At 33.9% G+C, this 72,089-nt stretch overlaps 2 protein-coding genes and 1 pseudogene across 2 annotated transcripts; 2 read left to right on the forward strand and 1 right to left on the reverse strand.

Moving 5' to 3' along the window:
* Positions 1–9,053: 9,053 nt before the first annotated feature.
* Positions 9,054–10,579, forward strand: LOC120165167 (hydroquinone glucosyltransferase-like). Its single transcript, XM_039174749.1, has one exon. It carries the CDS (start codon positions 9,126–9,128, stop codon positions 10,542–10,544), a length of 1,419 nt encoding a protein of 472 aa, XP_039030680.1. The 5' UTR covers positions 9,054–9,125; the 3' UTR covers positions 10,545–10,579.
* Positions 10,580–54,942: 44,363 nt separating this feature from the next.
* LOC120165475 (aspartate and serine-rich protein-like) lies at positions 54,943–55,350 on the reverse strand. The gene has a single exon (XM_039174981.1). The coding sequence runs from the start codon at positions 55,348–55,350 to the stop codon at positions 54,943–54,945; it is 408 nt and encodes a 135-aa protein (XP_039030912.1).
* Positions 55,351–57,327: 1,977 nt separating this feature from the next.
* LOC120165325 lies at positions 57,328–58,782 on the forward strand (annotated as a pseudogene).
* Positions 58,783–72,089: the final 13,307 nt, after the last annotated feature.

Consider the following 72,089-nt stretch of genomic DNA (forward strand, 5'->3'; position numbering starts at 1 on the left):
TTTAAAGGCAAAATGTTTTTGGACTTGAATTGAATTTATTCAAAGTTTTAAAAAGGTTTAAAAAATAATTCAAAGTCCATTAAATTCGGATTTGAGCAAAAATGCTAAAGGGTGTCAAAGTGCATCCATGCACCTGCCACTAGTGCATCGATGCACCATCATGCCTGCTGTGCATCTATGCACCAAGGCTGCAACGACTAGTTCATTTGAATTTAATGAAGGGGTATCGATGCACCATGATAGTGCACCGATGCACCATGTTAAGGATAACCTTTTTGAGTAGAAAAATTATCCCCAAACGGCTCTAAAACATCCCCAACGGTTATATACGACATCAAACACATTCCAAGCTATAAATACAAGCTAAGGACACTTGAAGAGGTAAGAGAACAACTATTCAAGCAATCAAACACAAGAGAAGAGTTTTTCAATCTTATTTCATCTTTCTCTTGTAAATATTTTGTTCTTGTGAGCTCAATCTTGTAAACACCTACCTTAGAGAGGTTTTCTTGTTTACTTATTTTATCTTTTTGTAAAGGGGAAAGGTTATAGCTTATCCCATGTAATAGCTAGGGAAAGGTTCTAGTTTAGCCCAGAAAAACTAGGGAGTTGTAAGGTTATCTCTTTGTCCTCAAAAGAAAGAACAAATTAGTGAATTTGTTGGAAAATCCTTGGTGAGGAGCTAAGGTAGTGGACGTAAACTTTAGTTGAGAAAGTCGAACCACTATAAATTGCTGTGTAATTCTCTATCTTTCAATCTCCTTACTCCCTAAACACAAAATTGTTCCGACCCCTCTTTGCAAACCGTTCCGGTTGTCAATTCAAGCTTCCAAAAATTGCAACAATTAACATCAGAGCCTAACTCATTAAGAAGGTTTAACCACCTTGAGACGATCCTCGAAGAAGCTCTACCAATTTTCGACGCAATCGACAAAGAAATGATTTTTTCCTCCGGTGCTTATTATCTTGAAGAATATCCTATTATGGATTTACAACCGGTCAACAAGCCACCCTTCTTCAATGGAGCAAATTATGCACATTGGAAGAATGAGATGATGTACTTTATTCAATCCTACTATCTAGGAGCTTGGAACTCAATCATGGATGGTTACTCATCTCCACCCGGCAAGTATAATGATTGGAGTAGAGAAGGGCAGAAAAATTTCCAATTTAACTCTAAGGCTATACATATTCTATTATGTGCTTTAGGCCCAAATGAATATAGAAGAATCTCATCTTGTTCCAGTTCCAAATAGATTTGGGATAAGCTCCAAGTCACTCATTATGGAACCGACAAAGTGAGGGAATCAAAGAAAAGTATTCTCAACCATAGCTATGAGAACTTCAAGATGAAACCCGATGAAGACATCAAAGCTATGATGGATAGATTTTATGTGATTGTCAACGGTCTCAAGGGATATGGAGAAGTAATCCCTAATGAGAAGCTTGTGATGAAGATGATATATTCTCTTCCAAAAGAGTGGCAATCGAAGAAGACGACCATTATCGAAGCAAGAAACTTAAAGTCTCTCACTCTTGACGAGCTAATTGGTTCCCTTCTCACTCATGAGATGATGGTGAAGGAATATGAAGAAAGGGAAGAGAATAAAAACAAGAAGAAGAATAAGGTAGGCATTGCCTTCAAATCCACCAATGAAAGCTATCAAGATTCAAGTGATGAGGTGAATGAAGAAGATGATGAACAAGAAGAAGAGATGATCAAGCTCTTGAAGGAACTCAAGAGATTCATGATTTCCAAGGAAGTGAAACATGAATCAACCAAGAAGAAGAGTCTCCCGATATGTTTCAATTGTCAAAGAAAGGGGCATGTCAAGTATGAATGTCCTCTTCTAAAGAAAAAGGGGAAAAAGGCATTTGTTGCATCTTGGAGTGATGAAGATGATTCCAATGATGAAGATGAAGTAGTCAACCTATGCCTCATGACCATTAATGAAGAATTCGAGGTATCTTCTAACTCAAATCAATTTAATTCATTTACTTTTTGATGAGTTACAAGATGCTTATAATAGGTTGTATTTTGGATTTGAGACCATTAATTCCAAATATACAAAATTAATTTCAAAACTCAAAATTAAAGATAATTTGATTTTGAAAGCAAAAGTTGATTTTGAAAATCAAAATGAAATTTTGAAAAATAATTTAGAGCTTTCAAAAATCAAAATAAATGATTTAGAAAAAGAAAATTTTGAGTTAGGAGTTAAGCTTGAAGGCTTAACAAAAGAAAAAGAATTAATTTCTAAAAATAACCTATTATGTATAAAAATGACAAAATTCTTACATTGTCATTTTTATGGTCATTTGGAACATACTTGTCCTTTAAAGAAAGAAAACCATTTTAAAATTAGACAAGTATGGGTTCCTAAGGGAACAAGGGGCATTGAAATTAACGTCCAAGGATCCAAAGCAATTTGGATACCAAAATCGAAATAAATGTCTCTTGTAGGTGTGTGGGAGCAATGGTGATGAAGATGATGATATTCAAGATGCTCTAGCCACACATGAAAAAGGAATGGGTAACCTCTAAGCTTAATGCTTTTAGTTTTGGTTATTTGGTTGCTCATTTAATTTTAAGCATGCATGAGTTTTGATTTTAAATAATTATCTATTATTTTTAATCTCATGTATGTTAAAAGGAAATTATGATGAACATTTTAATGTCTTAATAATTTTTCAGAATTTTTAGTTCATCATAATGAATTTTGGTCAAAATTGGTTTTAAATGCAAATGATATCTCTCTAACAATTGATATCAACTTTTCAAATGTTTTGAATTTACAAATTTTAAATTTTTGACCTAAATTTAAATGATTATGCATATGGTTTAAATGAAAATGATATCTCTCTAACAATTGATATCAAAATTTTCAAAATGCATAACATTTTTGGAAACTTTACGCAAATGCACTTAATTTTAAACAATTGGTATTAATATCAAATTTCAACAATTGGTATTGCATAAAATATTTTAGACTTGGATACATTGAATTTCATGTACTACTAACATGTTTATTATTCTTTGTTGAAATTCAATTTTGTTTAAGTGTCATGATCCTAAAAGTTTAATTTTGTTTGGAATGCATTTATTGAGGGGGGGCTTTGATTTTTCAAATGATTTTTAAAATTTCAAATTTAGTACTTACTATCCAAAGTTATTTTGAACTTCAAAGATTGAATTATTTTTGATATAACAAAAAGGGGGAGAAGTTTGGTTTGAAAAATTTAATTTCTTAATGAAAAAGGGGGAGCTTAACATTTTCATATATTTTCAAACAATTGGTAACAATTGATATCATTTTGTTAACAATTGGTAACTTTTTCATTAAACATTTTATTAAGGGGAAGTTTTGCCAAAAACAATTTTTGAAATGTTTTGTTATATCAAAAAGGGGGAGATTGTTGAATTATGTTTTGATATAACAAATTTAAAGGCAAAATGTTTTTGGACTTGAATTGAATTTATTCAAAGTTTTAAAAAAGTTTAAAAAATAATTCTAAGTCCATTAAATTGGGATTTGAGCAAAAATGCTAAAGGGTGTCAAAGTGCATCCATGCACCCCTGCAGTGCATCCATGTACCCCTGCAGTGCATCCATGCATCTGCCACTACTGCATCGATGCACCATGTAGTGTATCCATGCACCATCTGCCTGTTATGCATCCATGCACCAAGGTTGCAATGGCTAGTAAAAACTAGTTTATTTGAATTTAATGAAGGGGTATCAATGCACCATGATAGTGCACCGATGCACCATGTTATGGGAAGCCTTTTTGAGTAGAAAAATCATCCCCAAATGGCTCCAAAACATCCCCAACGGTTATATACGACATCAAACACATTCCAAGCTTTAAATACAAGCTAAGGACACTTGAAGAAGTAAGAGAACAACTATCCAAGTAATCAAACACAAGAGAAGAGTTTTTCAATCTTATTTCATCTTTCTCTTGTAAATATTTTATTCTTGTGAGCTCAATCTTGTAAACACCTACCTTAGAGAGGTTTTATTGTTTACTTATTTTATCCTTTTGTAAAGGGGAAAGGTTCTAGCTTATCCCGTGTAAAAGCTAGGGAAAGGTTCTAGTTTAGCCCGGAAAAACTAGGGAGTTGTAAGGTTATCTCTTTGTCCTCAAAATAAAGAACAAATTAGTGAATTTGTTGGAAAATCCTTGGTGAGCAGCTAAGGTTGTGGACGTAGACTTTGGTTGAGAAAGTCGAACCACTATAAATCGGTGTGCAATTTTGTATCTTTCAATCTCCTTACTCCCTAAACACAAAATCATTCCGACCCCTCATTGCAAACTGTCCCGGTTGTCAATTCGAGCTTCTGAAAATCCCAAAAAATGTGACACCTCATATTCGTATCCGGATCAACTACGGGTTGAGGGTGTTACTTATTCCAAAGAATATTTTTGAATTTCAAAGTTCTTTTAATTTGTTGGTTATTATTAAAGGTTCTTAAATAATTTTTCTGATGAGTATTCTTTCTTTGACCATGTTTTGGGAATAGATATGTTACTTATTTGGATTGAATTTCTTGTAGTCTGATGACGTGCTTATCAACTACAAACTTGAAAGGTTAATGTGGTGAATGATATGAAAAAGTTGAAAGACATTTATACTTTGAGAGTGTGGAATATGTGATTGTCTTTAAATAAAGATGGCGTTTTGCTTGTATAATAAAATTTGAAGCCTTTGTTACTAAATAGAATAAAAGATCTCAAGAGAAAATATGAAAAGTTTTGTGTTAGTCAATTATGGAATAAGTAGGAAAGGAAGAAACTAAAGACTTAAAGTCTGATGAATGTTTACAGTGCCATGGAAAGAGCTTAGAATTAGGCATGGAAAGAGTTATCATTGAGTTTGTTTTTAGATGATTGTTATGTCAACAAGTTTAAGAAATGTATCAAGATAGCTTCATATGAAGTTTTATATGGAAGAAAGTGTCGGACACCATTATGTTGGTTTGAATTGAAAGATCGAGACATATTGGGGATAGATTTAATCAAGAAAGTCAAAGAGAAAGTGAAAATTCGTTCAAGACTCATAATGTTTCCATGATTTGATACTCAGAAGATATAGATCAGGTTCTTCTCAAATCATAACATCTGAAGAGATAGAAGTTCAATCTGACTTGACCTATGAGGAAGAATCAGTGCATATTTTAGCATATGAAGCCTAACAAAGATAAGGAATAAGATGATTCAGATAGTTCAAGTTCATTGAAAAAATTACAAAGTAGAAGGAATGACATGAGAACGTGAAGAGGACATGAGAAGACAATTTCCACATCTCTTTGTGCAGTGAAAATTCGAGGAAAAATATTCTTAAGGGGGAGAATTGTAATACCCCAAACTTCGGATCATTGACTAATATGTAAGGATTTAAAATTTAATAATTTGATTTTGATAAATTAAAAAGTTCAAAGATTGATTTGGAAATTGTTGTATAAGACTTATTATCAAAGATTAAAGAATGAAAGAGCATAATGGTCTTTTAACAGGAAATGAATTTAAAATTCATTTTAAAAGATATTTAATCATGTGAGGAAATAAAAGAAAGGAAAAAGAAAAGTCTGGAAGCTTGCTCTTCTCTTCTTCCTTTCCACCGTGAAGCTCCATAGATAAGGTGAGATATTTTAAAGTTGATTGTATCTTGAAATTTTGATTTAGTTGTGATTCTTTTTTGTGGTATAAAAGCTTAAGGAAGCTTTAAAATGAATAGAAGCTAAAAGATTTATGAATTAATGGTGAATTAGTAAAATGGGATTTTAAGAGAATTGATTGAAATTGATTGTATTTGGATTTTTAAAGATATATTTGACTTGTCAATGGTTTAATTAAGGGGTTAGAGTTATTAGAAAGGATTGGAAACATGTTTGAAGAATAATTGTGATTTTTAGTTTAAAGAGTTTTATGGAGAATTTTAAATGTTAAAGGGGTTTTAATGGATGTAAGTTAGTTAGAATAAGTGTAAATGAATTTAAGGGTTCGAGTGGAGTTAAAGGTATGAGATATAAGTGAGTTTTGGGTAAAATTCGAAATGAAATAATGGAAACCTGGGTAAGGTTATCGGTACTAGAAGAACAATACCGATACTATAAGGTTAATTTGAAGGAAATGGTATGAATCGGATGAACAATATCGATGTTGATTGAAGTAGTATCAATACTGATGTGGAGGTATCGATGCCAAGAGTAAGATATCGATATTGTTATTGAAGATGAAATTTCATAATGCTAGAATGGTATCAATATTGAAGTAGGTATTGATACCCTAGAACAGAGGTATTGATACTATAATGAAAAGGGAAATTACAGAATGCAAATTGGGTATCGATACTAAGGTAGGTATCGATACCATATAAGGAAAGTATCGGTACTGGGTGTAAAGTACCAATACTATTTAGTCTGAAATTTTGAATTAGATGTTTTATTTGGTTATGCAAATGCTGATTTGGTTAACAATTATTTGAGCTTCGATATTCATCGTTGTCATTTTAACGTGTAGATTCGATTGAAAGGAAGTGCTAAATGAAGTGATGGATAAAGATAGAGTGAAAGTGAAAAGGAAGTACTTAGGGCTTAAGTGAGGCAAAGTTGAATGCTACTTACTTATTTTATACATGATTGGAGGATGGCTTGTGATGAGCCAACCTCAAATGCTTTTGAATAAAATGTTTTGAACAAAATGATTTGCAATATGTTCTGGTTTTAGCTAAATTGTATTTTTAAAAGCACTGTTGTGGTTTCATTTCTATGAATATATATTCTACATGAAATACTATAAGTATATGATTTACGAGTTTTTTGTTTTATGTGAATAAATGATAAGTGAGTAATGCTATGTGAAATAATATGAGTATATCTTAAAGGTGAATATGTTATATGTGAAAACATTCTACATGAAAATGTCTATGTGACTATGTGCTAAGTGAATATGTTCTATGTGAATAAACAATACCTTGAATTTCATGTGAAATAATTATATTTTAAAGCCCAAAGTATATGTTATGAGAATTAGAGGTATAGTTGGCATGCCAAGAGTCGAGAGTTCTACGTACGCGGTCCTTTGGGACAATTCTACGTGGTCCTTCAGGACAAATTCTACGCGGTCCTTCAGGACAAATCCATGTGGCACTTCGGTGCAAATTTTATGAGTAATGGTGACTGCAATTATAGTGCACAACCTCAATTTACTCACATATATTGAGCTCTCAGTGATATGTGTTGGACTGATTAAATTGATATGGATTTAAAAGTGTATAATTATATATGTCGTTTTTATGAAATGTAAATTGATTTTGTATTGAATTACATTGATTTTGTATTGAACAGTACCTAAAAGTCTATTTTATTTATATGAAACTTAAATCGAATTTCGTAATAAGTATTTTCTCTGAAATGTTTAAATAAAGATTTTATTGTGTTATTATACTCATTATGCCTCACTAAGTCAACGACTTAGTGTGTGAGTGTTTTCACATGTAGATTCAGAGGAGTAGCAGAGTAAGCAAGGACATGACAACATATCTTTGAAGAGTATCAGATCAGAGAAATTTAAATCGTATGTGATTTTGTTATTAGTATCTTTGTTGGCATGTACCATAAATGTTTAAAGTGTAGATGTTCTTATATGTATTTTAACTATGTTTTATTAAGTTTTTCTTTCATTGTCAAGTTTTAGTCACATTTTAAAAGAGTCAAAGTGTTTAAAAAGTCAATGTGACATCTCATATTCGTATCCGGATTGGGAACGGGTCAGGGATGTTACAATAAATGTTGTTAAAAAATTTATTAAACGACACATGCCATGTTTATATATTTTTTTAAAAAAATTAAAATATATATATATATATTTAAAATAAAAATATAGGCAACATGTGTGGGGTAGGGGGAATTGTAGGATGAGAGGGAAGAAAATGACTTCTTTTAAATATTTTTAAACAAATATTTAAAACAAATATATGTGATATATGTTATGTAACGATTTTTTTAAAGAATCGTTATAATGTATGTACTTAAAAGTATAAAGGAAAAAAACTTATATATATACTTTTAACATAAAATTAAGTATCTAAAATCTAAAATTAATTTAAGATATAATTTAAGAACACAAATCCTCTGCTCCCAATCCCTACCCCTATTTGTGCCTCCATTATAAAAATTGCACCACGTGTCCTTTTTAAGTTTTCAGTTGCTTTATATTTATTTTAAAATTCATTTTGATAATTTGAAATTAAAATAACAGAATTAAAAGTAATTAATAGGTAACGGAAATAAAAATCAATAAATTCACATTTTTCAATTTATAGAACAGAAATATAAGAAAATATATTTTTACAGTTTAATTTTTTTAATTAATATTTTAACTTATACTTGACATCCTTAAATTGTAGTTTATTTTTTAAATTATCAATTATAGTTTAAACTTTAAATTAGTCTTGAATCATTAAATATATAAATTAATATAAAATAAATAAATAAATGATGCAAATAATATTATTTAAGTAATTAGATATATAAATTATTTTATAAATTTAAATATAATAGTAGAAGAATTTCAAACCTTAATTAAAAATTATATAAAATTAAAAAAAACAAACGTATTAGTTAATTGATACAATCTTAATCGACATAAATATGTAATTTAACTTAAATATGTTATAGAGTCTGTAACAAAATTACATGTTTACTTCGATTAAAATTATGTCAATATATATATATTCATTTTATATATTTTTTGAGGTTGGAAATTCTTTTATTATTATATTTGATTTTAAAAAATAATTTTATATTTACTTAGTTAAATAATATTAATTTTAAGTTAATTTATTTATTTAAAGATTGGAGACTAATTTAATATTCAAACTATAAATTAAGGACAACCAGTATAAGTTAAAATATTAACTAAAAAATTTCAAACTGTAAAATTATATTTTGTTTTTGTTTTTCTGCTCTATAGATTAACAAAATGTGAATACTGAAACTAATTTTAAAAGAGAAAAAAAGGAAATTTATGTGCAAGACAAAGAAGCTGATATTACAATGTGTATAAATATCAGCTTTCTTCTTCCTTGTCTTATATACCAAAAACTCAAGCAGAAAAACAATGGCGAAGGCACAAACACCCCATGTAGCAATTCTGCCGAGTCCAGGGATGGGTCACCTCATTCCACTCGTTGAGTTCGCCAAGCGACTCGTTCACCAACACAACATCAACGTCACCTTCGTTATCCCCACCGATGGCTCCCCTTCTAAAGCTCAAAAATCAACTCTTGATTCCCTTCCAAGCTCCATTGATTTCGTTTTCCTCCCTCCCGTTAACTTGACCGATCTCCCTGGTGATTCGAAGATCGAAACGGTGATTTCTTTAACGGTGTCCCGTTCACTTCCTTACCTCCGTGACGCTTTCAAGTCGTTGGTGGCGAAGACGAACCTCGTCGGTTTGGTTGTTGATCTGTTCGGGACCGACGCGTTCGATGTCGCTAATGAATTCGGTCTCTCGCCCTACATATTTTTCCCGTCGACGGTGACGGTGTTGTCTCTGTTTCTTTACTTGCTGGAGCTCGACCATTTGGTTTCATGCGACTACAGGGACATGTCTGAACCGGTTAGAATACCAGGGTGCATAGCGGTTCACGGGAAGGAATTGCCCGACCCGATACAAGACCGGCAAAACGACTCATACAAGTGGATGCTTCATCATGCAAAGCGGTATAGGTTGGCTCAAGGGATCATGGTGAACAGCTTCATGGACTTGGAAGGAGGACCAATAAAGGCCTTGCAAGAGATTAAGCCACCGATTTACCCCGTCGGTCCACTCGTTAATGCCGATTCGAGCCGTGAACTGGACGGCTCCGGTTGTATGAAATGGCTCGATGTTCAAGAGATCGGTTCGGTTTTATATGTATCATTTGGTAGTGGGGGGACCATTTCAATGAACCAATTAAATGAGTTGGCTATGGGATTGGAAATGAGCGGGCAACGTTTCTTGTGGGTTATTAGGAGCCCTAATGACAGTGTTGCCCATGCCACATTTTTCAGCAATGAGTCGCAAAATGACCCTTTTGAGTTCCTTCCAAAAGGATTCATTGAGAGGACCAAAGATAGGGGTCTATTGGTGCCATCATGGGCACCACAGGCTCAAGTGCTGAGCCATGGTTCCACCGGTGGGTTCTTGACCCATTGCGGGTGGAATTCGACACTCGAAAGTGTGGTTAACGGGGTGCCGCTAATCGTATGGCCGCTTTACGCCGAGCAAAAGATGAACGCTTTGATGTTAACTGAGGATGCGAAAGTCGCATTGAGACCGAAACCTAACGAAAATGGCTTGATTTGCAGGGACGAGATTGCAAAGGTTGTTAAAGGTTTAATGGAAGGTGAAGAAGGGAAAAGTGTAAGAACCAGAATGAAGGAACTTAAAGAAGCAGCTGCCAAGGTACTTAGTGAAAATGGGTCTTCCACTAAGGCACTCTCTCATGTGGCTAATAAGTTCATTAATCAAGCACTCCAAGCATCTAGGAACTAGAAATCCCCCTCGTAGTTTGGCCAAATGGGATTTGAATTGTATTTCTCCAGTTTAGTTTGAATTTGAATATTCGAATTGTATTTTCGCAAGTGTACTTGATGATGTTATCTTCAATTAATCTAAAAAATAATTCTCCCTTTACCTTGTATATTTCATTTTTATTTTACAGATGTGATAAAAAACAAGAATATCGATTGAGTATTAATTCAATCAATACCGTTTCAGTTACAACATATGTTGTAGATATGAATGCGTATAAACACAATTACCTCCGATTTATGAGTCATTTAAGTATTACAATTATAACATAAGTTATAAATTTAATCACATTCCATCCATATTTGACACATTAGAATAACATAAATGCATAGTAGAGCCTATTAAAATTAAACCTGTAAATGAATCGAACCAACACAAACAAGGGTATGCTCATGTTTATTACTTTAACCGAACAATTGAACAAACAAAAAATCTTGTTCATGTTCGTTCGTTTAATAAATAAACGTACATACATGAACTTCTTGTCGAACAATTCACGAACAATTTGCTGAATATTCGATTCATTTACATCCCTAATTAAAATCCATCAAGTACATGAAAATTAAAACAAACGTGTTGCTTCTTACATCTGGATGTATTCTAGAGATCTGTTCGGATTTGTACGTATCATTTGGTAGTGGGGGGACCATTTCAATGAACCATTTGGATATGGGATTGGAAATGAGTGGGCAACGTTTCTTGTGAGTTTTTAGGAGAGACCAAAATGACAGTGTTGCCAACGCCACATATTTCAGCAATGAGTCACGAAACGATTGAGAGGACTAAATATAAGGTTCTAGTGGTGTCATCATGGGCACCACAGGCTCAAGTTCTGAGCCATGGTTCCACCGGTGGGTTCTTGACGCATTGCAGTTGGAATTCGACTCTTGAAAGTGTCGTTAACGGCATCCAGCTAATCGTATGGCCGCTTTACGCCGAACAAAAGATGAATGCTTTGATGTTAACCGAGGATGCCAAAGTCGCATTGAGACTGAAACCTAGGGAAAATGGCTTGATTTGCAGGGACGAGATTGCAAAGGCTGTTAAGGGTTTAATTGAAGATGAATAAGGGAAATGTATTAGAACTAGAATGAAGGAACTTAAAGAAGCAGCTGCTAAGGTACTTAGTGAAAATGGGTCTTCTACTAAGGCACTCTCTGAGGTGGCAAATATGTTCATTAATCAAGCAATGCAAGCATCTAGGAACTAGAAATCCCCCTTTCCAAATATCCTTGTTCTCCTTTTACCTTCTATAGTTCAATCAACATCGTTGCAATTATAACATAAGATGTAGATTAAAATGCGTTTAAACACAATTACCTCGGATTTATGAGTAGTTTAAGTATTCCAATTACAACATAAGTAGTAGATTTGAACACATACCATATCCGACACATTAGAATTCGAATAACATAAATGTGTGGCCTCTTACACCAGGAAGTAATTAAGGTCAACAATCAGCCTACTTTCTAATGCTATTCCACATACAAAAGAACGATTAAATTCCTATTTTGAGAATACCTAAATCTGATGTTTTTTTTTAGAATACCTACGCTTTCGTACCATACAACATAAGAATCTTGATTCTGGGTGTGAAGTGCAAGATCTTACCATGGTTGCCTAGAAATGCATAAAAAGTCATACTTTTTGAAATAGAAAGTAGCAAAAGCATTGATGCCACTAATTGCCTTGTTAAATGGCAACCAAACTAGAGTTCATCACAATCATACAGTTAAATTACCAAATGGAAATTAGCATACTCGTACTATACTCAAATTCAACTCTACTTTTTGGATACATAAATATCTTTGTTAATGTTGGCAATCTAACCTATGGCAGCATGACAATATGGAGACTGGGGAGCATGACATATAACAGACCCACCACATCTGGAATCAGATGCAAAAAAAATATCTTGCACATTTGTGTGTACGTGATGTGCGAGTCTACATGCCTATTTATATTTGAAGGCTTATCATTTTCTTTATAAAAGGTAGGATAAGTTACCAAACCTCTTGAATTGCAACTAAAGCCTCAGCTTGCCAACGACCTATATCTGGCGCAAATCGGTAGCTAATAGCTCTTACCTATAAAAAATCATATTGAACGTCATTGCTTCCTGATTAGCCTCATAAGAAAGGTAAAGCAAAATGTACTCTCGAGACATTTTTTTCCCTTTGTATATGTCACAAGGTTAGGGGCTAAATTAATCATATTGGAACTATTAAGCCATGAACATAACTACATGGAAACTAGAGAACAAGATTAAGTTCTTAAAATCCTGGAGGACTGACTTGCTGGTTTTTCCTTTCTTTTATTCTACCACTCAAAACTAGGTAGTTTACCATATTTTATAGAAGTCATTTAATTGCTTTTCCTTTTCCATTTCATATTTTCTTCTCTAAAACAGAATACATTTGTCAGGTTCTTTGCAATGGATCATCGGTCGGTCACCTATCACCGATGATCACCGCATCAGCTACCGTCCTCAATCGTCGTTCGAGTCCCAAAATATATTATCGGAACTAACTTGGCCTCTTGATCATAAATACGGAGTCTGTTTTCATTAAATCGTCACCATCTTTTGTAGATATAGGTTTTCTCACATCTCAAAACTCTCCAACTGCTGTCGTTGACCGTTTGATAGAGTCAGTTTTGTAGCATGTTGTTCCTCGCCTCCCCCCGTATTCCTCATCGTTGGGATCTCCTTGGAAAAGACTCCATCTTTGGGAATGACTACTTGAACTCGTCGGCATCTTCTCTCTTTTTTTTCTATTTATTTTTTTTCGATTTGTTGTATTTATTTATGATTTGGGTTGCTAGTTTGCAGGTAGGGGTGAGTCAGACTCGACTCAACTCGAAAAATTATTTTTTTTTCAATTTCGAGTTATTCGAGTCAACTCCGAATTATCGATTCGGTTTTTGAGTTCGAGTCGAGCTAGAATTTTCAAATTTTGAATTACTAGAAAAACCTAAAATTTGATTGACTATTTTGACAGTTTTGTTATTTAGTCCCCGATTTCCTTATTCTTTCAATTCCTCCTTCATTTTAAGTCTTTTTTTTATCAAATTTGAACCACATGTTCCTAAATCATCTTAGAATACCTATGTTGAAAGGTGAAAGATGAATGTTTGGTGAAGATGACAATGGTGAAATAACAAATCTGGAAATTTGGTTAACAAACAAAGAACAAGGAAGAACCTATACTAAAAAGTATAAACCTGAACCTTATAAGTTCAATGTTCAAAGGACTTGGACCCGTTAGATAGCAATCTAAGAACCCAAAGTATCACAAGTTTGACACAACAAGATCAGACTTGAAAGGTCAAGAAAATAGTTCTAAGAAGAACCAACATTGAAAGAAAACCTCACAATAATTTTTATTCATCAAATGTCTAACCTTTGTACTTACAAAATAACAAAATATATAGATAAAGGAGAGATATGGCTGGCCATCACTTGTGGCTACAAAACAATCAGATTTTGAATTTAAAACTCAAATGAAAAACCACCATGTAACTTCCTTGTGTTGTCGCCCATTTGTGTGGCTGATTTTGAATGATTTTAACACATTTTGCACGTGTTAAATGGGTGGATAAGGAGGTTAAAAACTGGCCATGCATGGAGGGAATGGTTGATAATTCAAATAATTACACATGTGCTTTTAGTTTGAATTCAAATCTGCCATTGTTGAATTTTCACACATGTGCACAATGTCACACATGCCATGCACTCTTGTATAGGTATACAACGCCCCACATACTGCTCACATGCTTGTAGGACACTCTCCCACAAGTAGGACACCTTTGAGCTGTTTCTGGACTTGTTAGCTTGAATTGAGCTAGTGGAGCTGAACGGAGCTAAGGTGAGCTGAATTCAGCTAGCTGAGAGTGTAGTGAGTTGATTTGAGCTGAAATGAGATGCATACACTCCTTTGAGCTTCAACCGAGCTAGGATTAAGACCTTAAGTTGTTGCACTTTATTGTTCTTTTATGAAAACCATAGTAACATCCATCAAAGTAGAGTAAACTTATTGTAAACTTACTAATAAGGTGAAAATACCATGCAAACACACTTATGAGCTATAAAACTTATTAAAAACATAAAATAAGTAATATATATAATGCACACACTTATATATCTAATGAAACTAATGTTATTGCATATAATTACTTAGTATAACTAAGGTGGTGCTACACATCAATATGTAACATATTAAAAAGCTTAGTTTCTAAGGCATAAACATTATAGAATGATTCAGAAATTTGTAAACACTTAAGAGAAAGAACTTCCCTGAAATGCTTTGCCTTAGAACGTGTGATAGGTCATGTTGGTAAGACCTCCAGTTCAACTTCCTTTGCTGGCATAAATGTGCTCACATCAAGTCAAATACTTGTAGTGTAATCTAGATTATACTTTTCATAGATCCCCAATTTTAATATATATATAATGGGTTGATTGATATAAATTTGATTTGATTTATTAATTGAAAATTTAGTTTATTATATATACCTCCAATTTATAAATCTGATTCATTGCAAGTTTAGAAATTTCATATAACAAGCTTTAAAATTTCAAATACTAATAGTTAGTCTTTAAATATATCAAGAAAAATTTGACACCAAATGTGGGATGTGACATATAAAAACTAAAATTTAAAATTTATAAAATTAATTTTTTTGTCAAGAAAATATATAATTAAAAAAATATAAAAATAATTATATAATTAAGAAGAGCATTTTAGTAAATATAACATGATAGAGGAAAATAAAATTCACATAAATTTGATTTATAAATAGTAACAAAAAAATTGTGGTATCTTGTCAATTTCTATTAGATATAGCTCTATAAAGTCAGGATGGATACAGACTTCACAAGTTTGAGATTTTTTTTATTATCCCTATTTTTTTATTTTTCAAGTGATAATAAATTTGTCTCTATAAAATAAAACTCATATTAGAATTGACATGTACCAACATAATAATATAATATACGACTAAATAAAATAAAATTCACATTAGAATTCATCTCTAAATTAAACGAATCATTTAACAATAATATTTTCAATTACTCTGGTTAATAAATATATATTTAATTTTTGTTAGTATTTTATATTTAATTTTTTCTATATTTGTATAGTTAAAGTTTAAAATTTTAAAATAATTTTTCTGAGAAAATCAAATAAACCCTTTAACTGAAAAAAATTCAATTTGGCCCTCGAACTCGACCAAATAAACCAATTTAGCCCATCTGTCATATCATCAGCGATGTCACCAGCCACCATGGAAAGCCACCTCAACACCTTTGTTGAAAACATTTTGATGTTTCGTTATAACAAATTAAGTGTTATTGGATTTTAAGATTTTATAATCATTTTTAAAGTATATTCGATTTAATTATTCGAATATCACAAATATTACTCCAAGGATTTCAAAGGTCAATCTCAATCCTTACTACAGTTTAAAATTGTATTTTATACTTAAAATATTTTTGAAACAATTTTCACAAAGTATTTCGAACCAAAATCGAGCCAAAAATCAAATTTACAAAGTGATGTACCGATGCACTATATGATGCATCGATGCACACCCATTTCGAATGCATTTTGTGTACCGATGCAAAGCCTTGCATCGATGCACTCTTGAATATTTTGAAACATCGAATGCATTTTGTGTACCGATGCACAGACCATGTATCAATGCACTTCTGGCTCTTTGAAACATCGAATGTAATTAGTGTACTGATGCACTAAGTCTTATAACGATAGAAATATTTGAATTTTACATATAGTGTACCGATGCACCTTAACTATGCATCGATGCACCCCACGCTCCCACCATATTTTTAAAATGATAATTACACAATAACGACTCTATTAACTTCACCAATGATCCCCAATGTTCAGAAGTGATCCAAGGTGTATTTAAACAAGCTTAGGAGCCATTGATCAACAACAATTAAGGAGAGAAGCTAGAGAATCAAAGAAAAAGCATCAAACCTCAAGTTTGAGCATTTCAAGCCAAATTTTCATTCAATATTCATTTTGCTTTCAAGAACACTTATTGTGCTCAATTGTATTCACTTTTAGTGTTCTTTCTTTGTTCTAGAATTGTGCAAACATATTGTCTTGTGAGGTTTTTTTTCTGTAAGTTTGTAAATTTTTGTATTTCCATTTGGGAGAGAGTGTTCTCAAGAATTTAGGGTATAATTCTTGGGGGTGTTGTAAGGTTACTCTTTGTCCTCAAAAGAAAAAACAAATTAGTGAATTTGTTGAAAAATCCTTAGTGTGGGTAGCTAAGGTAATGGACGTAGACTTTGGTTGAGAAAGTCGAACCACTCTAAATCGTTGTGTAAATATTTTCTATTTTCTGCAAAAGCTTCCACCAAAAGTTTATTTGTCAGTTCACCCCCTCTTGGCTATTTCATCGATCAATTAACTCAACAATTGGCATCAGAGCCTCACTCATTTGAAGGTTTAATCGCCTCTTGAGTCGATTCGGGAAGAGTTATATCGATATTCAAGTCTTCAATGGCCTCTAATTCAAACTCCGACCTTGGTCTTGATTCAATTCCCGTCAACAAGCCTCCTTTCTTCAATGGAGCTAATTATGCTTATTGGAAGAATAAAATGAGGTACTTCATCAAGCAAGTGACATGGGAGCATGGAATATCATAGAAGACGAATACTTCATTCCTTTCACTCATTTAAGATTGTGGAGTGAAGCACAGACAAGAATGTTCCAGCTCAACTCAAAGGCTATCTATATTATTTTTTGTGCTCTTGGACCAGATGAATACAGAAGAGTTTCATCTTGTACAACCGCCAAGGAGATATGGGATAAACTTCAAGTCACTCATGAAGGCACATATGAGGTAAAAGAATCTAAAATTAGTCTTCTAACTCATAGCTATGAAAATTTCAGGATAAAATATCAAAGCTATGCCGGATAGATTTTCCACGATTGTCAATGGTCTCAAATCATATGGAGAGATCATTCCAAACGAAAAGAGTCTGCTCAAGAATTTGGGGTATAATTCTTGAGGGAGTTGTAAGGTTACTCTTTGTCCTCAAAAGAAAGAACAAATTAGTGAATTTGTTGGAAAATCCTTAGTGTGGATAGCTAAGGTAGTGGACGTAGACTTTGGTTGAGAAGGTTGAACCACTCTAAATCGCTGTGTAAATATTTTCTATTTTCTGCAAAAGATTTGATGTATCCATCTTCTATGACATTCCATGCTCCCATGTCACTTGCTTGAATGAAGTACATCATTATATTCTTCCAATATGCATAGTTACCTTTATTGAAGAAAGAGGGTTTGTTGACGGGCATTGAATTGAGAACGAAGTCGGAGTTTGAAGTGCCGACCATTGATGACTTGAATATCGATGTAACTCTTCCCGAATCAACTCAAGAGGTGATTAAACCTTCAAATGACTGAGGCTATGATACCAATTGTTGAGTTAATTAATCGACAAATATAGCCAAGAGGGGGGTGAATTGGCAATTAAAATTTCGGTGAAATCTTTTGCAGAAAATTGAAAATAATTGCACAACGATTTAGAGTGGTTCGACTTTCTCCAAAGTCTACGTCCACTACCTTAGCTATCCACACTAAGGATTTTCCAATAAATTCACTAATTTGTTCTTTCTTTTGAGGACAGAGAGTAACCTTACAACTCCCTCAAGAAATATACCCCAAATTCTTGAGCACACTCTTTTTAAAAGAGAAATGCACAAATTTGCAAACTTTCAAGGAAAACCTCACAAGGTATATTGTTTGCACAATTCTAGAACAAAGAAAGAACAGTCAAGGATAAATACAATAGAGCACAAATGGTGTTCTTGAAAGCACAATGAATATTGAATGAAAAATAGGCTTGAAGTGCTCAAACAATGAGTTTGATGCTTTCTCTTTGATTCTCTCTCAATTATTGTTAATTGTTCTTGATCAATGGCTTCTAAGCTTTTTTAAATACTGCTTCAATTGATTCTGAATGTTGGGGATCATTAGTTGAGTCAATTGAGTCGTTATTGTATGAAAATAATTAATAAAACAGCTTGGAGCGTGGGGGAATCGGTCTCTACCATAGAGTATCAATTCCTACAGTGTAAAATTCAAATATTTCAACCGTTAAACAGGGGGAATATTTACCCCCTAGGGGGTATCTATACCCTCTGGGCATTCTGTTTTCTCTCGGAGCCAAAACATGCAGGGGGTATATGTTCCCCCTAGGGGGTATCTGTACCCTCTGAGCAATCTGGTTTTTCTTGAAACCCTTTTAAAAAGAAAATATTTTTGGCTCTATTAAGGCTCGAAATACTTTGTAAAATTTGTTTAAAAAATAGTTTAAGTATAAAACACAATTTTACACTTTAGTAAGGATTAAATGAACTTTGAAAGACTTGGAGTAATATTTTGATATTCGAATAATTATATCGAATATTCTTAGAAAATCTTTTGTAAAATCTTAAAATTCATTTAACTTAATTTGTTATATCGAAAAATCAAAATGTTTTCAACAATCTCCCCCTTTTTGATATAACAATACATTTGAGTAATTTTAAGATTTTTCATCAAATTTGAAATTACTCCCCCTTACTATGATACATCTTCCTCCTTTTTGTTAAATCAAAAAGACTCTAAGACGTATTTAAACAAGGTTTTTGAAATTGAAACCAATTGATTCTGAAATTTAAGCTGCTAAAATAAAATCAAGAGAAAGATTAGCCATTAGTTTCATAATACAATATTCATAAACAATGTGAAATGGAAAAAATTGGTCATAATGCAATTAATATATAAATGATGCAAAAATAAATAAACATTAAGCACAAAATGAAAATTCAATCATACCAAATATATAAAGTTCAAACATCCAAAACATAAATCCAAACATGTAATCATCCAAAATCAAACAATCCAAGAACATCAAAATGTTTATCAATTCAAGTTCTAAATCCAAGAAAGCATGACAAGTAAAGATCTACTCCATCGAAGGATCGGGAGGAGGAGGATAATGGGCTCGCACTTCTATTGTGAGAGCATCCATACGTTCACGCATCTCCCATTAAAACTCAATCAGTTGAGATTCCATGGAGGCAAACCTCAGATCAAATGACTCCATAAATGATCGAAAATATGGAGGCATTTGTTCTTCTTGCTGTGCTGGTTCAGGTGCGGGCTCATCGTCTGGTACATGATCATCATTATCTTGTATAAGCTGTTGAAGCTCGGGATCATCGTCAGCAGCCGGTGCCGGAGGAGGTAGAGCACGAGAAGAGCTAGGTGCAGGAGGAGCTCGTGAAGAACTGACTCCCAGAGTTTGCTTATTGGGTCGAAAAAACCATTGGCCAGTTTCCTCATCCTGTTTCCAGTCAGCTTTCTTTAAGGAAGTGAGGTTGATTTGATTTTGAAGAAGGATGGGAATATCAAGAGAGACTTTAAGACCAAGTTTGATAAATAGATTAGAAATAATCCATAAACTAAAGCTTCTATATGTTTGGATGTGACAACGTTTATGGTATCTACTAATTCACTAAAAATGATTTGTGACAAATTTATCTTTTTGTTATGTTGGATACAATGTATCCACCATAAATCTATGACACGAAGAGTGGAGTACCTACCTCCGGATGGTCTAAACCTCCAAGTGATCATCAAATGGAGGAATCTATCGTGATGTGTACGTAAGGTACTGACAGTAGCATTTGATTGATAAGGAGATGCCACAATCTCTTTCTCATTATCTAAACCATCGTCATCTAGTCCAAAATGGGTAGCGATCTTAGAGGAGTCAATATGAATGAATTGTCCTAAAAGATAGGATCGAATACATATGGTTGCGGATCATCGTTCATTTTGAACACATACCGCATTAGAATAGAATATGAAGACTAATTATTGGTAGACAATAGGTTTTAGGTGAAGGAGTTTATCAAACTTCCAGGAACGAAGGGTTTGAAGATATTCGAAGTTAATATCTTTCATTGCTTGAATAGAGGGAATACGCTCTTCTCGAATTTTATAACACTCAAAACAGTTATGGTGCCTATGATAACGCTCATTTCTACGACGACCAGGTATATTAAAACATGAATTGAGAATGGTCATATTTGGGTCATTAGGGTTTGGATTTTGAGGTTGAGGAGGAATGGGAGGTCAGTTTTGACTTGAATGACTTGATGAAGTCCTAGGACGCTTAGGGTTTGACATGGCTTGAGAAATTGGAATATGATAGATAACCTGCAAATTTAAAAACATGTATGCAATATAATAAATCCCAAAACTTAATTGAGTCCGCAATATTTCAAGGTTCTCTAAACCGAATCCTAATGGGCAAAATTTTCGAAAAAGTTTGAAAACTCGTTTGAAAAATCAACGTGTAGTTTTCAAATCATAATTAAAATAAAAACATCAAATTTAAAATTAAATTAAGTTTTTCGAATTTTTTATTTCGAAAATTCAAAAATCAATTGAAAAATTGTGATTTTTGATGAAATTAGTTGTAAAATTTAGTTTCTAAACACTAAACAATCAATTCCCGATAATATTTTCAACCTAGAACTAATCAAAACTAATTCTAAGTTCATAAATCAATAAAATAGAGGTTTTGAAAAATTTACCTTGAAAATTTTAGATTTTGTGAGAATGAGATGTTGTTTTGCACGATTTAATGTTTGAAGTAGGATTTGTAGTTGAAATGTGAATGAATTCCAATCAAAAACGTTGGTTTTGAAGCAGTTTTGAGAGTGGTGTGAGAGAGAAGAGCGATGGTAGAGAGAGTTTTAGGGATGAGGTTTTGAAACAAATAAGAAAATAAGGCATTTAAACCCAAAACCCGACGTATGTATCGATGCACTGCTGAGTGCATCGATGTATATTCAAGGAGTGCATCGGTACATCTTCATGGTGTATCGATGCACATTCATAGGGATGCATCGATGCACCTTCATAGTGTATCGATGCATTATGCACAAAAATGTCAAAATTCCGTTTTAAACACTTAAAATGCTAAATTATTTAGCTCTTGTGGTATTGGCAACTCATATATTGAAAATTAATCATGTTCAATCAATCAATTTTATCCTTAAACTACATTTGAACATATAATTAATTTTCACCAAAGATCATAAACTCCCCCTAACTATTAGCATAGAATGCATTCAAAAATGTTATTTTTATAAGCATTTTCCAAAATTAATTAAAAGTGTTTGTTTTAAACACTAAGTCAAGGTAGGTTGGTCAAACCTAATTCTCTCCTAAGTGTCCAAATTCTTTTTTTATCTAAAGGTTTTGTAAAGATATCCGCTAATTAGTGCAAAGTATCAACATATTCTAGAATTATATCTTCTTTAGCGACATGATCTCTAATAAAATGATGTTTAATTTCAATGTTCTTAGTTCTAGAGTATTGGATGGGATTTTTAGTGAGACAAATAACACTAGTATTGTCACACTTGATATGTATGATACCTACTTCAATTCCATAATCAAAAGTTGTTGTTTCATCCATAAAACTTGTGCACAACAACTACCAGCTGAAATGTATTCTGCTTCAATGATAGATAATGCAACACAATTTTGTTTCTTTGAAAACCAAGAAATCAATATATTTCCTAGGAATTGGAAAGTACCAGAGGTGCTTTTCCTATCTATTTTGTATCCTCCATAATCCGCATCAGAGAAAGCATGCAAGCTAAAGCTAAAGTCTCTAGGATACCAAAGTCCTAAACTAGGAGTGTCCTCAAGGTATCTAAAGATCCTCTTAACAGCTAGTAAATGTGATTCTTTAGGGCATGATTAAAATCTAGCACATAAGAAAACACTAAACATAATGTCCGGTCCACTTGCAGTTAGATAAAGCAAAGAGCCAATCATTGACCTATACAATTTAACATCCATACATTTACCTCATTCATCTTTGTCAAGCTTTGTTTATGAGCTCATTGGAGTGGGATGAGGTTTCCCATTTTCTAGTCCAAACTTCTTGAGCATATCTTTGACGTACTTAGCTTGATTGATGAAGATGCCATCTTTTCTTTGGTTAATTTGGAGTCCTAAGAAAAATGAGAGCTCCCCCATCATGCTCATCTCAAATTCACTTTGCATTAGCTTAGAAAATTCTTGGTAAAAAACATCATTAGTAGAACCAAATATTATATCATCAACATAAATTTGAACTACTAATAAATATTTACCTTTATGCTTTAAAAACAATGTAGTGTCGACCTTCCCTTTTGAAAAACCTTTTTCAATTAAAAAGTTTGACAATCTTTCATACCAAGCTCTAGGAGCTTGTTTTAAACCATAAAGAGCTTTTGTCAATTTAAAAACATGATCTGGAAATTTTTGAATCTTCAAAACTAGGAGATTGTTCCACATACACTTCTTCTTTTATAAAACCATTTAAAAATGCACTTTTAACATCCATTTGATACAGTTTAAATTCATTGAAACATGCAAATGCTAATAACATTCTAATTGCTTCCATCCTAGCTACGAGAGCGTATGTTTCATGATAGTCTAAGCCTCCTTCTTGAGTATAGCCTTGAGCAACAAGTCTAGCCTTGTTCCTCACTATATTACCACTTTCATCAAGCTTATTCCTAAATACCCATCCAGTACCTACGTTAGATTTATTACTAGGCCTTTCAACTAATGTTCATACTTTCCTTCTCTCAAATTGATTTAATTCTTCTTGCATAGCCATGATCCAATGTTCATCATTTAAAGCTTATTTAATATTCTTAGGCTCTATGCATGAAATAAATGCAACATAATTACATATATTTCTAAGAGAAGATCGAGTTGTTACCCCTTTGGATGGATCACCTATTATTTCACCATCCTTGACATAGTTATATTCCCTTGGGTAAGAGACTTCCCTTTATTCAATGGTTGGATTCTCGAGAGGATCTTGAGTTTCCTCATTTTTCGTTTCTTCCTTTGATGATGGTTCTCCAACGTCATGTCTAACGCCATTTGTGTTTACAATACCTATATCATCATTTACACAAGAATCTTTCCTCGGAAGGGAATTATCGTCGAAAACAACATGTATAGACTCTTCTACAACTAAAGTTCTTTTATTAAATAATCGATAAGCTTTAGAATTTAAGGAATAACCCAGAAAAATTCTTTCATCACTTTTAGCATCAAATTTGTCAAGATTCTCATTACCGTTGTTTAAAATAAAACATTTACATCCAAAAGGATGAAAATAACTAATGTTAGGTTTTTTATTTTTGAAAAGTTTATATGGAGTTTTCTTCAAAATATGCCTAATCATTACTCGATTATTAACATAACAAGCAATATTTGTGGCTTCCGCCCAAAAATATTTTGGCAAATTGTTTTCACAAAGCATGGTTCTAGCTATTTTTTCTAAAGTTCGATTTTTCCTCTCAACAACTCCATTTTGTTGAGGGGTTCTAGGTGCTGAAAAATTATGGCTAATACTATTAGAATTACAAAACTTAGTAAATCCAATATTTTCAAATTCAGTTCCATGATCACTCCTAACACTAGTGATGGAGTAACCTTTTTCGTTTTGGATTACTTTTGAAAACGTGATGAATTTTTCTAATGCTTCATCTTTAGTACTTAAGAATAGAACCCAAGTATATCTAGAATAGTCATCTACCAAGACAAATGCATATTGTTTTCCACCCAAGCTAGTAGTCCTTGATGGCCCAAAAAGATATATATGGATCAATTGTAATACTCTACTAGTTGATACATCATTAATGGACTTAAAGGAAGCTTTTATATGTTTTCCTTTAGCACCATCACAGATTTTATTATTATCAAATTTTAGCTTTGGCAACCCTCTAACCAAGTCTCCTTGAATTAGTCGTTGCAAAACACTCATACTAGAATGTCCTAGTCTCCTATGCCATAACCAACTATCATGCTCATCCTTAGCAACTAGGCATAAATTAGTCATATCTATAGAATCTAACTATCATGCTCATCCTTAGAAACTAGGCATAAATTAGTCATATCTATAGAATCTAAATGCACCATATATATGTTTCCTATTCTATGACCAACAAGCATAATCCGATTAGATACAATGTCAATGACTTTACAACCATTAGTTTCAAACATGACATTGAATCCCTTATCATACAATTGACTAATACTCTATAGATTATGCTTTAATCCATTCACATATAAAACATTCTTAATTTGTATGGAATAGGTATTACCTATAGTGCCTATACCTTCAATGTGACCTTTTGAATTATCACCAAAAGTCACTTCTCCTCTATTTTTGGCGTTAAGCTCTATGAACCGGCTCTTATCTCCGGTCATGTGTCTTGAGCATTCACTATCAAGGTACCATGAGTTTGAGTTTGTTTCCCGTGCCTTGTAGCAATGCTTCTTTACCTACAAACATAGATTAATTTTTTATTTTTTGTACCTAAATTCTTTTGGGTCCATATTCAGTAGTTTTCAAAATCGTAGTCCCCTTAGATATCCATTTGTGTAGGATATCCTTATCTTTAGTAGTAATGAGTTCTTTAGGAACCCATATACTTCTAACGATTTTTCTATTAGAGGTTCTTTGGGGACCTCTATGATTATAGTTTTTAAAACTTTTTCTAACAAAGTTGGAGTTTGAACTTTCTCCATTTCCAAAACGTTTTGTTCCAACTTTATCAAAAGAAGATTTAAGATCATCAATTTTCTTTTGATGATCATCATGAACTTTTGAAAGTAAGTTATGCAAATCATTATTTTTCTTTTCAAAATTATCAATTTTGATTTGTAATTCTTTCATCTTACTTTCAAGCTCCTTGTTGGTTTTGGACATAAGACTGTTTCCATTTTTCAATTTTGAAATATCATTTTTTTATTTTGAAAATAGAGTCTTATAATCCGAGGCCAACCCATTATAATCCTCTAATAACTCATCATAAGATAAATCATCTAAATCGAATGAGTTAGAGGTTACCTGAGAGTTTTCCCCGATAGTCATCAAGCATAAGTTTTCTACTTCTTGTTCCTCTTCACTGGAGCCTTCTTCATCACTCCATGTTTGTCCCATATTTTTTTGGGGTTTGTACAAGATGAAAATATTCCATATTCATCTGGTCCAAGAGCACAAAAAATAATATGGATGGCTTTGGAGTTGAGCTGGAACATTCTTGTCTCTCCTTCACTCCACAATCTTAGGTGAGTGGAAGGTTTGATGTATCCATCTTCTATGACATTCCATGCTCCCATGTCACTTGCTTGAATAAAGTGCATCATTTTATTCTTCAAATAGGCATAGTTAGCTCCATTGAAGAAAGGGGGCTTATTGACGGGCATTGAATCGAGAACGAATTCGGAGTTTGAAGCGCCGACCATTGATGACTTGAATATCGATGTAACTCTTCCCGAATCGACTCAAGAGGTGATTAAACCTTTAAATGAGTGAGGTTATGATACTGATTGTTGAGTTAATCAATCGAAGAATATAGCCAAGAGGGGGTGAATTGGAAATTAAAATTTTGGTGGAAGCTTTTGCAGAAAATTAAAAATAATTGCACAACGATTTAGAGTGATTCGACTTTCTCAACCAAAGTTTACGTCCACTACCTTAGCTATCGACACTAAGGATTTTCCAACAAATTCACTAATTTGTTCTTTATTTTAAGGACAAAGAGTAACCTAACAACTCCCTCAAGAATTATACCCCAAATTATTGAGCACACTTTTTTTCAAAGAGAAATACACAAATTTGCAAACTTACAAGAAAAACCTCACAAGGTAGATTGTTTGCACAATTCTAGAACAAAGAAAGAACACTCAAGGTTAAATACAATAGAGCACAAATGGTGTTCTTGAAAGCACAATGAATATTGAATGAAAAATACGCTTGAAGTGCTCAAACAATGAGTTTGATGCTTTCTCTTTGATTCTCTCTCAATTATTGTTAATTGTTCTTGATCAATGGCTTCTAAGCTTGTTTAAATACTCTTTCAATTGATTTTGAACGTTGGGGATCATTAGTGGAGTCAATTGAGTCGTTATTGTATGAAAACAATTAATAAAACAGCTTGGAGCGTGGGGGAATTGGTTCCCTACCATAGGGTATCGGTTCTTGCAGTGTAAAATTCAAATATTTCGACCGTTAAACAGGGGGAATCGATACCCCCTGAGGGTATATGTACCCTCTGGGCATTTTGTTTTCTCTCGGAGCCAAAACATGCAGGAGGTATCTGTACCCTCTGAGCAATCTAGTTTTTCTTGCAACCCTTTTAAAAAGAAAATATTTTTGGCTCAATTAAGGCTCGAAATACTTTGTATAATTTGTTTAAAAAATAGTTTAAGTATAAAACATAATTTTACACTTTAGTATGGATTAAAATGAACTTTGAAAGACTTGGAGTAATATTTTGATATTCGAATAATTATATCGAATATTCTTAGAAAATCTTTCGTAAAATCTTAAAATTCATTTAACTTAATTTGTTATATCGAAACATCAAAATGTTTTCAACAGAAAATCTTGGCAAATTTGATGCTAAAAGTGATGAAGGAATTTTTCTGGGTTATTCCTTAAATTCTAAAGCTTATAGGGTATTTAATAAAAGAACTTTAGTTGTAGAAGAGTCTATACATGTTATTTTCGATGATAATCCCCTTCCGAGGAATGATTCTTGTGTGAATGATGATGTAGGTATTATAAACACAAATGATGTTAGACTTGATGTTGGAGAATCATCATCAAAGGAAGAAACAAAGGATGAGGAAACTCATGATGTTCTTGATAATCCAACCATTGAAGAAAGGGAAGTATCTTACCCAAGAGAATACAACTATGTCAAGGATTGTGAGATAATAGGTAATCCATCCAAAGGGGTAACAACTCGATCTTCTCTTAGAAATATATGCAATTATGTTGCATTTATCTCATGCATAGAGCCCAAGAATATTAAAGAAACATTAAATGATGAACATTGGATTATGGCTATGCAATAAGAGTTAAATCAATTTGAGAGAAGTATGGTATGGACATTAGTTGAAAAGCCTAGTAATAAATCTACTGTAGGTACTAGATGAGTATTTAGGAATAAGCTTGATGAAAGTGGTAATATAGTGAGAAACAAGCCTAGACTTGTTGCTCAAGGCTATACTCTAGAAGAGGGCATAGATTTTGATGAGACATGCGCTCTCATAGCTAGGATGGAAGCAATTAGAATGTTGTTAGCATTTGCATGTTTCAATGAATTTAAATTATATCAAATGGATGTTAAAAGTGCATTTTAAATGGTTTTAAAGAGAAAAGGCAAAGATTTATTAGTATTTCAAATTTATGTTGATGATATAATATTTGGTTATACTAATGATGCTCTTTGCCAAGAATTTTGTAACACCCCAATTTAGGGGCTAAATTTAAGAAATTATAAAGTGGTGAATTTAATTGGTATTTTTGAAGGAAACTCTGTATTAAATTGTAAAATTTCAAAGTTGGCAGACCGTTTTAAGAAGTGCAGGAAATTCAGTGACTAAGTCCATGATTTACCCATTTTTATTTTAGAGAGAATTATAAATCTATCCCCCGTATGTTCATCAGAATATTTTCCCAGTTTTCCCTCTCCAACACCCCTTCTTTCAACTCCGATCTACTCGCCGTCCGACCTCCGATCGACGAACCGAAACCACTATCGTGTTCTTTGTCGACCGAGGAACAAAACCCCTCAAACCTTTCGTCATAAATCGTCGTCGTTCGTCGTTACTTTCAGTCAGAAGTATCGTCTGTAATAACTCGATTTCAGTTGGTTTTTCGTCGATTCACGACGATTCGGAGTCTGCCGATGTTCTCCTTGTCTCCATCGGCGGCGGCGCGTGAGGAGTTGAAGCATTCAAAGTTTCTGACGTTTTGGAATCGAGCTCTCCGCCGTTCAAAATTGTGAACCGAGCTTGGTAAGTGTCTCAAAATGCCTTAAAATAATTTTTAGGAATTCTTTCGGGAATTTTCCGACACTGTATCACTATTCACATGCCACACGCGCCACCCCTGAGAGTGGGCATCGTCTGGGTGATAATTTAGTAATTAATTTCTGTTTGGGTGCTATCTGTGTAAAATTCGGGTGTTAGTTTGGTAAATATTTGTAGAATGTGGCTAATTTGGTAATTAATTTCTATTAAGGTGATATTTGTGTAAAATGGTCGACTGTTGACCGTTGACCGGCGTTGACCACAGTTGACTTGAACTTTGACCGGGCATTAAACGACCTTTGACTTTGACCGAGTATACATAACCTGACATTTTTCAACGTTCCAAATCCGATTCCGCAGTCCGTTTTTTGAAATTCAGACCCGAAGGCCTCGAAATTGCCAGTCAAACCAGTTGACTTAGATTTTGACCAAAAATTCCAAATTTTTGAAAAGTCATATTTTATGCTTTCGACATCCTGAATCCGAATCGGAAGTCTGTTTCACCAAATTCGAACCCGGTAAGCTGTTTTTCACTGATTTATTATCCGATTCGATTCGTTTTTCAGAATTAAACTCTGTTTTTTATGTAATTTCTGTTGATATGGATCCGAGGAAATATTGGAAGATGATTTTAAGTTCGAGGGCATTCGAATGGAATTTAATGGTCGATCAGTATGGCATAGAAATCGAGGTAATACTTTACTACCTCTTTATGCTTTATGGAATATGTTGATATTGGTAAATGCATGAATAAGATAATGTTGGTCACTTTTGTAGAGTTGATTAATTTCTATACTCGATCTAGATACGGTAAAAAGATTCAGTAATTGATTATGGTTCAGATGACTTTTATAAGAAATTGAGGGATTGATAGAATTAAATTACAAGTTATGTGCTTAGTGATAAAGAAATCAACCTGGATCTGTAACTTATAATTTATTTCATCAAAGGTTAAATGTTAAAGGTACTTGGATGAGAAATTATGAGAATACTCCGGTAGGATAAAATTATGAAAATACCCTTATGTTATAAAAATACAAGATTTGAATATGGAAGTTGAATAAGAGGTTTTTACAGACATATTGATCTGATAAAAATATTGATGTGAATAAGAAATGTTAGTTTTACTTGGAAATTATGGATAACCGATTTTTAATCCTATGAGGGTTTGTGAAGGATACTAGAAGTCTGTTAAGGGAATCATTTCAAGATCAGAGAGTGTTCAAGAAAGCAATTAATCATAGGATCTCTAAATTATATTATTTTCGTTAAGAATTAATATCGAAATTATCTGGTTAAGAAATTATGGAAATGCCCTTGAGAGGTAAAATAGTCCGAATTGACCCTGAATGAGAAAGTACTTTGATGATTTGTACTTAACTCAATGAATTACGGATTTAATTGTTAAGATTCTGTCTTTGTACAGAAAAATTTTGATAACCTGTTGGTAACTTCTGAGAAGACAATTGATCTGAAAATCTCTGAGTTAAAAATAAACTATCGAGGGTGCTCTTTTGTCAGAATTGTTTGAAAGGTCTGGAATAGATGATAAGTTTGTATTAATAATAGGACAGAATGGAATGAAAGGATTGAAATACACCAGATATATAAAATGACCAGAATATCCCTGTAATGAAAATGACTCAAGAATATCACCAAGCTCATGAATGATTGGATATCCTCGAGCTCTAAAAATATACTCTCTTTTTTATTAAGTCTCTTTACTTTGCATTTTACTCAATTTGGTCTTTTATTTGCAATTTCTTTATTCTCATTAATTCTCTGACTCTTTTATACTCTCATCAATACTTTACCCTCCAAAATATCTTTTTTTAAATATAATATTGTAAATATATTTTATAATTTTAGATTGTATTTAATATATAAAATAACATTTTATTGTGTAAAGAATATGAATATATATATATATCTTATATGATTAGAGAAAATCGAAAAATTAGAATCTATCCTTACCATAATACTATAAAAATTATAATAAAATTTGTGTAGAAACTTGAATAACTCGACTCGAATTTTTTAAAGTTACTCAACTTGAAAATTTTCAATTTAAGTTCAAATCACAAAATATGACTCGTCTACTCGAATAACTCGAAATTTTTTGACACTGCTCGACCGAATACTCACCCCTAGCAGCAAAGGCTCGTAAAGACCCAGTCGACGTCCGTTGGTCGCCACTCGCTGTCGTGGCTGCTGGAGCACGACTGTCGATCGTTTGTGATTGTTGGGTAGAAGCCATCAGTTGGGTGGGCCAGTCCAACACGATTGGAGCAAAACATTGAACCGATGAACTCGTGTTGGTCGATTCCACTATTCAGGTGGACCGGTTTAATTTCATGGTTCGAGCATAAATTTTGAGTCGAAGTGTAATAGGGTTATAAGGTTAAATTATTTGAGTTACTTAGAGTAACCAAATTGGATGTAACTCCCAGCCTCTTGTTTCCGTTTTTAAAACCGACATGTTACCATAATATCTTCAATCACATCATCAATCCATCATTCATATTTAATTTCAAACTAAAATAATATATGTTCTAAATACTCTTAATCATTTGATAATAAACGTAAAATCACATTTACAAACATTAGTGCTCGAACCTATCACCTTTAAAAATAATAATAATTCATTTGACTACATGGGTAAATTGGTTTGTTGTACAATCAATTACTTGTAGTGTAGTCTAGATTATACTTTTCATAGATCCCCCAAATATATATATAATTGGTTGATTAATATAAATTTGATTTGATTTATTAATAGAAAATTTAGTTTATTATATATACCTCCAATTTATAAATATGATTCATTGCAAGTTTCCGAATTTCACATAATAGGATTTAAAATTTCAAATACTAATAGTTAGTCTTTAAATATATCAAGAAAAATTTGACACCAAATTCGGGATGTGACATATAAAAACTAAAATTTTAAAGTTATAAAATTAAATTTTTTATCAAGAAAATATATAATTAAAAATATAAAAATTATTATATAATTAAGAAGAGCATTTTAGTAAATATAACATGATAGAGGAAAATAAAATTCACATAAACTTGATTTAAAAACATTAATAGAAAAATTGTCGTACCTTGTCAATTTCAATTATATACAGTTCTATAAAGTCAAGATAGATACAAACGTCACGTGTTTGAGATTTTTTTATTATTCCTATTTTATATTTTTCATAGAAAAATAAATTTGTCTTTATAAAATAAAACTCACATTAGAATTGACATATACCAACATAATAATATAATTATACTACTAAATAAAATAAAATTCATATTAGAATTCATCTCTAAATTGAATGAATCATTTAACAATAACATTTTCAATTACTCTGGTTAACAGATGTATTTTTAATTTTTTTAGTAATTTCATTTTTATTTTTAGTATTTTTCTATTTAATTTTTTTCTATATTTGTATAGTTTAAATTTAAATTTTATTCTGAGAAAATGAAATAAACACTTTAACTAAAAAAATCAATTTGGCCCTCGAACTCGACCAAAGAAACCAATTTAGCCCATCTGCAATATCATCAGCCATGTCACCAGCTACCATGGATAGCCACGTCAACACCTTTAAGTGCCACATCAGCATTGTAACGGTCAACGATGGAAATCGTTGGTCAAAGGGTCATATTGGGTTTTTTTTCTAAGTTTGAGGGCCGCATTGAGTGCAAAAAAAAATACTAAGGCCACATTGGTTTTTCTGAAAAGTACAAGGGCCAAACATACATTTTCTCCTTTTTTAATAGAAGTCGTTAGTCTTGTTAAAAAAATTAAAATAACCAAAATTATAATGAGGGTTTACATAGGAAAATAGTCATTTTAGATCATACAAGGACCATATATGAAAAAGGTTAAAAACTTAATCAAAAGGCTCAAACAAAAAATAGATACGAACAAATTTGATTGCATCGAAAAATGAATTACAAAAGGGGATTAAACTATTGAAATACAATCGAGAACTGTAAATCAGAGCCGAGCGTAGTGAGAAACTATCCACGAACACAAAACCGCATATTCAAATTTAATCTGAGTCCAAAACAGGGAAAATCAATAGGATTTCAAATAAGTGCATCTTGATCAGTTGTGACGTCTTCAAATCTAATCATGAGAAAACATAAAATAAAAAGAACGATGAAACGATGGGGAAAAATAAAAAAAATTGTACTACAAAAACATAAAAGTATATTAATAAAGAATTATTTAAAATCTCAAATTTAAAAAAAAACTAAAAAATTAGGATTGATTAGAGAATTCGTCATTTCTTAAAATAAAACCTCAAATTTGAATGTAAGAACCTAAAAAGGGATAAATGTTGTTAACGTGGTTACAAGTTATAACTAAATGTCTACAATTTTGATAAAATGTGTCACATCCCAACTTAGGGTCTAAAAATTTTCTTAAAATTCTTCCGATGACTAAATTGAAAATTTAACAAAATTCGGTGGTCAAAGTTAAATTTTGATTTAATTCAGATCCAAATTCAGAAAGTATAAAAATGGAGGACTTAGAGTTTATAGTCCCCAAATCTAAAAAGCTTTATCATTTGAAAACCATAATTTCTCTCTCTTTAAACTTTCATCTATTAGCAAGAAATTTCAATCATCATTTTGTCGTCGACCGTTGCTCTTTTTTTGACACCTCCCACACCATCGTGTTCCTTGCATCGTCTCGAGTCCAACGGTGTCCACTTTGTCTCCATTGTCACCGGCGTGTGAGGGGGTGAGAAAGGCCAAGTTTCTGACATTTTGAAATCGAGCTCCCCACCGTTCACCGTTGCGAACCGATCTTGGTAAGTGTATCAAAACCACTTAAAACGTACGTATGAATTTTTTAGAATTTTTTCAACCCCTAAAGACCCTGCACGCACCCCCAGGCGTTGCCCCTGCGCATGGGGAAGTCACACTGCCTGGTAGGTTGTTTGAATTTGGGTCGACCCGACCAGCCTGCCTGACCTGACCCATATGTGACTCAATCCGACCCAATCCGAATTGAACCGGTCAACCATTGACTGTTGACCGAACGATGATCATTGACCGGCATTGACTTTTTTCGAAAATCTCTATCTTTATGTTTTTTAACATCTTGAGTCCGATTCTACGATCTGTTTTGCCAAATTCTGACCCGAAAGCTCCAAATTGAGCCCGTTAATCGAAAATGCTTAGTACTTTTATCATTTTTGCTTATTTATTTTAGATTTGATTATGGAATTGATTCGAGAATATATTTTTACGAAGGTACTCGTATTTCACCCAATCGAGGGTCGGTTAGATTCGGTTTCTCGTCCGTTAGATCCACACGATCTATATTCCTCGAGAGTTACTCGTAGGTACCTGTAAATTATTTTAATAGGGGTTATTATTATTATTATTCATATTAGGATTTCGATATGGATTTTTTGATTCGTAGGATCTAGCGCTGTCGTTGATTGTGATCGGTATAATCAATAATATGCCTTCTTAACAGACTACTCAGACCAGTAAATATGTGTTCCCTGATGGTGTTACATTACTATTTTAAAATGTTCATCTGAATTGTTTTAGATTTTTTATAATATTGAATATTTTTATGACACGATACCTGATTTTCTGAATATTGTTTATCTTATATCTGATTTACTGTACATTTATAACGTGATCCTTGATTTTTGTATTTTTTGTATATGATTTCTGAGTAAGGAATATTTTCATGTTTTACTGAATTAAACTGTCGTTTTCACTCGAATATATACATGCTTATTACTATCATTGGGGGTATTATTGGAGGAAGTATCTCAAGCCTAGTCTATGACTTGTAAGTCCTTACCGTAGGCTCTTCGGCTTTGTACTCAGGGTAAATCCTTACCGCAGGCTCCTCGACTTTGTGCTCAGGGTAAGTTCTTACCGCATGTCCTTATGCTATGTGTATAAGGCCCTTACCGAGTGTACATGTGGGTGTATGGTTCTGGGGAACCTACACATTCTGGTGATCGAATGGGGGTAGTGTTAATATTTTTAAAACATGGCTGCTAAACTGATTTTACTGAAATATTTTATCTATATGTTTTTATTCACCGTAAGGAGCACACTGGGCTTTTTAGCTCATTCTGTAAATTTTAACATTTTCAGATAGTAGCAGACCATAGGCTAGCAGACTTGGCATCAGGAAGATCTACTACTCTTATTTTTGTACCACTGTGTATCTCTTTATACTTTTTGTTATACTTTGGTGACACTTGTTTTTGCTCTCGTCTCGATATATCTGTATTGCCTGTATTTTGGTATGTATATATTTTATACGGTTTTTCTGATACATGTATATATTGATATATGGCATTTATTGTATGAACCTTTTTTATGACTAATTTCATATTATATTGTTATATGAATTTTAACATTGTTTTAAATAGGAAGAGAAATTTTTGAATAAGATATGTAACCTCCTAGATTTTGGCATAACGTCCATGTCGGGTCTAGAGGGTTACACTTGGTGGTATTAGAGCTTTCAGTTTTAAATACTCTAACTGTGAATGAGTCCTAAAATCTATATTTTCAAGATATTTTTTATATTTTCAAAAACGTGTCTCCTTATTTTATGAGTTTGAATATATTTGAGATTCCTGATGCTAGTCTAACTCAGGTTCAATTCTTTCTGTAGAGCTTTGTATATTTATATGATGAATGATGCTAGAGGTTGTAGGCCAGGATGTGGTCATGGTCGAGGGCGAACGACTCAGCCTTTTGTTACTATAGATAATTTGATGTCACCGTATGTAGATTCGCCTATTTCTAGGGATGATCCGGTTACACCTGCGAGAGACTCTCTCGTCAATAAGGATGATGACAATGATATGAATAAGGATTCCGTTAATAGAGTTATTTTTTATATGTTTAGGAGAGCTACTAGAGTCCTTGGTAATATGTATACGGTCGAGATTTCGAAGTCTTTGGTATCTTCTGTAGTTATACCATTAGAGAATATTACTAGTGGACCTTCGACTGACGTTGAGTATTGGTTGAAGGATACAGAGAGGATTACGGATGAGATAGACCTAAGTCATGAGCATAAGTTAAATGGGGCTCTAGCTATGTTGAAGAAAGAGAGTTTTATGTGGTAGCAATCGATTTATGGTAGTATTCCGGGAAATTAGTTGACTTGGGATCTTTTCAAGGCACGTTTTCGGAGTCGCTACATCAGAGAGAGATACATGCAGGAGTGATGCTAGAAGTTTCAGAATTTGGAGCAGTGTCATATGTCTATTATGGATTATGAGATTGACTTTAACAGGTTTAGCCGCTATGCTACTAGACTTATTAACACTGAATCAGATCGGTGTTTGAGATTCGAGAATGGACTCAAGTCTAAGATTAGGAGTCGAGTTACTACTCAACGGGAGAGGATGATCAGAAAGGGTTTCGAGGCATTTATTTCTTATATTCTGGATACTAGGAGTTCTCGATATAACATTCAAGGCATCTAGATTGTTAAGGAATTTCTTGATGTTTTTCCTAAAGAGTTGTCTGGATTGCCACCAGATAAAGAAATAGAGTTTGATATTGAAGTCTATTCTGGTTCTACCCCAGTTTTGATGGCTCCTTACCATATGACCCCAAAGGAGGTTAAGGAACTGAAAGTCCAACTCCAAGAGTTGTTGGATAGATGATTCATTTGACCCAGTGTTTCACCATAGGGAGCCCTATTTCTCTTTGTCAAGAAGAAAGATGGGACGTTGAGACTTTGTATTGATTACAGGGAATTAGACAAGTTCACGGTTAAAAAAAAATATCCTCTGCCTAGGATTGATGATTTATTTGACCAGTTTAGAGAGGCTTCTATCTTTTCAAATATAGAATTGAGGTATGGTTATTACCAACTCAAGGTAAAGGCTTCTGATGTCCTAAAAATTACTTTTCGTACTCAATATGGACATTACGAGATTTTAATGATGTTATTAGGGTTAACTAATACCCCTATTGCTTTTATGGATCTAATGAATCGGGTGTTTCGACCTTACTTAGACTAATTTGTAGTTGTATTCGTCGACGACATACTGGTGTATTCTCAAACTGAAGCAGAACATTATGAGCATTTAAGAATTATTCTGCAGACTATGAGGGAAAACAAGTTATATGCCAAGTTGAGCAAGTGTGAGTTATGGCTCAGTGAAGTGACTTTTCTTGGGCATATCGCTTCTGTTGAGGGTATCTGGGTGGATCTGAGTAAAGTGTAGGCTATTCTGAACTGGAAGCAACCCAAGAACGTCTCAGAAGTCCATAGTTTCTCAGGTTTATCTGGTTATTACTATTGTTTCATTGAGGGATTCTATATTATTACAGCTCTTCTGACGAAACTATTAAGGAAAAATGTTTCATTTGTCTGGTCTGAGGACCAACAAGCTAGCTTTGAGAATCAAGCCCTGGTATTGATTCAGCCTGAGTCTAGGAAGGTTTTTTCTGTCTACAGTGATGCTTCTCACTTTGGATTAGGATGTGTTTTGATGCAATATAGGAATGTTGTCGTTTATGTTCACATCAGTTAAAACTACATGAGCGTAACTATTCTACTCACGATCTGGAGTTAGCTGTCGTGATTTTTACTTTGAACATCTGGAGACACTATCTCTACGGAGAAAAGTGTTATATCTATACCGATCATAAGAGTCTAAAGTATTTGTTCACTCAGAAAGAGTTGAATTTTAGGCAGTGTCGCTAGTTGGAGCTTCTAAATTACTATGATTGTGAGATAGAGTATCATCCAAGAAGGCTAATTTGGTGGCCGAAGTCTTAAGCCGTAAGGCGATATCCGATCTGAGAGTCTTGTTTGCTAGTTTGTGTTTGTTTGATGATGGCAACCTATTAGCAGAGTTACAGGTTAAACCCACTTTGGCTGAGGAGATTAAGGCTAAACAACTCCTAGATAACTCCTTACTTTCCATTATTGGGCAGGTTGAGCAGGGAACGAGTTCAGAGTATACTTTTGATCAGGATAGCATTCTATGTTTTTATGGGCGTTATTGCATCCCTAAAGAAGATGAGTTAAAACAGACTATTCTTCAGGAGGCTCATAGTAGTTCTTATGCCATGCATCCTAATGGGAAAAAATGTACAAGAATCTCAAAGAGCGATACTTTTGGAGTGGCATGAAGAGGAATATTTCAGATTTTGTGGTGAGGTGTCTGACTTGTCAACAGGTTAAGGCAGAGCACCAATATCCGTCGAGACTATTGCAATCTATTAAGATTCTTGAGTGGAAGTGGGAGCGTATTACGATGGACTTCATTACCGGTCTTCCTCTAACTCCTTCCAAAAAAGATTTTGTTTGGGTGATTGTGGATCGACTCACCATGTCAGCTTATTTTATTCATGTTCGGGTTAATTATTTTTAGACAAGTTGCCTAATTTTATATATCTGAGATCGTTAGACTCCATGGTGTTCTATTATCTATCATATATGATCGAGATCTGAAGTATACTTCTAGGTTATGGAAGGCTTTGCACAAGGATCTGGGTACTCGTTCGAATTTCAGTACAGCTTTCCACCCGCAAACTGATGGTCAGTCTGAGTGAGTGATTCAGGTACTGGAGGATAAGCTACGGGGTTGTGTGATTGAATTTCATGGTAGTTGGGAAGATTTCTCACCTTTAGCTGAGTTTGCTTACAATAACAGTTACCAAGCAAGTATTCGCATGGCACCGTATGAGGCTCTATATGGACGTCGATGTCGTACCCCTATATGTTAGATCGAGTGCGTAATAGGAAGACTTTCGGTCTAAAGTTAGTTCGTGAGACTAAGGATACTGTCATATTGATCTGTGATCGCTTGAGATAGATGTTTGATAGATAGAAATCTTATGTAGATCAGTAATAGAATGATATCGAGTTTGAGTCAAGTATTTCTGAACGTATCTCCATAGAAGAAAGTGTTGGTATTTGGATGTAAATCGAGCCCAATATTTATTGGGTTGTATCATATTCTAAAGAAAGTATAACCAATTGCTTATCATCTTGAGTTGCCTCCCCAGCTCAGTCGCATTCATGATGTTTTTCATATATTCATGTTGAGCCGATATTGTCCAGATCCAAGTCACCTCATTCAGATTGATGAGGTAGAGTTGAGACCTGATTTTTCTTATGAGGAGGAGCTCGTTCACATTTTAGATTGGGATGATAGAATTATACAGAATAGGCATATTTCGATGGTTAAAGTTCAATAGAGTAACCATGGCCCCTCAAAAGCTACTAGAAAGACATTGGAGTCTCTAAAGACTCAGTTTCCACATCAATTTCCATCAGATAAATTTCGATGACAAATTTCTTTTAAAGGGGGAAAGTTTTTACACTACAACTTAGGGCCTAAAAATTTTCATAAAATTCTTTCAAGGACTAAATTCAAATTTTAACTAAATTTAGGGGCCAAAGTGAAATTTTAATTAAATTCAGATACAAATTCAAAAAGTATAAAAAATTAGATGACCTAGAGTGTAATTTTACCAATTTTCTTTCTAGGGACAATATAGGCTCCAAATCTAGAAAGCTTCCTCATTTGGAAACCCCATTTTCTCTCTTCAAACTTTCCTCTTTTAGTAAGAAATTTCAATCGACGTTCGTCGTCAACTGTTGCTACGTATTCGACACCTCTTACACCATCGTGTTCCTTGTGTCGTCCCGAGTCCGTCGGTGTCCACTTTGACTCTGCTACCATCGACGAGTGAGGGGTGAAATGCCAAGTTTCTGACATTTCAAAATCGAGTTCTCCGTCGTTCACCGTTGTGAACCGAGCTTGGTAAGTGTCTCAAAACCCCTTAAAACATACGTAATTTTTTTTGAGTTTTTACAACCTCTAGAGGCCTTGTACGCACCCCCACGTGCCACCCCTGCGCATGGGGAAGTCCCACCGCCTGGTGGGTTTTTTGAATTTGGGTCGTCCTGACCTGACCCGCCTGCCCGACTTGACATGTGTCCGACCCGATCTAACCTAACCCGAATCGAATCGGTCAACCGTTAATCGTTGATGTAACACCTATTTCCCGTATAAGTTTTCGTACACAAGTCACAAGTGTTACATGAGTTTTAAAAACATTTTCTTATTTTTAAACCATAAATTTTGTTTCGAAAATAAAACAAAACATTTTAATATAAAATAAAACATTCGTTGTAACATATTACAAAAATTATAACTTTAATACATTCCAGATCATTTTCTTAAATTCAAATACATGTCATCTAGTTATCAAAAGAAGACATAAATGTCCTACAGTTACTTATGAGTCAACCTTTGGATTGATGATCTCTGTTGTACTTTTTACTCTGCTAGTCTTTGCTATTTCCTACATGTGAAATCAATACATTCTAAGTATTTGCTTAGTGAGGCATAATAATGTAAATGAACTGTAATTCATACACAAGTATATCATGACTATCAAAATACGAAATAAATCGCATACTTCATAAGAATCATTTAAATCCATCTGAGTTAAACCAAGTTTCTTTCATATAGTCATCGAAACTATTCTTAGTATACCCAGCATACCTATATATCCATATTTTTTAATTATCTTTTATTTTTCCCAATGTATGTCAACTGAGAATGCAAGGTACATGCATTGTATCGAAGTGCTGAAATGGTAATTTACCTCATTATGAATACCATGGGTGGCACATTTTATACCGAAAATACACCGTTATGCATTAAGCAAAATCGATCGATAACTTTCATATATGAAGTATGTCGAAATGGTAGTTCACCTCATTATGAATACCATGGGTGGCACCTTGTATGCTGAAAATTCACAGTTATGCATTAAACAAAATCGATCGATACTATCATACAAAAAGTATGTTGAAATGCACCTATGACACTCAATGCACATACAATGGGCTTTTAAGTCAAATCCACATATTTAAACATTTACTTCTGCAACATTGATAACCATTGAACAACATCAACATTCATCTATTCATTTTAGAGCAATTCATACTCTAAAACTTATTCATAATATCATTCTCATACACATTATGAAAATATATCAAAATACTGTAAAACATACATTTAAAAAAACCTTCGAGGTTGACTCATCGCGAGTCTTCCTCATCTTATATAAGTACAATAAATGCACTCACCTGATATGCCTCACTAGTATGTTTTAAGGATGTCCAACTATTCAACAACTTTATCATTGCACTTTTTCTTGCTTGACTCTAGACCTTGGTTACGATATACACAAACATCAATTATTACACACGCCATACAAATGTTAGTATATTTTGTAACATTTATTCTTTTGATAATACTTAAAAAGTACTATTATTTTCAATTTCTATTAAAATTCATCATATCTTAAAATACCAGGCTCAACAGTATCGGTACCCCTACTATGGTATCGATACTTCTATATTATGATATTGATACTCTTTTCAGTATCGATACCATTTTTACATTCTGGAATCCATAGTATCGATACCTTCCTCTTAGTACGATATCATAGCAGTATCGATTCTATTTGCATTAGTATCGATATTATTTATTGAATTTCCTCAAATTTAAACTTATAGTATCAGTACTATTCTTCCAGTACCGATACCCTTACACAGATTTTTCATTTTTCATTTCGAATTTTTACCCAAATTTTGTTTATTTCTTTTTCTTTTACCTCCAACAATACCCTTAAACTTATCATCACTTAACCCAACTAACTTTCCTCTATTTAGCTTCTTATAGCATCTAAACTCTCCAAATAACATCTCAAACTAAGAATCACACTATTTTTTCATACATGTTTTTAATCACTTTCAAGGCTTCTAAACTTTTATTTACTTCTTTGACAAGTCATTTATACTTGAAAACCTCAATAAAAACTCATATTTCAACATAACATTCAAAAACCCATTTTCTTCGATCTCAAATAAATATTGCATCTCTTAGTTTTAGTCCTCTTTAAACCTTCCTTGAGCTTCCACATTACTTAAGGTTTCAAAGCCAAACAAAAAACGAAAGGAAAAACTAACTAGATGAAGTCTTACTTTAGCTATGGGGGCTCGGGACGTGAGGAAGAAGAGGAGAAGCAAACCAACAAAATTTATCCTTTATTCTCTAATTCATTTATATTAAATACCCCCATTAAATGAATATTAAATTCATTCCATCCAAATAACTAAATTGCCCATCCATTCTTTCATTCTTAAAAATTAGTCTTAACCAAATTTCCTAATTCATTACTTGTACCTTACCATTTATTCAAATTAAATCCTCTAAATTTTAAATCCTTTCATTATAGTCACCAACCTGATATTTGGGGTATTACAATTCTCCCCCTTAAAAAACATTTGTCCCCGAATTTTAAGAAATACCTGATACGAAGAGGTGTGGAAACTGTTTTCTCATGTCCTCATCTCTTTCCCAAGTAGCTTCTTCTACCTTATGGTTTTGCCTAAGTACTTTAACTATAGGAATTTTTTTCTTACACAGTTCTTTGCTTTTTCGACCCAAGATCCACATTGGTTCTTCCTCGCAAGTCAGATCTGGTCGGATCTCTATTTCTTCTGGTGTGATAATATGGGATGGATCTAATCGGTACCTTTTGAGCATCGACACATGAAAGAAATTATGGATCTTATCCATATCATGAGGCAAAGCTAACTGATAAGCTACTAGTCCAAACCTTTTCAAAATCTCATAAGGTCCAATGAATCTCGGACTCAGCTTTCTTTTACGCCCAAATCTTAATACTTTCTTCCAAGGCGACACTTTTAGAAATACCTTATCTCCCACTTGAAATTCAATCTCTTTACTTTTCAAATCAACATAAGACTTTTGTCGATCGGAGGCTATCTTAAGATTATCCTGGATAACTTTCACTTTCTCTTCTATTTCTTTCATCAAATTCGAGCCAACTAGGTCTCGATCTTTTAGTTTAAACCAATTTAATGGTGTTTGGAACTTCCTCCCATACAAAGCTTCATACGGAGCCATCTTAATACTCGATTGGTAACTGTTGTTATAAGCAAATTTCTCTAAAGGCAAGTACCTTTCCCATGATCCTTTGAACTCAATCACACATGCCCTTAGCATATCCTCTATTACCTAAATAGTTTGTTCTGACTACCCATCTATTTGCGAATGAAAAGTTATGTTGAAATTCAATCGAGTACCCAATGCCTCGTGTAAAGACGTCCTGAATCTTGAAGTAAACCTTGGGTCTCGAACAGAAACTATTGATATAGGCACTCCATGCAGCCAAACTATCTCTTTTATATACAATTCCGTATATTTATCCATCGAATAACCCACCCGAACTGGAATAAAGTGAGTTGTCTTGGTCAATCTATCTACAATTACCCATGTTGAGTCCTTTTTACCAGGTGAAAAAATTAGCCCCGAAACAAAATCCATTGCAACTCGTTCCCACTTCCACTCGGGAATGGATATCAGTTGTAGTAATCTAGAAGCCACTTGATGTTCAGCTTTCACTTGCTGACATGTCAAACATTTTACAACAAATGTCGATATAGCTATTTTCATACCAGGCCACTAATAACGACTCTTTATATCCTGATACATCTTAATCCCACCTGGGTGCATCGTCAAATGACTAAAATGTAACTCGGAAAGAATATCTTTCTTTAATTCTTCATTATCTGGAATACAAAGCCTTTTATGACAATACAAACATCCATCACATCTTATCTCGAAGTCTTTAGCCTCATCTTTTTCTACTTGAGCAATTTTAGTCAAACATGCTCAATCTTGTCCTTGTAGCTCTTTTATCCGATCCAAAAGAATTGGCTTTAGGTTAACCTCAGCAATTAAGGAGTATCTTCTTTTACTGACATACGTGCATCCAAAGCTCGTAGAGCTACAAAAGTCTTTCGCCTAAGTGCATCAGCTACCATATTAGCTTTTCCTAGATAATAATCGATCACTACATCATAATCTTTTAAAAGCTCGATCCATCTTCTCTGCCTTAAGTTCAGTTCTTTTTTAGTCAACAAATACTTTAGACTCTTGTGATTTTTATAAATATGGCATCGTTCACCGTACAGATAATGACGCCAAATTTTCAAAGCAAACACGACCGCTGCCAATTCCATGTCACGTGTCAGGTAATTTCTCTCATGAGTATTTAACTGTATTGAGGCATAAGCCACGACTTTTCAATCTTGCATAAGCACACATCCCAATCCATTATGATATGTGTTACTAAAGACTACAAAGGCTTTACCCGACACAGGTTGTACAAGCACTGGGGCCTCTGTTACGATTCTCTTTAGCATTTCAAAACTTTCTTGGCATTTCTCCGACCAAACAAAAGGCACATCATTTCGTAACAACTTAGTTAGCAGCAAAGCTAACATTGAGAAGTTCTTCATGAACCTTCTATAATAACCAGTAAGCCCCAAGAAACTCTGAACTTTAGAAACATTCTTTGGGGGTTGTCAATCCACTATAGCTTGAATCTTTTTTGGATCTACTTTGATGCCTTCTGCACAGACTGACCAAGGAAATCTTCTTCTCTCGAAGAGTATGAAGAACAAAACGAAGATGATTATTATGCTCCTCTCTTGACTTGGAATACACCAAAATATCATCGATAAATACCACCACAAACTGATCCAAGTAAGATTTGAATACTCAGTTCATCAAGTCCATAGATGTCGCAGGAGCATTAGTCAAACCAAATGGCATAACCATAAATTCGTAATGTCCATACAAAATCCGAAAAGACTGTTTTTGAAATATCATCCACTTTTATCTTTAATTGGTGGTACCACGACCTCAGGTCTATCTTAGAGAACACTGCTGCGCCTTTCAGTTGATCGAAAAGATCATTAATCCCCAGCAGATGATACTTATTCTTTATGGTCACTTTATTTAACTAACGATAGTCGATGCATAATCGCATAGACCCATCTTTCTTTTTTACAAAAAGCACAGGTGCTCCCAAAGGAGAAACATTGTGTCTGATAAATCCCTTATCAAGTAGCTCTAGCAATTGGGCCATTAATTCTCTTAAATCCATTGGAGTCATTCGATATGGAGCCATAGAAATAGGTTTGGAACACGAGTAACCCTCAATCTGGAATTCCATCTCATGGTATGGAGGTAATGCCGGTAAATCCTTGGGAAAAACGTCTAGAAACTCCCTAACCATGAATCATCTACTCTCACTTCTGATACTCAAGTGTCTATCATGTTAGCTAGGAAATCTATATACCCTTTTGACATCATTTTCTTTGTAGTCATGGTTGATATCATATTGGATGGTGATTTCTCTTTTTCGTCGATCATAACTATTTTAGAGCCTTCCGCATCCTAAAAAAATAATCGCTATCAATCAACCCATCCATGATGTGGAGACAAAAAATCCATGCCCAAAATGATTTCAAACTCATCGAAGGGCAACTCCACCAAGTTTGTCGGGAACACAACCCCTTGAATCTTTATCGAGCATTTCCTACATACCCGAGTTACTCTCGCACTATGGCCCATAGGATTTACCTCTACCATCTCACTAATAATTGATTCTAAAGGAATTCCTCTAGTTCTAACCAACTTTGTACTAATGTAAGAATATGTAAAACCAGGGTCAACCAAAACAAACACAAATTCATAAAAAAAAGATGGAATGTATCTGTTAAGATCTTCGGGTCATCCTGATCCTCATTAGTCTTAATGTTGTAAATCCTAGCTACTCCCCGAGTCTCTTGTCATGGTATTGACTCAGATTGTTCTCTGGATCTACCTCTACCTCTGATCCTATTAGAAGCTATCACAGATCTCTCAGATTGTGTTGAATTATCCCCAGATTTCTTAGGGCAGTTTCAGGCATAGTGACCAGTTTCATCACACTGAAAACAAGCTGCATTGAGAAATCTGCATACTCCACAATGAAATTTGCCACATGTTTTACATGGAGTTCTCTCTCCAAATGCTCTACCCAAGCTAGCAGCAAAAGACTGAGATTGTTTAGTTTTCTGAGAAGTTGTATCAGAACCATCTCTATCAGTATATCTAGAACTTGAGCCCTTGCCTCTCTTAGCATTATGAGGAATTAAAGACATTCTAACTCTTTTCCCCGTCAGCATACTCTGTTTAGCTGCTAGAGTCTTCTCTTGAGCTCTATCAATAGCCTTAGCTTGGTTTATAACTTATTGCAAGCTAGGAAAGTTCAAAGCCAACATCATCTCTTTCAACTTTGGCCTCAAACCTTCAATGAACCAATCACGTCGAGCCTTGTTATTGGGAACTACCTCAGTAGCAAAATGACTCAGCTTGTTGTACTCAGCCTCGTACTCATGTATTGCTCGATCACTTTGTTTCAAATTAAGGAACTTTAGCAGCATCGCCCGTCTAAACTACTTAACAACATACTTGTTCTTAAATTCCTCCTGAAAGAACTGCCAGGTCATTTTCTCTAGTGGTGAATACATCGTAGTATTTGACCACCATACTTGAGCTGATCCCTGAAGTAAAGATACATCTTCACCCATCTTTTATGAATCTAAGAAGTGAAGACTTTCAAGCATTACCATAACATCATTTAGCCATAAGTCAGCCTCCATAGGACCTTCATCCACTTATCCCTAAAACTTAGGAGCTCCTAAACTCTTCAGCTCTTTTAGGATCAACATTCGCGGTGTTGGAGGAGCAGAGAGAGGCGGAGGAGGATGGAACCGAGTCAGAATGGCATCGAGAGCTTACATAAAAGCTCCAAAATCGGGCACCGGCATACCTTGATGTGTAGGTGCACTAGCATTTTCAAATGGAATCGGTTGCTCACTATTAGCCTCATAGCTTTCTCTAACTAATCCTTCTCTAATTTCTTGTTCTCCCGCTCTTCGCGAGTTCGAAGATTCCGACATCTAATAGGACATACATAATAATAACACTCAAGTTAGTAAGCAGTGGCATCAATCACACTCTAAAGACACCATATCAGTAACCCTAGACAATCTTAGTGGCATGTAACCCATTTTAAAGTAAAATAAACCCGGTTTCAACTGAGAATCGGCTAAACCTGTAACTCTGATACCAATACATGTAACACCATTTCTTGTATAAGTTTCCGTACACAAATCACAAGTGTCACGTAACTTTTCAAAATATTTTCTTATTTGCAAACCCATAAAATTTTGTTTCAAAAATAAAACAAAACATTTTAATATAAAATAAAACATTCATTGTAACATATTACAAAAATTATAACTTTAATACATTCCAGAGCATTTTCTTAAATTCAAATACATGGCATCTAATTATCAAACAAATACATAAATGTCCTACAGTTACTAATGAGTCAACCTTGGATTGATGATCTTTGTTGCGCTCCTTATTCTGCTAGTCTTTGTTATTTCCTACATGTGAAATTAACACATGAAAAGTATTTACTTAGTGAGGAATAATAATGTAAATGAATTGTAATTCATACACAAGTATATCATGATTATCAAAATACAAAATAAATTATTACTTCATAAGAATCATTTAAAACCATCTCAGTTAAACCAAGTTTCTTTCATATAGTCATCGAAATTATTCTTAGTATGCCCAACATACCTATCTATCTGTATTTTTCTAATTATCTTTTATTTTGCCCAATGTATGTAAACTGAGAATGCAAGGTATATACATTACACTGAAGTGCCGAAATGATAATCACCTCATTATGAATACCATGGGTGGCACCTTTTATGCCGAAAATGTACCGTTATGCATTAAGCAAAATTGATCGATAACTTTCATACACAAAGTATGTCGAAATGCACCTATGACTCTCAATGCACATACAATGGGCTTTTAAGTAAAATCCAAAGATTTAAACATTTATTTATGCAACATCGATAACCATTAAACAACATCAACATTTATCTATTCATTTTAGATCAGTTCATACTCTAAAACTTATTCATAATATCATTCACATGCACATTATGAAAATATATCAAAATATTGTAAAACATACATTTAACAAAACCTTCAAGGTTGACTCATCGCGAGTCTTCCTCATATCATATAAGTAAAATAAATGCACTCACCTGATATGCCACTAGTATACTTTAAGGATGTCCAGCTATTCGGTAACTTTATCTTTACCCTTTTTCTTGCTTGACTCTGGAGCTTGGTTACGATCTACACAAGCATCAATTATTACACATACCATACAAATGCTAGTATACTTTATAACATTTATTCTTTTGATAATACTTAAAAAGTACTATTATTTTCAATTTCTATTCAAATTCATCCTATCTTAAAATTCCAAGCTCAACAGTATCAGTACCCCTACTATGGTATTGATACTACTATACATGGTATCGATACTCCTTTCAGTATTGATAACAGTTTTATATTCTATAATCCATAGTATCGATACCTTTCTCTTAGTATCGATACCCACAGCAGTATCGATACTGCTTGCATTAGAATCGATATTGTTCATCGGATTTCCACAAATTTAAACTTATGGTATCAGTATTATTCTTCCAGTACCGATACTCTTACCTAGATTTTTCATTTCGAATTTTTACCCAAATTTCGTTTAATTCTCTTTCTTTTACATCCAGCAATACCCTTAAACTTATCATCACTTAACTCAACTAACTTTCATCCATTTAGCTTCTTATAACATCTAAACTCTCCAAAGAACATCCCAAACTAAGAATCACACTACTTTTTCATACATGTTTTTAATCACTTTCAAGGCTTCTAATCTCTTATTTACTTCTTTGACAAGTCAAATATACTTGTAAACCTCAACAAAAACTCATATTTCAACATATCACTCAAAAACCCATTTTCTTCAATCTCAAATAAATCATTCATCTCTTAGTTTTAATCCTCTTTAAACCTTCCTTAAGCTTCCACATCACTTAAGCTTTCAAAGACAAACCAAAAATAAAAGGAAAAACTAACTAGATGAAGTCTTACCTTTGTTATGGCGGCTTGGGACGTGTGGAAGAAGAAGAGGAGAAAACCAACATAATTTATCCTTTATTCTCCTGTTCACTTATATTAAATACCCCCATTAAATGAATATTAAATTCATTCCATCCAAATGACTAAATTACCCCCTCCATTCTTTCATTTTTTAAAAATTAGTCTTAACCAAATTTTCTAATTCATTTCTTGTACTTTACCATTTATTCAAATTAAATCCTCCAAATTTTAAATCCCTTCATTATGGTCATCGACCTGATATTTGGGGTATTACAGTTGATCGTTGACTATTGACTGATCGTTGACCTACCATTGATCGTTGATCGGCGTTGACTTTTTTCGAAAATCTTCATCTTGATGTTTTTCGACATCCTAAGTCCGATTATGTGATATGTTTTGCCAAAAGCCCCGAATTAAGCCCATTAATACAAAAATGCTTAGTATTTTTAGCATTTTTGTTTATTTATTTGATATTTGATTATGGAATTGATTCGAGAATATATTTTTATGAAGGTTCTTGTATTTTACCCAATCGAGGGTCGGTCAGATCTGGTGTTTCTTGTCTGTCAGATCTGCACGATCTGCGTTCCTCGAGAGTTACTCGTATGTATATGTAAATTGTTTAAATAGGGGTTATTATTATTATTATTATTCCTATTAGGATTCCGATATGGATTTTCTGATTTGTAGGATCTAGCACTACCGCTGATCATGATCGACAGACTCAATAATAGGCTTTCTTATCAGACTACTCAGACAGGTACAAGTGTGTTTCCTGATGGTGTTACATTACTGTTTTAAATTGTTCATTTGAACTGTTTTAGATTTCTAATAATACTAAATATTTTTATGACATGATACCTGATTTATTATAAATTACTGACATGATCCATGATTTCTATATTTTTTGTATATGATTCCTGAGTCTGGAATATTTTCATGTTTTACTGAAATAAACTGTTGTTTTCATTTGAATACATACATGTTTATTACTGTCATTGGGGGTATTATTGGAGGAAGTATCTCAGTCCTAGTCTATAACTTGTAAGTCCTTACCTCAGGCTCCTCGGCTTTATGCTCAGGGTAAGTCATTCCGCATGCTTCTTGGCTTTGTGCTTAGGGTAAGTCCTTACCGCAGGCTCCTCAGCTTTGTGCTCAGGGTAAGTCCTTAATGCAGGCCTAATCTATTGGTTTTTATTATACTTTGGTGACACTTGTTTTTGCTACTGTCTCAGTATATATGTATTACCAGTATTTTGTTATGTATTTGTTTTATGTGGTTTTTCTAATACATGTATATATTGATATATGGACGTTTATTGTATGAATCTTTCTTATGACTAATTTCGTATTATATTGTTATATGGATTTTAACGTTGTTTTAAATATGAAAAGAAATTTTTAAATAAGATATGTAACTGCCTGGATTTGGGCATAACGTCCAAGCCAGGTCTAGGGGATACAAAATGTTGATCCAAAAATAAAAATAGGAGGTGTGATCGTTTTAAATTTTGTACGTAAAAGTAAATTATTTTTTAATTATGATAGAGAAAATAATTGTGAGAGATGGAAGTTCATTTAAAATTATTTAGTTTAAAAAATATTTTATTTTATTTTTTAATTTTATTAAGTAATAAATAAATAAATATTAAAAGTTGTTAAAAGATGTCTCAATTGTTTGGTCGAAACCCACAACAATCTTGAGATTTTGATTCTTGACTCTCTAAGAATATTTTAAGAACATCTCGACTAAGAAGAATAAGACTTGTTGATCGTTTCTAGCTTATTGTTACTTACATTGTATGCCAAATAATTGTATGATTCATCTCGAATTAGTGTGGATAAAAAATTCATAAGAACTAAATCGATGAAATTGATAAACTAAATTGACAAAATTAGCCAAGTCATAGCAAAAAGTGATTGAGAGGAATCGATCTTATGCCCTAAGCTAAGATTAAAGGGCTTTTTTTCAATTCTATCAAAACAATGAATGGAAAAAATATTTTTTTCTCTCAATTATTTACTTGAACTCACGACAACTAAAGAGATGACCACGAGATTTTATCCCTCGACTGGTTTACAAAATGAAAGCTAAACTATTTATAGGCCTAAGGATTCCTAGGATGCATGTATAAGCTTTAATGAGTGAACATTCATGGATGAATGTTCATCCTTTATGTAGATACAAAGCATGGCTTAGGTGAATGAATTTGATGAATGGATGTTCATCTTTTAATGCAATGCATCCTTTGGCCGGCCGAATTCATCCCTCTTTGTGTGAATTTGTTGATTTAACTTCTATGGATTAATGTTCATGAATGTATCTTGGCTGAAATTCTTCCTTGAGAATATCTTAACTGAGGAATATCTTGCTTGTTATAACTTACATTATATGTTGAACCATCGTATGATTCATCTCGAATTAGTGTGGATAGAAACTCATGAAAACTAACTCCATAAAATTAACATAATAATAATAAAATGAAATCATTCCTTCCTATACCAACTCGTAAAATTCATTTACTTAGTTTATTTATTATCGTTTCAATCTCTATAAATTTTCATCTAAATCAATTTGAGATGAATCATACAAAATGGTTCAATACACAAGATAAATCATGATATGTTAAATATAATTAAAGACCATGTTTTCTTTAATCGATGCCCTATAGAAATCATCTAAGAGTCGGGAGACAAAATCATAAGATTAAAATACTATATAAACATCTAAAAAATAAATACAAGACAAAAACCTTTATATTACAATGAAATTCGCCAAGTTGGCTTTGCTTAAATTCGGATGGAGCTGTCTCCTCCGTTTCTGGCAGGGACTCGATAGGGGTTGTTATCCGTGATCCTGATGGAGGCTGGATTGTTGGCTTCAATAAACACATTGGTACAAGCTTGGTCCTCCAAACTGAGTTCTGGGGCATCTATGAGGGTCTTCTTCTTGCTCGAAACCTTGGCCACTCACGCTTTGTCGTGCAATCAGATAGTTCAAGTAATTAAACTGTTGAACGATGTGAGTGCTGCTCAAAATCCAATCTCTCTTGTTCGGACCATAGCAGACTTGTGTACTCCGGCATGGGAGCTGCATTTCCAATGGATTTCTTGACGCAAAAAGAGTGTGGCATATCGTCTTGCCAAGCTTGTCTCGACAGATCATTTCGACCTTGTTCAGTTTGCCTCCCCTCCGGTGGAAATTCAAGATCTCCTTGTTCAGTTTTTGGCTGATGTCTTAGTTTCATTTTCAATTCAATTCAATTCAAAAAAATATATATCAGCTTTCTTCTTCATTGTGTTCCATATAATTGATTATATATTTTATAATATTATTTTACAAAACATCACTAAATTCAGTTTGAAATTAAAAAAATATGTTTATAATTTAAGTTGAATCTTATATAAAAATTGATTTTTAATAAAAATTATGTTGACAACGAATATAAAGAAAATTGATTTTTAATAAAAATAAATTTATTAAAATTCAAATCCATTAGATCACTGAGGTACTTGGTGAAAATGGGTCTTCTAGTAAGGCACTGCAAGCATCTAGGAACTAGAAATCCCCCTTTTCAAATATTCTTGCTCTCCTTTTACCTTCTATAGTTCAATTGACATCGTTGCAATTATAACATAAGCTGTAGATTTGAACACATACCATATCCGACATATTAGAATTCGAATAACATAAATGCATAGTAGAGCCTATTAAAATCCATCAAGCACATGAAAATTAAAATAAATGTGTTGCTTCTTACACCAGGAAGTATTTAAGGCCAACAATCAGCCTACTTTCTAATTCTAATCCACATAGGTGTTAAGTAATGCTGAATTAAGACTCCAGTCTATTCAAAAGTTAATTCTACAACTGCTACATACAAAACAACAACTAAATTCCTATTTTGAGAATATCTGAATCCGATTTTTTTTCTTTTTCTTGTTTTTGTTTTGAGAAGATCTACGCTCTCGTACCATACAACATAAGAATCTTGACACTGGGTGTGATTAAAGTGCAAGATCTTACCATGGTTGCCCATTCCACCGAGTCGTCGGGCCAACTGAATATCCTTCTTCACTGAGGCAAGAAAGGAAATGGAGTTAGTTTGCTCCTTCTGGGAATGGAACACATTATTTGTTAAACTCATTGTAAATGAATCTATAAAAACAAATAGTTGTCCCTTTGGAACTGAGAAATCATGTTTTTCAATGAGCAGACAGTTTGAAACATGATTAGATGGTAACGAACGAATGGCAACAAGAAAGAGTTTCCGAACGAGTGGTTCCTGTCCATAAACTTCACTATGCTATAAATGCAGAATAAACTTACTCATATTAAACAATCCATAAACTGCTCCATGTTTCCACTATTTTTGAGAGATTCAACCAAAGGCAGAGACCCAGGGCATCAGTCTGCTTACATTATCTCTCATTAATATAGAGAACTAACTTCGGCAAATCAAATACACAACATCCAAGCATCAGACTAAATAAAACCTGGAGTTGACTGCATGATGTTGTTACACCTACTTTTAGGTTGCTATAACCATTCTAAACTTAGAAAAACCCCAGAAATGTAGGAGAAAATATCCCAATATAAACTAGTTCAAACAAAAACATCAGTTTCTCCATTCTTTAACTTACTGTAACACGCTTCACATGAATTGCGCACAGCATTGCATCTCCAAACAATTGAATCAAATATTCTTCTGCTGCCTAGAAATGCATAAAAGGTTATACTCTTTGAAGTAGAAAGTAGCAAAAGCATGATACCACTAATTGCCTTGTTAAATGGCAACCAAACTACAGTTCATCACAATCATACAGTTAAATTACCAAATGGAAATTAGCATACTCGTACTATACTCAACTCTACTTTTTGGATACATAAATATCTTTGTTAATGTTGGCAATCTAACCTTTGGCAGCATGACAATATGGAGACTAGGGAGCATGATATATAACAGACCCACCACATCTGGAATCAGATGCAAAAAAAAAATCTTGCACATTTATGTGTGCATTATGTGCGAGTCTACATTTCTATTTATATTTGAAGGCTTATCATTTCCTTTATAAAAGGCAGGATAAGTTACCAAACCTCTTGAATTGCAACTAAAGCTTCAGCTTGCCAACGACCTATGTCTGGCGCAAATCGGTAGCTAATAGCTCTTACCTACAAAAATTCATATTGAACATCATTGCTTCCTGATTAGCCTCGTAAGAAAGGTAAAGCATAATGTATTGTCGAGATATTTTTTCCCCTTTGTATATGTCACAAGTGCAATATTAATGTCAGCTATTTGTGAAATTTCAGGGTCAAAGATAGAAATTTAATATGATGCCTTTCTTCAAATTCAACTATAACTTGTACTGAGAATTAATAAATCTTACTTCAATCTCAAGCATTGATTATTAGTTGTAACAAGGCAGTAACTATACTGAATTGCATTCAACTAATAATGCAGTCAAGACAAAAAGCTAGTTTAGAGAGAGTGCTTACTTCTCTGATGAAGCTGGCAGCAGGGATGAGTCGATTCGTAGTCTTCTGGTATTTCCGAATCTCTTGAAGAGCCCTAGTTCCTGGTTTAAAACGATGAGGCTTCCTCGCTGTTCCTTGAGCTTCGAAAGAAAAAATAGAAAGTTCAGTATTTAATACAGCGTGCATTTGTTACCTATAGAGGGCTATCATGTCTCAGAAAAAACTCACAAGATGTGGCTTGTCCTCCAGTTTTATTTGTCCTTATATTGCTAGCATCCAGAAACAAAAAGGGCGGGGGGGGGGGGGAAGCAAATTCAACCTCAGATTTAAATCACAATTGAAATAAAGAAAAGCGGCAAAATTTAAGGGAAAACAAAGATAACAAAGAATAGATAAAAAATGGTACAGTTGGATGTTGGGAGGATTGGAAAGTAGATCACCTTTCTCCTTATCTCTTTGTGCTTTGAGGGGTGATTTCAAATTTCATCCAATATCATTAAATTTAACTTAATCGCCTTTGTTTGGCTGAAGACCTCAAGGTCTTATGCAAAGTTACTATAGAGATTATGTTCTTTCTATTCAGATGATCCTTGGAGCTTTTTACAGAATCTCAGGCTTACAGCTCAACAGTTCAAAAAAATTTTCCCAATGATTAGTCAATTGAGGATACTTCTGCTGTTCAATTTTCTACTGATTAAAAATAGGTAACCTTATGGTATTGCTTGTTTGGACAAGGTTGAGTGATAAAGATTGTGATCCATTATTTAAGAAAATCACAAGCAAGAGGAGTCGGGCTGCAAAGAATCTTTCTTATGCTGACAGAATATGGCTTGGTTAATCCAATCAGTTTTATTTAGCATGGAAAATTTTATGATCTGCGAATTTTATTCCACTTCATAACATTATCAAGAAGATTGTTCAATTGAGCAAAATATTTCTAATTAACTAAATGTAAATTGTTGTAGGGATATAAATCGCATTCACATTTCTAGGATTTAGTTACTGGCAGCGAAGCGTGGCATAACTCGAACTGCGACTTATACTGAAATCTCTTGTTCGTTTCATTGTTTTCCTACTTCTGCAAGTTGTTTCCTGTTTTCCTGAATCATCTTCTTCTTCACCTTCTATTTTTGTGTCTGCGTCATCATCCTTTGAGTCTGAACCATCGTTACCTTCTACACCATCACATGAACTGTCCCCATCATTATTTTTTGATGTGCTTGAACAATCTCCCTTGCCTGTACCATCATTATCCTCTGAGTCTATTGGTTCTGCTGAGTCTGTTGGTTTTACTGAGTCTACTGGTTTTGCTGAGTCTGCTGGTCCTCCAAATGATGTTCTTAATGCTTCAACAGGTGGTTCCAGATGCTCCAATATCACAGCATATTTCTTATTCCTACCTTCCATATCGTACACATACTTTTGTTTCTTCCATCTCTATTTTGTTTGAACCTCAAACTTAATGATAAGCCAAATCTGATCCCACTGGATCAAATCCATGCAGGATGAAATTCAGGCTCTTCAGTTGAATAAAACTTAGTCATTGGTGCAGTTGCCTCTGGGAAAGTTTGCATTGGGTGTAAATGGGTTTTTAGAATTAAATACAAAGCTTCCGGTGAGGTTAAGAGATACAAAACTCGGCTTGTTGCCAATGGTTACAATCAGAATGAGGGTATTGATTTTGTACAAGTTAGAGAAGAAAGATGTATTTTCGCCCACTAACTTGAGGGGGAGTGTTGAGAGATAAATGGTTACCATGTAGTCACAAATTAGTTATACAATTGTACGAAGTTGTTATGGTTAGTTAATAGTAGGCAGTTAGCTAGTTTTTTATATATACATTGTATTTCAGTAAAGTATTTTTTTTAATAATATGAATTACATATACATTAAATTTCAGTAAAATATTTTTTTAATAATATGAGGTTTTTTTCATATTACTGTTGGCATCTCATATTCTTAACAATATAACCGAAACTACAGTTTTTTTTTTTTTGTAATATGCATGAATTTTGAAGGTTTAATTCAAAAATAAGTGTTTAAACTATACCACAAATTAACGTTATGTGTCTAAAGAATTTTTCGTTAAAAGCAGATTACTAACATTTTTATGTTATACTTTTAGGTGTTTACATCATAACGGCGGTTAAAAAATTATTAAATTACACATGTCATGTTTATATTTTAAAAAAATTTACTTTTAAAATGAAAATATAGACAATGTGTGTGGGTTAGGGGGAATATAGGATGAGAGGAGGGGAAGAAAATGACTTCTTTTTATATATTTTTAAATAAATATTTTTAAAATATATATAACACGTGTCATACAATGATTTTTTAAAGATTCGTTATAATGTATGTACTTAAAAGTATATAGGAAAAAAGTTATATATATATTTTTAACATAAAAATTTTTAAACACCTAAAATTAATTTAAAATATAATTTAAGAACACAAATCCTCTGCCCGCAATCCCTATCCCTATTTGTGCATCCTTTATAAAAATTGCACCACGTGTCCATTTTAAGTTTTCAATTGCTTTATATTTATTTTAAAATTCATTTTGATAATTTTAAATTAAAATAACATAATTAAAACTAATTAATAGGTAACGGAAATAAAAATCAATAAATTCACATTTTTCAATTTATAGAACAGAAAAATAAGAAAAAATATTTGTGCAGTTTAAAGTTTTTTAATTAATATTTTAACTTATACTTGACGTCCTTAAATTATAGTTTAATTTTTTAATTATAAATTATAGTTTAAACTTTAAATTAGTTTCCAATCTTTAAATATATAAAATAAATAAATGACGCAAATAATATTATTTAAGTAATTAGATATATAATTTAATTTATAAATTTAAATATAATAGTAAAAGAATTTCAAACCTTAATTAAAAATTGTATAAAATTAAAAAAAATAAACATATTAGTTAATTGTCACAATTTTAATCGACGTAAATATGTAATTTAACTTAAATATGTAAGAGAGTCTGTAAAAAAATTATATTTTTACTTCAATTAAAATTGTGTCAATTTATATATATATTCATTTTATATATTTTTTGAGGTTGGAAATTCTTTTATTATTATATTTGATTTTTAAAAAATTAATTTATATATTTAAAGATTGGAGACTAATTTAAAATTCAAACTATTATTTAAGGACAACCAGTATAAGTTCAAATATTAACTTAAAAATTTTCAAACTGTAAAATTATATTTTGTTTTTGTTTTTCTGTTCTATAGATTAACAAAATGTGAATACTGAAACTAATTTTAAAAGAATGAAAAAAACAAAAGGAAATTTACGTGCAAGACAAAGACGATGATATTACGAGATGTGTCTAAATCTCAGCTTTCTTCTTCCTTATCTCCCGTACCAAAAACTCAACCAGAAAAGCCATGGCGAAGGCACAAACAACCCATATAGCAATTCTACCGAGTCCAGGGATGGGTCACCTCATTCCACTCGTTCAGTTCGCCAAGCGACTCGTTCACCAACACAGCTTCAACGCCACCTTCATTATCCCCACCGATGGATCCCCTTCTAAAGCTCAAAAATCAACTCTTGATTCCCTTCCAAGCTCCATTGATTCCGTTTTCCTCCCTCCCATTAACTTGACCGATCTCCCTGGTGATTCGAAGATCGAAACGGTGATTTCTTTAACGGTGTCCCGTTCACTTCCTTACCTCCGTGACGCTTTCAAGTCGTTAGTGGCGAAGACGAACCTCGTCGGTTTGGTTGTTGATCTGTTCGGGACCGACGCGTTCGATGTCGCTAATGAATTCGGTCTCTCGCCGTACATATTTTACCCGTCGACGGTGATGGCGTTGTCTTTGTCTCTTTACTTGCAGGAGCTCGACCAAAAGGTTTCATGCGAGTACAGGGACATGTCTGAACCGGTGAGAATACCAGGGTGCATAGCGATTCAGGGGAAAGAATTGCCCGACTCGATACAAACCGGCAAAACGACTCATACAAGTGGATGCTTCATCATGTAAAGCGGTATATGTTGGCTCAAGGGATCATTGTGAACAGCTTCATGGACTTGGAAGGAGGACCAATAAAGGCCTAGCAAGGGAGTAAGCCACCGGTTTACCCCGTCGGTCCACTCGTTAATGCGGATTCGAGCCGTGAACCGGACGGCTCCTGTTGTATGAAATGGCTCGATGTTCAAGAGATCGGTTTGGTTTTATATGTATCATTTGGTAGTGGGGGGAACATTTCAATGAATCAATTAAATGAGTTGGCTATGGGATTGGAAATGAGCGGGCAACGTTTCTTGTGGGTTATTAGGAGTCCTAATGACAGTGTTGCCCATGCCACATTTTTCAGCATCGAGTCACAAAATGACCCTTTTGAGTTCCTGCCAAAAGGGTTCATTGAGAGGACCAAGGATAGGGGTCTATTGGTGCCATCATGGGCACCACAGGCTCAAGTGCTGAGCCATGGTTCCACCGGTGGGTTCTTGACCCATTGCAGGTGGAATTCGACACTCGAAAGTGTGGTTAACGGGGTGTCGCTAATCGTGTGGCCGCTTTACGCCGAGCAAAAGATGAAAGCTTTGATGTTAACTGAGGATGCGAAAGTCGCATTGAGACCGAAACCTAACGAAAATGGCTTGATTTGCAGGGACGATATTGCAAAGGTTGTTAAGGGTTTAATGGAAGGTGAAGAAGGGAAAAGTGTCAGAACCAGAATGAAGGAACTTAAAGAAGCAGCTGCTAAGGTACTTGGTGAAAATGGGTCTTCCACTAAGGCACTCTCTCATGTGGCTAATAAGTTCATTCATCAAGCACTCCAAGCATCTAGGAACTAGAAATCCCCCCCATAGTTTGGCCAAATGGGATTTGAATTGTATTTCTCCAGTTTAGTTTGAATTTAAATATTCGAATTGTATTTTCGCAAGTGTATTTGATTATGTTATTTTCAATTAATCTAAAAATATTATCCTTTTACCTTCTATATTTCATTTTTATTTTACAAATGTGATAAAAAAAAACAAGAATATCGATTGAATATTAAATCGACACCGTTACAATTACAACATAAATTGTAGATATGAATGCGTCGAAACAAAATTACCTGCAATTTACGAGTCGTTTAAGCATTATAATTATAGATTTAAACACATACCATATTTGACACATTAGCATCTGAATAACATAAATGCATGGTAGAGCCTATTAAAATTAAGCCCGTAAATGAATTGAATAAGTATGAATAAAGATATGTTCATATTCGTTATTATAATTTTAATCGAACAATTGAACGAACACAAATAATTAAACAAACAAAAAATTTTGTTCATATACGTTAGTTTAATAAATAAACGTACATATGTGAACTTCTCGTCGAACAATTCACGAACAATTTGTTGAAAGTTCGATTCTTTACATCACTAATTAAAATTCATCAAGCACATCAAAATTAAAATAAACGTGTTGCTTCTTACATCTGGAAGAATTATACAGATATTTTCGGTTTTGTATGTATCATTTGGTAGTAGGGACCTTATGCAAAGTTACTATAGAGATTATATTCTTTCTATCCAGATTATCTTCAAGTTTTTTACAGAATTTCAGGCTTACAGTTTAAAAAGTGAAATATTTTTTCCCAATTATTAGTTAATTGAGGATACTTCTCATGAACACGAACCATCTCTATTACGAAATCAAATTCAAATAGTTTCCCTCTCCATAAAAATAATTTATTAAAATCTAAATTAATAATTTAGGGCCCCAATTTAGTATTTAGCTACCAAGGTTAGGGACTAAATTAATCTTATTGGAACCAATCCTTGAGGACTGAGTTGCTGGTTTCACCTTTCTTTTATTCTACCACTCAAAACTAGGTAGTTTAGCATATTTTATAAAAGTAATTTAATTGTTTTTCTTTTTCCATGTCATCTTTTCTTCTCTAACATAATACATTCGTAGTTTCTTTGCAATGGATCATCGGCCGGTCACCGATCACCGATGAGCACCACTTTAACCACCATCTTCAATAGTCGTTCGAGTCTCAAAATATATTATCGGAACTAACTTGGCCTCTTAATCATAAATTTGGAAGCTGTTTTCACTAAATCATCACCATGTTTTGTAGATTACAGGATTTCTCACATCTCAAAACTCTCTAATCGTTGTCGTTGACCGTTCGATAGAGTCAGTTTCTTAATATGTTGTTCCTCGCCTCCCCCCGTATTCCTCATCGTTGAGATCTCCTTGGAAAAGCCTCCATCGTTGGGAATGACTACTTGAACTCGTTGGCGTCTTCTTTCTTTTTTTCTATTTATTTTCTTTCAATTGTTGTATCTATTTATGATTTGGTTTGTTAGTTTGCAGATAGGGATGAGCAAAACTCGACTCAACTCGATTTTTTTTTTTCAATTTCGAGTTATTCGTATCAACTCGAATTATTTATTCGGTTGTTGAGTTCGAGTAGAGTTAGAATTTTCAAATTTTGAATTACTTGAAAAACTAAAAATTTGACTGACGTTTTTGACATTTTTGCAACTTATTCCTTCAATTTCTCCTTCATTTTAAGTCTTTTTTTACCAAATTTGAACTACATGCTCCTAAACCATCGTAGAATACCTATGTCTTTTCGATTCCTCTTTTTTATAACAATTTTTTTATTTTTCAATTTAGTCTCTCAACTTTTCATGATTTCTTTATTTCTTCAATTCATCCTTCATTTTAAGTTCTTTTTTTACCAAATTTGACTCTCATGTTCTTATACCACTATAGAATACCTATGTAACTTCAACTCTTATTTTTTACTAAAAATACTCCTTTTTTTATCAAGTCCCTTAACTTTGCATTTTACTCAATTTGATCTTTTGATTGCAATTATTTGCAAATTCTTTCTTCTCGTCAATTCTTTGACTCTTTTATACTGTAATATTTTATAATTTTAGTTTATATTTAATATATTAAATAACATTATATTTTTTAAAGACTATTAATATATATATATATATATTATGGTTAGAGAAAATCGAAAAATTAGAATCAGTCTTTACCATAATATTATAAATAAGAGAAAATAACCTCAGTGACCGAAAATGCCTTATAATATACGATTTTGACCAACTTTTTTTCGATTTGCCAAAATGACCAACAAAATCGCAATACGATTTCTAAATCGCAACGCGATCTCCAGTATCGCAAATCAGTTTCCAGATTTGCAACGCGATTTTGACTATCGCATTGCGATTTTAGAAAATCGCAATGCGAATATGTAAATCGCAACGTGATTCTGACTATCGCAACGTAATAATACAAAATCGCAACGCGATTCTAACTATCGCAACACTGAATTTCAAATTCGCAACAGGTTTTAGTTTTGCAACAAAAATGTTTTGGGTATATAACTACGCAGCAGCAGTAACTCATAACCTAAATCCCTAAATCACAACTCATTCCATCACCATCTATCACTCTCTCCGGCGACATCCGTTCCTATATTCAATGACATCATATATCCAACGATATCCTTCCCCATCCGGCAACAAGTTTTAGTTTCGCAGCTCGTTTGTTTAGTAAATTAATTTACAATAATGAAATCATCTAATGTTGATCATATTTGGATAGATTTGTGTTTTGGAGGGTCATGGGAGAATGTTCATGGTGTTTTACAATATATGCCTTTACCCATGAATCTTCAACTAAAACTGTCATTAAAAAAGTTAACTTATGAAACTCTAATGTTACGTGTTGCAAATAAATTGAATTTAGAGCCCCTAAGTGGATTTAGGCTATCTTATCAGAGAAAAGGTAAAGTTTATTTGTTAACCGACAATGAAGATGTTGAACGATTCATTGCTTACATTAGTGTTTCGCAAGATGATGTTACATTCTATGTTGTTGAACCTAGAAGTAGTGAAGTTGGGTCAGTAGCGGGTAGTAATCAACTAAGTTTTTCAACCCCAGTTTATGATGCTCAAAATTTAATGGTTCCACCACAATTTCATCACTAAGCAAATTTTGTTTCACCACATTTCCAATACCAAACACAATCTCAAAACCCACAACCTTTCCCTAATCCAAATCCCAATCAACTTTCAGCACCAAATTCCGGTTTTCGTATTGACCAGTTAGACGATGATGAGCCAACAGAAAAATTTGTGAGTACTAGTCAGTATTCGAAATTTGATCTTGGTCAATACCCGGACCTTGATCTTGGTCAATACTCGGATTTTGATGATGTTTCAGAAGAAGAAACAGACCCTGCGTGTAATGATTTTGATATTGGTCAATACCCGAATTTTGATGATGAAACAGCCGCTGCCGAGGAAGATGTTGTTTATGATAATGAGGAGGAAGTTACGACTGTGAATGAACATGTTGAACATCCATTCTGTAATTCATATAACCCTAAAGAAGAAGAAGAAGAAGAAGAAATCCCCGAAGAAAATGCCACGGGAGTATAACTGGAATATGCCAGAATTACTTCAGATACCGGAAGAATAGTTGGTAAAGATAGCAGTTGATTGTTACACAAAAATTATTCGTATCAAGAAAGATGATTGTTTTGATACAAAGGAAGACTTGAAGATAGCTTTGTATACGAAATGTGTGGAAGATGGCTATCAACTAAAAGTTAACAAATCAAGCAAAGATCGTTTCGAAACAAGGTGTATGATTGACAAAAACTGTACGTGGCGTATGATTGCAAAGAGGATAAAAGATTACAAAATGTTTCAAGTTAGGACTTTTATTGATAAACATACATGTTCAAGAACCCAAGTTTTTCCTCACCATAGACAGGCAAACAAAAAGGTGTTGGGTGGTTTTCTGGCTGAGTTAATGTTTTTGAATGGCAGGATATATCGGGGACATGAAATTATGACTGACATGAATGCTCGGTTCAAGATTAGTATCTCATATTCTCAAGCTTGGAGAGCCAAATGTTATGCCTCAGAATATTTGAGGGGGTCGCCAGAAGCGTCGTTTGCCCAATTGCCGGCTTATTGTCACAATTTAAAGCTGAAAAATCCTGGGTCGGTAACTCATATCAAAATAGATAGAGATGGACGCTTTGAGTTGATGTTTATCGCCATTGGTGCTGCGGTTAGTAAATCAATATAATTTTGTTGACTCATTTTTGTTAGTTACATGCATTTCACATTTAAATGATCATATTTCTTGTGTATATTATTTTGTAGATTCGTTCGTTTATTACTTGCATGCGCCCAGTTATTATAGTTGACGGAGAACATTTGAAAGGTCGATACCTTGGAGTAAACTTATTAGCAGTAGTCATGGATGCTAATAATGGGATATTGCCAATAGCTTACGGGGTTGGCAAATCTGAAACCTCTGATTCATGTACATGGTTTATGGGGCATCTTAGGGATTGCATAGGTCCTATTAGCAATCTGACAATCATATCCGATAGGGCAAACTCAAGGTTTGCTGGTATAAAAAATCACAAATGGACATACTGGAATGATGTAAAAGCTTATCGGGAAGTGAATTTTAATAAGCATATAAATTGTTTAAGACGTGTTTTGCCTCGGTGTGCTCAAACACTATAAGATGTCGGGTTTGAAAGATAGTCAAGAGTACATCAACTTGGAGCAAGATATGGTTTCATAACGTCTAATAGTGCAGAATCAATCAACGCTCTAAGTCGTCATTCCCGGAATTTACCCATTACTATGTTAATGGAGTTTTTTCGAGCCTCTATTCAACAGTGGTACTACAAGAAAAGAAACCATGCATGTATTATTTCTTTAAATTCGTAACTTATCATATATTTTACTAAGTATTATTTATTTAAATTTACAGGAACATTGGAATATCATGTTACACCATGGACTGAAAAAAAGATAACGAAACGTGTTGTGAAGTCAACGTCATGGAGAGTTCAACCATGTTCAAACACTTTGTTTGAAGTACTGGATAATAACTTAAATGGGCTTGTTGATCTAAATACAAAGACGTGTAGTTGTATGAAATGGCAAACATTTGGTTATCCGTGTGGCCATGTTATAAAAGTTGCTCTTCATCTAAACCAAGATGATTCAAGCGCATACGCTATGGATTGCTACACTACAGAAGTATATCGACAGACTTATGCCGAGATTATCTACCCTATTCCACATCCTTCTGAGTGGGACATACCAGATGACTTACAAACAGTTTTGCCACCAGCCATGGACAGAAGGCTACCTGGTCGACCAAAAAGTCAAGATCGTATACCGTCTAAGGGTGAAGAGAAGAAGAGATCGACATGTAGTCGGTGCAAGGAAAGTGGTCATACAAGGTTGACATGTGGATCACCAGTGCCATCACAATCATCTTTTCCTCTACCAAAATATGGATCCTCATCAAAATCCAAAGCTCATATGGTGTCAAGCAAAAGGCAATCAAAATCAAAATCAAAATCCCAATCACAACCGGCTTCACCTTTTGGGACTATTAACTTAGGTGATTTTAAATGCAAACGTTGTATTATGTGTATTTTATGTGTAAACTTTTAACATTTTCAGTTAGGCATGTATTAGTAACTTGAGTTTGAACATTGCAATGATATGTTCAGTTGTTATCACTTATTACACATTCATTCGAATATCGCAACGCGAATTTGACTATCGCAACGCGAATTTGACTATTACAACGCGAATTTGACTATCGCAACGCGAATTTGATTATCGCAACGGGAATTTGACTATCGCAACGAGAAAATCGCAAAGCGTATTAGACTATCGAAACGCGAATTAACTTTCGCAACGTGAAAATCGCAACGCGAATTGACTTTCGCATTGCGATTTTGACTTTCGCATTGCAATTTTGAGTTTAGCGTTGCGAAAGTTTACCTTCAACAGGTCTTTTGCCTTCAATATGATGCAGATTGAAATCAAGAAATCAACTTTTACATTTCAATCAATTAAACAAGCACAAATAATAATTATTTACACATCAATTAAACAAATCAAATTTTACAAATCAACTTTTACAAATCAATTAAACAAGCAAAAAATAATAATAATTCTTATTTTCCTCATCAATTAAACAAATCAACTTTTAAGAATCAATTAAACAATCAAAAAAAGTGTACCCCAGACAGTTGTTTATGCCCCGTACATCAATTTCACGCAGCTCACTTCAGGATTAACCTGCAGAAACCAAACATTTGCTCAAACAAAACTTTCTACACATCTAAAACCAACAAATAGCAAATTATTGAATTCTAGGTACTTAACAACACTTGCATTTGACTTACCAATTGTTTATGGACACTTTCATAACGTGGATGCAGGTAGGAAGCGTCTCGCATATATCGCTCTAGCCATAAAATGCCAAAACCACAAGCCCACTACACCTCTATCTCTATCGGTGGGAGGTAGAAACTGTATGTTTCGTCAAACGCTCCAAGCGCATGCATACAAGAGGACCACAATCCCCTTTGGCTCCCTGCGTTTGTTGTGGCGCGGTCTCGTCTCTGATAACTGTAACATTGAACTTCTTTGGCTTCTTGTTTCCAGAATAAGTCCAACAATTAATCGCATCCAAGAATTTAGCCAAATGAGAGCTCCATCCCTTAATAATACCTCTCAAATCAGACAATGATATGTGATTTATCATGATGTCATATACTATTGTCTTTAGGGATGGGAGCTGAAGCTCGACAAGAAACCAATGATTATGTTCCAAAACAGGGATAAACACCTGCAATCATAAGTAATAATTCAATTGCGCACTTATTTATGAACACCTTTAAAATATTTAAAAAATAAATACTAACCTTATCGACCTCCCACCATGTAGGATAAAGTTTAGCTTGTCCATTACCCAACACATATGATTCATCTCGTTGATTCTTCAAGTGAACTACGTGAAAAGACGTCGGCATAATTGTATATCGTGTATTTTTTTTATTTTTCCTCATTTTCCTTATTATTAGAAGACGTGACACCCATGCATCAATATGTTGTTTTACAAATAAAGACAAATATTAGTGAATTACATAAATTTAAAAAAAAATAATCAAAATAAAATATAAGAAAAATATAAGACTTACCCCCCATCGAAATAGCCATTGTCTTCAACCCCTAATAACACACCCCACCAAGACCGATCAAGCAACAAATGCATATCATCGTTGAGTTTGTATATGTTAGCATAACACCCCTGGCTCCGCTCATGTAGATAAAAATCAACTGCGGTCTTAGCCCAAAGGGTATTATCCAGAATTGTTTCCGGTAGTTTTCTCATATCCACTTCATATGCCGGAATGGTATTGGCCGGTAACTCATACGAAAGCCAACACTCATCAATCATGTCCGGCACGTGAGAGGGTTTCTCAATAATTTGACATATTACGCCGTGTGAATCGGGCTCTTGAATGGTAGGAGGGACCTCTTTAACGATGACAGGGGCCTCTTGAACGGTGGGAGGGGACTCTTGAGGGATGATAGGGGCCTCTTGAATAATAGGAGAGGCCTCTTGAACAATGACAGGTGAGTCGGGCTTCTTCTTACGGAGTCTTCGCACTATTGGGGTGAACAGAGACGTAATGGCACGTACATGCCGTCTGATGCGTGAACCCCGTCGTGCAAGAAAAACCCGACGTAAAGCATCCACCTTATCGGGCCGCAAAAAATAAATTAATACATAAATCAGTAAATAAACAAACATGATATTAAACAGTGAAAACAAAGACAAATATGTTTCAAACTTGCACGGTATTCACCCAAGTCATTATTCTATCATAGTTCACAAAATGCATCAGATAACATTCCAGAAGTAAGCACTTATATAAACATTTAAAAGGACAAAATATAGGTTTAGTGCATGTTCAAGGACAACATAAAGAGTAGTAGTTTATTCTTGAAACTTAAATTTGCAACACTGTGAAGTTAGTATTTGTCTTTGTCTTTTGGTTGAAGTAATGCAATCCATTCAAGTTTCAATTTGTAGAAGAAGAATAGTTTCTGAAACTTAAAATCGCAACACGAAACTTAAAATCGCAACGCATAAATGACTATCGCAACGCGAATTTGACTATCGCAACAAGATAATCACAATGCGAAATAAAAATCGCAACTCGAAACCAAAATCGCAATGCAAAACTAAATTCGCGTTGCGATTTTCATTTTCGCATTGCGATTTTCACGTTGCGATTTTTATTTCGCATTGTGATTATCCCGTTGCGATAGTCATTTCCGCGTTGCGATAGTCATTTTCGCGTTACGATTTTAAGTTTCGTGTTGCGACTATTCTTCTTCTGCAAATTGAAACTTGAATGGATTGCATTACTTCAACCAAAAGACAAAACAAAGACAAATACTAACTTCACATGGTTATTTTAGAATTGTTTAGCAGTATTGGCAGCAACCAAATGAATTTACTAAGCACTCTAAGTGAAATAGTTAATCTAAGTGAAATTAAGAGTAAATCAAGTTAAATATGAAAAATCTTAAACTTACCTCGTTGCGTAGAGTATGAACCTCATTCTACAACGATGCTACCATCTCACGTAGAGCGGCTACCTCACCACGTAAAGTAGATACCTCATCACGCCATGCACCATTGTCATCGCGTAAAGTACCGACCTCCTTACGCAAGGCATTGACCTCATCACGTAACTCCCCTAACTCATCTCGTGGAGGTGGAGAACAGGGAGATAAACGTCGTGGCATCTTTGTCGGTTGCCTATCATGAGGTGATGGTGGAGAAGAGGCTCGATGATGTGACGGAATAGGTGATGGCTCTCGTTGTAGAGGTGTATAGTGTGGTCAATCAGGTGATGGCTCTGGGTGAGGTGATGGTTCTCAAAGTGGAGGCTGCTCATCATCCGTGCCATAAAAAAAACGCTTACTAGCTTGCCACCAATCAGTGGCAAGCTCAGCCTCTGTAATGGAGAGTTGGCCTCCTAACAATATAAAAGCTCAAACAAAGTTAAACGTGTACTAGTAATAACTTGTTTATATATGGTAGTATTTGTGTTAACTTACATCATTTATTATCGTATACCGTAGTAACTCTTCCCAATCCAACAGACGTCGTTTCCTCTTCCAGGAAATAGCCCTAAGAATATCATTTGAAGTTTTTAATGCATATGTCTGCATGCCGGGAAAAGCCTCAAATATCCAAATCTACAAACAATATAATACACAAACATTAGTAATTGTTAAATAATTAATTATAATTTTAGAAACATTATATAGAAATTATTACCTTAAAGGCCCAAATAAAGACTGACAAAGTGTATTTGGAACCATCGCCACGCAAACTTTTTCGGTCATCAAAGGCATACGACAACTTATTCCAGGTAGCTTTCCATAGATACGAACCCCACAGAAACATGTTCCATGCATTTAGGTCCTCTACCAATAATATTAGGTCCTTAGGAATAGGTTGTCTGGCTTCTCTGCCTAAAAAGCCGGCATGCAAAAGTACTAAAAGGCATACTCGAACAACATCGACGTCATCCATCCGAGTAAAACCATATTTCTTATTAAATAATCTCGTCAAGTCGTCGACGTGTAAATTCGGCTTCTCCATTGACAGCTCAGGAAAAACTTGGGATAACCATGATGGGCGGGTAATATAACTAGTGTATCGACCTACATCATCGTGTCCGAAGCGTAGACCAGAGATTAAGCAAAACTCCTCCCGCCCAAAACACGTATACGCCGGTGGAAAATGAAACCATATCTCTTCATTAACACGTTTTATAATCTCGGGTATATCACTAGTCATGGTCTGAAGCCACAAATGGGTCAACATAGCATCTCCACTCGGATGTTGTACTTTCAGCCATGGCCCGAAGCAAGTATCCTCAAACAATTTTCTTTGTACAGGTGAAAGCTTCGATGCAATTGTAGTGACTATGCTTATTTTATTCCTTAAGGTCAATTGAGCCGAAAAAAAGTTCTACAAAAACAATAAACATACCAAGTTAGATATACCAAAAACTACATTGTGAAGATATACCAAAAACAATAATAAACATAAAGAGTAGTAGTAGTTTATTCTTCAAACTTAAATTTACAACACTGTGAATTTCGTATTTGTCTGTTTTTTGGTTGAAGTAATGCAATTCATTCAAGTTTCAATTTGCAGAAGAAGAATAGTTTCTGAAACTTAAAATCGCAACACGAAAATAAAAATCGCAACACGAAAATGACTATCACAACGCGAATTTGACTATCGCAACAAGATAATCGCAACGCGAAATGAAAAGCGCAACGCGAAACTAAAATCGCGTTGCGATTTTGTCGTTGCGATTTTATTTCGCGTTGCGATTCTCGGTTTCAAATAGTCATTGTCTAAAATTGAAACTTGAATGAATTGCATTACTTCAACCAAAAGACAAAACAAAGACAAATACTAACTTCGTAGGGTTAAAGACTAAACAGTTTAGCAGTATTGGCAGCAATCGAATGAATTTAATAAGCAATCTAAGTGAAATGGTTAATCTATTATTGAAATTACCAGTAAACTTATCATCAATTTCAATATGAAAAACCTAATAATAATGCAAAAATTTCAAAATAAAAATAATTAAAAAAACTAACCCTCGGTGGTTGATTTGGTTGATTTTCCATTTCTGACCGTGAATGATTGTGAGGGTGGCTCTGAGAGATGGAGATAGACGGATTTCGCCGGAGATGAGGACGGATGTCGCCGTAGAGAGTGAGAGATGGAGATGAGACTGAGTTGTGATTTAGGGTTTTAGGTTATGAGTTGCGATTACGGGATATATTAATATTCGTGTTTGGAATTTGAAAATAAAATACGCGTTGTGATACTAATGGCGCTTTGAGAATCGTGTTGCGATAGTCAGAATCGCGTTGCGATTTTGTATTATCGCGTTGCGATTTACATATTCGCATTGCGATTTTCTAAAATCGCAACGCGAATTTGGAAAATCGCAATGCGATAGTCAAAATCGCGTTGCGAATCTGGAAACTGATTTACGATACTGGAGATCGCGTTGCGATTTAGAGATTGCATTGCGATTTTGTTGGTCATTTTGGCAAATCGAAAAACAGTTGGTCAAAATCGTATATTATAAGGCATTTTCGGTCACTGAGGTTATTTTCTCTATAAATAATTATAATAAAATTTATATAGAAACTTGAATAATTTGACTCGAATTTTGTTAAGTTGACTCGACTTGAAAAAATTTCAAATTATGTTCAAGTCACAAAATATGACTCGTAAACTAGAATAACTTGAAATTTTTTAACTTGACTCGACCGAATTCTCACCTCTAACTAGTAAGGCTCGTAAAGACCCAGTCGACGTCTGTTGGTCGCCACTCTCTGTCATGGCTGCTGGAGCACGACTGTCAATCATTTGCGGTAGTTGGGTGATGTAACCATGTCAGCCGTTCTCTTCTACCAAAGGTAGAAGCCAACAGCTGGCTAGGCCAGGTCAACACGATTGGAGCTAAACATTGAACCAATGAACTCGTATTGGTTTATTCCACTATTTCGGTGGAGCGGTTTAATTTCATGGTTCGAGCATAAATTTTGAGTCGATGTGTAATAGGGTTATAGGGTTAGATTATTTGAGTTACTTAGAGTAACCAAATTGGATATAGCTCCCAGTATCTTGTTTCCGTTTTTAAAACCGACATGTTTCCCATAATATCTTCAATTGTGGTTCCAATAATTTTGATTATAATAATAATAATTTCTTTTTTTTTCAATCACAACATCAATCCATCTGTCCATCATTCATATTTAATTTGTAAAATTAAATTATCCACATAAATAAATCACTTCCATCATAGATGTACGGTCAATTACTTTTTTATTAAATTAAAATTTATTATAAAATAATATATATTTTAAATATTCTTAATTATTTAACAATAAACAATCAATTACACTTACAATTGTTAATACTTGAATTTATGACTTCTAAAAATAATAATAATTTATTCAACCACATATCTAAATTGATTCGTTGTACAGTCAATTGCTTGTAGTATAGTCTATATTATACTTTTCATAGATTCCTCTCACTATATATAATGGGTTGATTGATATAAATTATATATATATAATGGATTAGTTTATATAAATTTTATTCTTGTTCGGGTTAATTATTCTTTGGACAAGTTGGCTAAATTTTATATATCTAAGATCGTTAGACTCCACGGTGTTTCATTGTCTATCATATTTGACCGAGATCCGAAGTTTAGTTCTAGGTTCTGGAAGGCTTTGCACAAGGCTCTAGGTACACCTTTGAATTTCAGTACAGTTTTCCACTCGCAGGCTGATGGTCAATCTGAGCGAGTGATTTAGGTAGTAGAGGATATGCTACGGGGTTGTGTGATTGACTTTTGTGGTAGATGGAAAGATTTCTTGCCTTTAGCTGAGTTCGTTTACAATAACAGTTACCAACCAAGTATTCACATGGCACTGTATGAGGCTCTATATGGACGTCGATGTCATACTCCTATATGTTGGATCAAGTTGCGTGATAGGAAGACTTTGGGTCCAAAGTTAGTTCGTGAGACTAATGATATTGTCATATTGATCAGTAATTGCCTTAGAGGGGCGTATGATAGGCAGAAATCTTATGCAGATCAGTGATATAATGATATTGAGTTTGAGGTTAGGGATCAGGTCTTTCTGAAGGTATCTCCATGGAAGAAAGTGTTGAGATTTGGACGTAAGGGTAAATCGAGCCCGAGATTTATTGGGTCGTATCATATTCTGAAGAAAGTCAGACCTATTGTTTATCAGCTTGAGTTTCCTCCCCAACTCAGTTGCATTTATGATGTTTTTCATGTATCCATATTGAGGCGATATTTTCCAGATCCAAGTCATATCATTCATATTGAGGAGGTAGAGTTGAGACCTGATTTTCGGAATAGGCATATTCTGATGGTCAAAGTTCAATGGAGTAACCATGGCCCTTCAAAAGCTACTTGGGAGATATTGGAGTTTATGGAGACTTAGTTTCTACATTTATTTCCATCATATAAATTTCGAGGACGAAATTTCTTTTAAAGGGGGAGAGTTTTCACACCCCAACTTAGGGCCTAAAAATTTTCTTAAAATTATGCAGATGACTAAATTGAAATTTTAACTAAATTCGAGGGCCAAAGTGAAATTTTGATTAAATCTGAATCCAAATTCAAAAAGTATCAAAAATTGGAGGACC

This window comes from Hibiscus syriacus, unplaced genomic scaffold (genome assembly GCF_006381635.1).
Source record: "Hibiscus syriacus cultivar Baekdansim isolate YM2019G1 unplaced genomic scaffold, ASM638163v2 tig00111582_pilon, whole genome shotgun sequence".
Classification (NCBI taxonomy): Eukaryota; Viridiplantae; Streptophyta; class Magnoliopsida; order Malvales; family Malvaceae; genus Hibiscus; species Hibiscus syriacus.

Bases quoted from the DNA above. Each gene is read 5' to 3' on its own strand.
- LOC120165167 (XM_039174749.1), top strand. From the start codon at position 9,126: ATGGCGAAGGCACAAACACCCCATGTAGCAATTCTGCCGAGTCCAGGG.
- LOC120165475 (XM_039174981.1), bottom strand. From the start codon at position 55,350: ATGGAAGGTAGGAATAAGAAATATGCTGTGATATTGGAGCATCTGGAA.